The sequence below is a fragment of the Zingiber officinale genome, chromosome 7B (genome assembly GCF_018446385.1).
Source record: "Zingiber officinale cultivar Zhangliang chromosome 7B, Zo_v1.1, whole genome shotgun sequence".
Classification (NCBI taxonomy): domain Eukaryota; kingdom Viridiplantae; phylum Streptophyta; class Magnoliopsida; order Zingiberales; family Zingiberaceae; genus Zingiber; species Zingiber officinale.
In genome coordinates this window covers 92,308,999-92,381,087 of record NC_055999.1, presented here as the reverse complement: position 1 = coordinate 92,381,087, position 72,089 = coordinate 92,308,999, and the positions used below count along the sequence as shown (strand labels likewise).

Genomic DNA, 72,089 nt, shown 5'->3' with positions numbered 1-72,089 from the left:
TATATGACGAAGGAAATACCGAGCGGCGACTCTCAGAGTTGGATTTTATCAGTGAAATTCGCTAATGGGCAGCCGGCCGATTAACGACATATCGACAAAAGATGTGTCAGAATTATGATAGAAGGGTGATTCTCCGGTTCTTCAGAGAAGGGGACTTAGTGTGGAAGAGGATAAAGCTCGTAGGGAAGGTAACCAAATTGACACCTCAGTGGGATGGTCCATATAAAGTTGTTAAAAGGTTAGCGTTTGGTGTCTACTATCTATAAGACGCTCAAGGTAAGAAGCTAGACCATCCCTAGAGTGCTAACTACCTCCAATCCTATCGTACTTAAGTACTCTGTAAGACTTGAGATCGGGAACATCTGACCGGTCGGGCATGAAATGTCAGGTCAGGATACCTTGGTTTAGAACACTCACAAATCTTTTTTAAGACCCGATCAAACCCCCACACTCGGGTTAAACAACTCAGACCCCACTAAGTTAAGACTAAGGAGAAAGTATAAAATCTAAAAAGAAAGTAGTCGCAATAATAAGTAAAATAGAGTACAATATAATGTTCATACACAAGTTATTTGAATCCTACGAATGCATCGTCAAGCATCTCTCTGAGGATGCGACGATGATCTAGAAAAGCTTCAGGAGGGATAGAGGGTAGATACCCTTTCTCCTCAAGTTGTTGAAGTGCCCCCACCGCACCATAGGCCACGGACATGATTAAACGATTCCTCACCTGTGAGCCGAACTATGGAGAGTGTAAATATTCTTCTCGGCTCGCTTGCAGGCGGTCACTCTCCCCAACCTTATAGGTCTCCAAGGCAATAATGGAGCTCGATAAGGCAGATTGAGCCTGAGATAGCTCTGCCAGCAAAGAACCCAGCTCTGTTACTTGAGACTTCAAATCTCATCTCTAGTCCATAATAAGCAGGTCCCGGGAATTCAGCTCCTGGGTCATATGATCCATCTCTTGCTTATGCATAAGCTTGAAGTCCTCTAGAGCTATAGATCGCTGAGTTAGCTCTGATTGAGTCTCTTGACACTTAGCCTTAGATGTCTACAAGAGAACTTCAAGCCTACTCTTGTCATCTCGGAGATGGTTGATCTCCGACTAGGCATCTTCCAAGGTCTATTCCTAGAAGGTGTTCGCTTTCTTCAAGGTCGCTACCTCCGCCTTAAGTCCGGGCACGACTGCAGCAGGGTTGGAGATTTGAGACTCCAGGTCTGTAACTTAGTCCTTTAAGATCTTATTAAACCAATGTATGTGCAGGAATGTTTAATTTAAGCGGAGCGGCTGGGCAAACATCTATTCATAATCGCGGAGGAGTGAGAACAGAAAGACAGAGTAGGAGGAGCATAGCTGCAAGAGAGAGCGGAAGCTTACCATAGTAGTTGTTTCATAGGTCAGGTCCACCAGGCCAAGCAAGGCGCAGGTGTCCATCGCCTGCATGATGTGCTCCCATTGAGATGCTAATCGACCCCGTAATAGGATATTGCGAGCAGGAGAGACGAGAGAGCGACACAATCCCCACTGTGTGGGTAGAGTGGCACGGAAGTAGAAATATCGAGTTCGGGAAGAGTCTGGAGCAGTCTCGCTCAGGCCAGGCTGGGTGGAAGCAAATTCTGGTTGAGTAGATAAAATAGGAGGGGTAAAACAAATCCTGGTTGAGTAGATGGACCAGGCGGGGTAGAAGCAGATCCTGGTTGAGCAGAAGGGCCAGACGAAGAAGGGGTAGACCCAGGATGAGCGGAAGGGCTAGGTTGAGAGGAAGCGGTCGATCGAGGAGAAGGTATGACCGGGGCGCTGGATCTATGTTGCCACATCGGCTCAATTTCTTCTTAAATCATCAGGGTCTTCCCTCGCTCAGCTCCAGCTCTGGTTCAAGGCGGCCTGACAGGATCACTGGGGGCTGTGGATTTGGAATGGAAGCGGAGGCTGGTCGTGATGATGGAACGACAGCCGAGGCCTCAAACGCCAGGTCGAGTCCTATAGGTCGGTGTCTGGCCCGACGCAGAAGAGGCTGCTCATCTGAGTCTGACCCTTCTGATGGAGTTTGATGCTTACGAACAGGAGGCACGGGAGGAGCATGCCTTGAAGGCTCAAGAGTGAAGCGAACATGCGGAGTTGCTCGAGCGGCCGACCGAGGAGCAAATGAAACAATCGCCCCTATGGGAAGGGGAGCAAGATGCGAGAGGCCCCTCCTATCTAGTATTATGCGTCCCCGGCGATTTATTTCGAAATCGCTCAGGGGAAGAGGCCTAATCGAGGACGCTCGAGCCAGAGTGTTGGCTGCAAGAAGAGCATCAAAATTAGAGTAGGGGAACGAAGGCCAGTCAGGGTAGGGTAGGCCTTACCTAAGGAATGTGGTAGTTCCGAAGAGATGCGGCTCAAGCTGAAAAGAAACAGTACGTCCTCTGTCAGCAGCCTAAGCAGGTCCAAGCGCCAACATCCTAGTTGTGCAGAGGCCTCTGTAAAGTCAGGGTCTGTCTGAAAATCCCCTAGAGGTGGTGTCGGAGGTAGAGCTGAGCGTCACTGGGTAGGTCATTCTATGGCTAAGGGAAAGCTCAGGAAGAAATATTTTTCTTTCCACCCCGAGTCTAAGGAAGGGAGAGGAACAAAAAAGAGACTTCGAGTATGGGCCTGGAGATGGAAAAGACTCTCACTGTGACAGCGAGGGGGTAAAGAAGTAATGGAATAAGTGGGGGAGTCCAGGATATGTCGCACACTTCATAGAGGAGAACAAAGCTGGGCAAAATCCTCATGGAATTAGGGGTAAGTTGACAAAGGGAGATGCAAAAATAACGACTCACTTGAGCCGACAACAAACTATTTTTTGAAGAATGTCACGTACTCTGTTGGAGGGGAAGAGACCCTGTGGACCTCGGAAAGTATGATGATGTGCATGACCATAGGGATTTCATGCGAGAAGCGAAAATCATCCAGATCCACGCTAGTGAAAGTTGAAACTCTGGGAGCGTAGGTAGGCATAAGGGAATCCATGAGATGGTGTAAACGTGAAGCACAAGGGGTAGAGCACAGCCGGTGCCAGAAAAAATAAGAAGGGAGATGAAAAGTTCAGTAAAGCGGAAGGGGAACGATATTTATAGTCGCCAAGGAGGGCACAGAGGGTCTTGTCATCAACGCTCATCAAGCGATTTGATTTAAAGTAGCCGGCGTCATCCATAAACTTAAAAGCAATGATAGTCGTAGGATCATTCTAGAAAATCATGCCAAGGAGGCATGTCGGAAAAAGCGAAGGTAAGAGAATGATGAAGGTAAAGGTTTGTCGTGGCTTCGAGAATAGGCGATGTTATAGTAGCTCCCTCTCGAAACTCTGGAGTATCGGGGCTCGTGACTAGGCGTGTAGCTAGATCACGTGAAACTTGATCGAGAGTCTTGGAGTAGACTGGTCAGACAAAGCAACTGACCTGGTCGCCCAATCATCAAACCTGGTCGGGACATTAAATGGACTAGTCGGGATAGATGCCTGGGCGGGTAAAAAGAAAAAACAAAAAACCCTGGCCAGTCTCATGCCTTGACGCTTACATGGAGGCTAAGTTAGCAAAACCTCTATAGGAGGGATAAATACTTAACAAATTGCTTAAACGTAGCAAGTGAGAAGTAGCGTGGGATATATGTGAACGTACTAAGTGAACAATACATGGCACTAGGTTCATCCACCCAGACATGTGCCTTCAATAATTTTTAAAATCCAACTGTACATTTATGGAAGAGAAGAGTACAAGATAAGGCACAGGTTAATCATCAAAAGAAGGAAAAGGGTCGTCGGGAAGCTCTCGGAGAAGGCAACCCCTGTCCAAGAAATCATTAGGAGGGGTTGATCGGAGGTAGCCTTTCTCACAAAGCTGCAGCAGGCCCCTACACCACCGTACAAGACCATCCGATCAATGAGACTGTCTATCTTCGCTCCAAATTCTTTGGAGGCAAGGTAGGTGGCCTTGTGAGCTTCTAGACGGGCAACCTCACCAGCCTGATAATCCTTTAGCTCATCCTTGGCCTTATCTGCATCAGCTCGGACCAGGGCCAATTCCTGATGTGTGGTGGCAGCTTCGTCCTTAGCTTTGGAGAGGTCTGGTTGGAAGGACTTCAGGGTAACCGTGCCTACCTCCCACTGCTTTTGAAGGGCAACTTCCCGATCGGCACTGGCAGCCAGATCTGGCTTCTTGGTTACCAAATCCTTCTCAAGAGCAGTGTGGGCCTCTTGCAACTCCCGCATCCATAGAGAGACGGTAGTCAGCTCAGCTTCCTTCTCCTCCAGATCAGCCAAAATTTGGGTGCACCTTAGCCCTTCAGACTTAAGTTTGGACTCGCTCGTCTTCAGGGTTATCTGAAAGGTCTGCGCCCTCTCTGATTCCGCCTGAGCATGCCCTTGGCAACTTGAGTTTGCTCCTCCGTAGTTAAAGATAAGACTGCACTGGGTTGTCTAGGGCAGTTAAATCAAAAATGTGGCTGGTGGTCGTGGGAGATTCCAGCTCCCGAAGGCGAGCCCTCAGAGACTCATTCTCTCGTTGCATACTAGCCACGTATTGTGATATGCTAAGTCCCAAGGCGCAGGTCTGTCAAAAGCAGGGGAGAATTAGCATTAGCCTTATCCCAAAGTTATAAAAAAGAAAGAAGAAACTCACCGATACTAGCCGATTAGAGAACAGTTCCGCTAACTCTAGTGGTAGGCCTTCCAAAATCTGGTCAGCGACAGTTTTCCAGGACTCAGCCAAGGTCCTATGAAATTTCATCTAACCACAGAAGGAAGAGGCGTTGGCAGAAGGAATGGGGCCTAACATTTACAGAGATGGCAGTTTAAAGGAGGAGGTGAAGGCATGCTTTCTCTTGAGGCACTCCTTGGGGCGGGAGGAAGAAGCAGGTGTCGTAGTTGGAGCAGAAGGCGAAAGAGAGGGGGTCGAGGAGTCCCAGGGCTGGTCTCCTGCTTGGGGGCTGGTCTGCTCCAGGACATAGACGGGAACAAGAGAAGAGGTCGCAACCTCTATTGCCGGAGAAGGGGCCACTTGGGAGGAGGTTTTGGCCTTAGAGGAAGCCTGTGAGAGGGGAGGCCTCAACGGAAAAGCTTGGACTGATGGAGTAACTCGCTTCCTCTTGCGTTGGAGGCGCAAGCGCTTTTCGAGGGCTGGAGAGGGAGCCCTCTCGCCGGTGACCACCTCAATGGGGAGGGATTCAGTTTCCTAAGCCTCATGATCCCCAGACTGTTGCGACGAAGCTTCTGCTGGAGCATTGGCCTGAGGGGCCTGCGGAACCTCCTGCCCCGCCAATATCTCTTGGCCCAGCTTCTTCAGAACATCGCTGGGCAATTTAGAGGAGTCGAGGGTGTAAGCATGAAATATGGCAGTTTCTTGAAAACAAAAAGAAGATACTTCAGTTAGCGAAGATCGGGAAGTGGGGACATTGGATCTTACCAAAAGGAGCGCCCAATGACGTTCGGATAGGGCTGAGCCCAAAAGTGTGCAACAAACTCTCTCGCAGAGTAAGGAGAGCCGATGTTGCATGCCCTCCAACTTTACGGAAGTCGTGTGGCAGTGTAGTTGATGTTGGTGGTCGTGTAGCTCAAAGGGAGCTGGAAGAGTATAGCACCACTCAACTAGCCAGGATGCTGACTCGGGCAATTAGACATAAAAGAATCTAGAACTTCCAACCCTTGTTGGAAGAAGGCATCCCTTCAAAAAAACTTGTACCCGACCCTGGATTGCACCATGAAAACACCCAGCTCCGAGTGTTTGAGGGTGTAAAAATGATGGAAAAGTTACGAGGTCAAGGGAATTTGATATAGGCGACAAAGAATCATCATTCCGCACATCGCGTGGAAGGCGTTGGGGGCGAATTGGGACAACGAAACATCGAACTACCTGCTCAAAGAGGAAAAGAACTGATGGATAGGAAAGCGAAGACCGTCAAGGAGCTGATCCTTGAAAAAGGTCACAAAACCAACAAGAGGGGAGGAAGGATGGTCATCAAGCCCTGGAGGACGGAGCTTGTAGGCTTCAGAAAGTTGCAAACTCGACTGAATCGCCCTAAGGTCACTCCTATCTAAGTCAGAGCGGAAGTACACATACCAGGGCACTTCCATCTCGCCGGCCATTATGGGATCGAAAGAAGGAGTGGAAGATGGAGAAGGAAGAGTACTTATAGAAGGCAAAGGCAAGGCACGAAGAAGAAGATGAGAAAGCAAAAGAAAGAAGGAAAAGAAAAGGTCGAAGAAAGTCGATGCGATAGGGAACAACGACGGACAACCTTTAGGGTTTTTAAATCAAAACCCTTAGAAGCATCGGGAAGCGAGTCGGACAACTAAAATGGCATAGCACATGTCAGCCGTCAGATCGAGAAGCGGAAGCGATTTGGGGTCGCGTGCAAAAAGCGTGTGTCATACATTATGACGAGTTAAGTTCGTGAGGCACTGTCATCTCCCTATGAAAGGACATTTATGATGGAAGTGATAGGAAAATTATGGAGGGGGATATGCGAATAGGAACGCCCTACCTTATGAAGACCATGCCTCAAGGACTGAAAATTCCATGCGACGGCCTTGGGAAACGAAGAGGAAGATGGTGGGAATTGTCACTCCAAATTCAGTGCCTTTACTCCTCCTCGAAATCAAAATAAGGTTTAAATTTTACTAAAACTTTATGTATTGCAATTTGTGGTCGCAGGAGCATTAAGCTAAGTCCCCGAGCACAATCCCGTCAAGCCACAAATGTTGCTCATCCGAGCTAATTTCTAGGTAGACCTTCATATGAAGTCTTAGTCAGGTCTCTCGATCGCTTCTTGGTCAGACCTCCAAATCAAGTCCTGGTCAGACCTCTAAATCCATTCCTAGTCAGGTCTTCATATCAAGTCCTGGTCAGACCTCCAGATTGCTTCTTGGTCAGGTCTCTAGATCACTTCTCGGTTGGGATTCCAGACTCTCACCCCAGTGCGAGTTATAAGTGAGCTTGCTCTCACGACCAACGACCTCTCGGTCGGGATTCCAGACTCCCGCCCTAGTGTGAGTTATAAGTGAGATTGCTCTCATGACCAACGACCTCTCGGTCAGGATTCCATATTCCTGCCCCAATGTGAGTTATAAGTGAGCTTGCTCTCACGACCAACTACCTCTCGGTCGGGATTCCAGACTCACGCTTCGATACGAGTTATAAGTGAGCATGCTCTCATGACCAACGATCTCTCGATCGGGATTCCAGACTCTCGCCCAGCGCGACTTATAAGTGAGCATACTCTCACGCCTCCAGACTCTCGCCCCAGGCGGGATTTCAGACTCTCGCCCTCGCGTCTTAGCACTAGCTATAAACAAGCACACTCCTGCACTTAGTAACTCATGGGTCAGCTTTCTACACTTACCCCTGGGCAAGTTATCAGCACACGAAGCCTTCACTAACCTCCCTTGGGATCTGCATAAAGTAAAGAAGTGCCAGGGAAGAAAGGAAAAAAGAAATAAAAACTGAAGTCCAACCAAATTTATATTTATTTAATAAAATATAGGGAACACCCCTCGAAAATCTCACTTCCACATTAAGAACATCTCAGTAATCAGAGTTCCTTGCCAATATCGACAATCGATCGACACCTTGAGCAAAGATGTTCTGCTTGACCTGCCTGCTCCAAGTAAGATCGTGCTCGGGTCAGCTCCGCCTTGGTGCACTGAATAATTCGACGTTGCTGAGCAATGGTATCGTCTTTAAGCCGATTGTCTTCTTGAAGAAGGGCTACGGAAGCGGCGTGTTTGTCTTTCAAATAGATCAGGAATTGGATCTGGCTCTCCAGATCTAAATAAGCCTTCTATTTTAATGCTACTTCAGCCCACACCCGAGATTTGGCGGCTAACCAAAGTTCTTCAATTTCTCGACGAAGGGAAGACTGAAGATCCCTATCTTGCATCATCTCGACTAAAGCAGTATTCTTCTTGGCAAGTAACTGAGTCAGATGGGTTAGTTACTGGCGTAGAGATGACACCTCATCATACTCAGAGATAGATTCCATGGTCAGGATAAGTCAGCAAGAAAAGCACAATGGTGTAAGGGGAGTCAGCCCCTTTTAAAGAGGAGGATGTGAAGAATCGGCTTCGAAGTGTTTGTAAGGCCCTTTCCTCGAGGATGATTGAGTAATTAAATAGGTTTTACATCCGAGGACATGGGAAAATGAGTAGCATTTAAGGACATCATGATGGAATAAGCAGACTAGAGCTTGAGTCTAGTTAGTCGGACCTGAGCCTCCTTCGACTAGACTTGGGGGAGGCTTGTGATACGGTACATAACGGTGAGGTCCGATAAAGTCGTGACAGTCATAGGTCAAGGGGGGGTGGCAGTCAGAAGTCAAGGAGACATGACAGTCAGAAGTCAAGGGGAAGTGGCGGTGAGCAGAAAGGAAGTAGGATCGTGTGATAACTTCAGCAACATGGTTCCCGGTCGGGTTCTCACAAACCAGGATCCCAGATCTGAGACACCTGGGTCTAAGACATGGGAGACAATCGGGGTGGTAATGTCTGACCCGGATCTAATAGGTCGGGTTCTCACAGATCGATTATGTCCAGGCTTGGTTCTCTCAGCAAGTTAACTCCCGATCAGCCAACTCCCGATCGTCTCTTGGATCATCTCACCAAAGCTCCCGACCCCTTAAGGTGAAGGTCAGGTATTATACCCGACAGATCATCCTGAGCTGCCCTATTCATACCCGATCGGGACAGAAGGTCGGGACAAAAGGTGTTACACGACAACAAGTTTAGGGAATCGCAACCGTCTGTCAGAGAATAACTGCTAAGTGTTAGGGAATATTCCAATGGTCTGCGGTCATCTGCTAATGGAACCTTCCTTCAGTCCACAGGAGGATATCACGTGCCCTCTATCACCCGACAAGTCCTGACACCTGATATTCTCTAACATAGGTCAGCCTCCAGAGGTACGCACTGTCATATAAAAAGGGATGTCCTCTCCCTTACGCAGGTACGCTCTCTCGCACATTCACACTTGTCTTCTACTTTTCTTTCTCCTTCGTATACTGTTCTTCTGGGGAAAAAGTACCTGACTTGAGCATCAGAGGGCCTGCTCCGGGGACTTTTTCCCTAGTTTTTGGCCTCTAACATCCTGTGTGTTTGTCTGAGTGTGTGCAGAGTTCAAGTACCACCGATGCAGTTATCGTTGTCCGTTAGCACCACGTGGGGGTCCATTCTTGTAGGCGCATACGAGAACGGTGTCCCAGTCATCCCTCCATCAACGCCATCAATAGCTCATCCAACCTTCGTCTAACTCAAATTCCGGACAGGATCCAATATTAATTTTTAATTCAAATAATACTTAATTGGAACCATCCTAAAAATTCATTAACTATTATTAATGAATTTGACTGTGCTAAATTTTATTAGTATTTTGAAAAAATATTATTAATTTTACTAGCCATGCCCACGCATTGAAAATAAAAATAAAAATGTTAATCCAAAAATAAAAATAGAAATTAGATTATTAATCATATTTTAAAATAGATCTACTATATTAATAGTCTTCCTAATGTTAGCCCCACATATATAGAGTGAAATAAATACATATACACAAGCGTTAAGTACATGATAGGATAAACCCCAGATCGTTCCTAAAAATTGATCCTTGGTTATTACATCAGAGATGTCATATATCCATCGTCTGCGCTACGCCCTGGGGCATTATACCTCAAGTTATATAGTGAGCATGTCTTATATATCACCTGAAGAACTGATAAGATAATTGATGAGATATAGAAATTGATAGATGTGACTGTAATTTTTTTTAAGAGTCGATGAGATATAGATGAATTGATGCAGCTGTATTAATATGTAGAAGAACCAAAATAGATGGATTGATGCATTGTGATATAAAAAGGATATGAAGGAGAAACGTGTAATAAAATTTAGAAATAGAGAGAATGATAAAGAATTAATGAGAATTGAGACGGTGAAAAGAAGCCATGAGATAGTAAAAATTTAGGTTATGCGTCATTAAATTATTAAGATAAAATCCGAAACAACATTTACACTGGTGGAGAATCGAAGTACGCCTCTTTGGTGGAAGCTCTGACAAATCGGGTTAAATCAAGACTTGTTTAGTCGGTGGAGTAAGCTTTAACCAACCGAGCTAATAGACTGGTATACTATCCTGATGTCCCGACCAATTCGTCACAGGACCAACATGAAGGAGATAAATCAAGGGTGTTACTAGCCTTTGGAATAGTGACTAGTACATGAGGGAGACATTTACCTAGATTCGAATCTCAGACCTTATGATGACAGCACATTATGCGCTAGTCACTAGACCGTCCCGAGGGAATGCTATAGTGCATATTTTTAATTTATAAAGATGTTTCTTGTGACTATTGATATTAAATTGAGTAACAGTTTTATTGACACATGCTAACTTTGGAAAAATAATCTATATATGTCAACAGAATATTGTATTTGTCTAATCGACCTAATAGATTTTGATAATTTTTTGGACAATATATTTAATGGAGACGGGTGAAGATTGATCTAGTTAAGTGGATGATTAGTAAAAGAAAAATTGAAATAGTTCACGGATGACAGGAGGCTTGTCAAGAGAAACATCACGAGGGAGTGAACTTTAGGTAGTGAAAAGTCTCAGAAGAGTAAATTCCAAAAAAGAAAAAAAATCCTAAAAACAATCATGAGAAGTCTTGTAGGAGTGAACTCCAAGTAAGAAAACAACTCATCTCTAGGTAGTGAAAAGTGCTAAGGAGTGAACTTCCATCACGAAAACAATCCTAAGAGAGTGAATTTTAGATATTAAGAAGTCTTGGATAAGTGAACTTCAAATAAAGGGAAAATCCTAGGGGAGTGAACTATAAGAAAGTGCGAAGTCTTGGAGGAGTGAACTCTAAGAAAGTGTGACCGAAACAAGGTTTCCGATCAACCGCGCACGGTCGACTAGACCAACATATTTTGAATGTCGCTAACACTAGTTTACTTTACTATGTTATATTTATTGTGATAATTCAGTGTTCCAAGAAAGTTTTAGTGAATCAGGTCGATCGAACACTAAGATAAAGAAGTCCAAACAGATCAATTAGAGCGGAGGTTTGGAGAGTAAATAAGGTAAGAATATAGAGAAGAGAAGTCCTTTTGAAAAGGTGTGAGAACGTCTTCTCATTTTGAGAACAACCTTAAGCATTGATCCGACTGAAAAAATCAGCGGAAGTTTCTGAGTCAAGATCAAACAATCTTAATTGTTAAATTAATGCATACATACTTATATGTTTCTAACTCTGTTTTGCAGGATTACTATTATATTTAGAATATTTATTGTGTTAACTCTATTTTATAGATAAACAAATACTTTAGTCGACCAAAGGGTTCAATCCAAGTAGATAGGCACATATTATATCTGAATCCTATAAAAAAAAAGGAAATAAAGATCCAGTCGACTAATCATGAGGATCAACCGACTAAACAAAATTAGTAATCGGAGATCGGATACGATCGGATCAGTTAACAAAGGAAACTCAAAAGTTCAGTCGATTGAATATTGATTCGGTCGGCCAACTACATATGGTAATCACTAATCGGATAAGATCGGATCTAGCAAGAAAGAAAATTCTAATGTTTAGTCGACTGATCAAGAGGGTCAGTCGATTAATCAGGAGGGTCAGTCAACTAAGATATATTCATAAAAAATATGATTTGGGAAGATCGTGAACTTGGACACGAACTCAAGTAGTTTTTGGAGATCGGTCAATCAAAAAGTGATTTAATCGATCCAATGAAAAGTTTATAAAAGAAGTTACGAGGTTGAGACTGAGTAGTTAATTTTCTCTAATCCATTTATGCTGGTCTGTTCGTACAAAGTGCTAATTTGCCAAAGCTCCAATGACGAACGTCATAATTCTACCTCTCAATGTTGTCAGTATCTTTACTTTATTATACTTCATTTAATAGAGGTTTAGTAAATTTGTCACTATCCTCACATCATTGTATGAGCTTTTCTCATTGTCCGAAAATTTTTGAAAAAGAGAAATTATAGTGGATTGTCCATCCAAAAATAGGATAAAAAATCATAAATGATATTATCTTTCATTTTAATTTCTGTTGCATATCTATATCTCTATTTAGTTTTATAATGATTTTTTTTTCACAAGAGTCTATCCCTCTATCATACTTTTCAATCCTTAATTGTATTATAGTCTCCTATTACTAGTTATTTATTTATTTATTTATATCAGTTCTACTGTACAAACTATCTCGTACAGTTACATTTCACTGAAGATTTTTTTCTCTTTTTTAACAAGGCTGTATTAGCATTGGTTTTTTGACTGTTAAAATTAAGTATTTCGTCTGGATTTATTTTTCTATATTCATCTTCTTTCAATAAATATTATCAATTTTATTTGTTATCTATCTAATTTTTTAACACTCCTAAATTAAATAACATAAATACAAATTATATAATCATTAACTATCAAAAAATTTAATTTCCCTGTATAATTAAATTTTAATGGGCAATAAAATATATATCAATATTATTTTATTATAGTATTTATTTTAACACTATGATCTTATAAAACCTATTATTCAAAACAACGATAAAGTATATAAATATAATAATTAAATAATATATGTGTAGTAATGTAGCAGCTTCTAAATATTTGTTAATGAATTTACTAAGTATTTAAATATTATTTATAAATTAATTTTAAAATAAAAATTTATTCAATGAAACCCCAAATGTTCTTCATCGTCTACCTCACAATAAGATGAAAGATAAATTATGTACTCAGCAGCTTGGTAGATGAGAGGGTATTTAATCCTTAGAAAAATGAACAGTAGAAATCGATCCTTGATAAAATAATTTTACTCAGATACCAAAACTGTAATTTATATTTTATATAAATTTCTTTTAAAATAAAATTTTAAAATGAACTTGTTCAAATAGTTATTTGCTTTTGGAGTTAACAAGTTAATACATAAAGTGTTTTTTTTTAGTTAAAAGGTGTAGTCGTCATCGTAACATTTACTATAAGATGACTTCATATATTCGGGAAGGGGTTAAATTATAAATGACATTTGTCCTAGCACAGTAATCCTTTACATTTTTTACCCACTAGGAATTGATATTTATTGTAATAAACATCGTACCAACTATCTGACAATATTCAATGGTTTTCCACTGCATATATACGATTATTTTCCTTGTTAGTATCAGCTTTTCTACCGGTGAAAGGCTAAAGGATCATTTTGGTATGAACCCTATGTTTCAAGTTTGAACTCTTAGAGGTGACTTAGTCTCGAGAACAAGCTAAGAGCAAGATTTCCTGGCACATTCTACTTCAGCGTTCTTGATAATGGGGTGGTTTCTGAGGAATATTGGTTATCTGTAGACGTCTGTGAGGATCTCAGTCGAGGTCTCGTTTCATTACAACAGGGGAGCTTGGGCAGTAAATGAGTTGGGGTCTGTTTCATTACAGAAGGGCAGCTCAGGCCAGGAAATGCAGCATCCTGAAATGGGAGCTGCGCACCATCGATACCTGTTCTTGCACAAACCCTCCGCTGAAGAAGGATCAAAGATGCACGTCTGAGCAGATTGAAGAAGCGATCATGTAGACATATCTGGAAGATTCAGATTTAACTTCCGGTCGGATAGTGGTTATAGAGAACGCACCAGGGGCTTAATATTCTGCTGCATAGGAAAGCAAATGATCAAGAAAAAAAATTGAACTCTTGATTTTTAAATCTTCAACGGCTGCAACTCACTTTGTATTTTATCAAGCATCATCAAAAACCCAAGAACTAGATCATCAGACAATATGATTAGCGTAATAATTTTAGGAGAGAAGGCTTATTCATTTCTTGCAAATCTATGAACTTTTTTGAAAAAAAGTACTGAGAAATAATAATAATTTCCAAAAAAATTAATTTACATAGAAAATTCATAGGCCTCTCTGATGAGAATCATCATCGCAAGAAAAACACTCTCACTGTTCCTTTAGCTGGTGATTTTGCTTAGCATCCCGTATATGAAACATTAGCTGCATTTTCAGTCAAGTTAGAAAGGTTAGTGATGTCCAATAGAATGAAAACATTTACGAAATGGTTACGCAACCTTGGTTCCCACATAAAATGTTGTGAATGTACCGGCCAAGAGTGGTAAGCCTGAAATGCATGGCACAATGTAATAATAACCATTCAACCTAAGTGATCATGGAGGAAGAAAGAAATAGGGATCCTAGAGTACCGTCGCTATGAAGCAACCGAGAAACCAACCAACTAATCCCAGATGGTCCTATAACAAAACCAGCAAGATTTGCCACCTGCACAAGTCAAAGAAACAATACCCAGCACTTACATTATGGAGCAAGGTTCATAATGATAAAATGGAATAAATGCACACCAAACAATGAGGAATTCTGAGAGCAACATAATCAGAAGATAAGGTAACACCATAAATAAAAAGAAGTTTAAAAAGCGTCAGTTTTAGAAAAAGAAAGGCACAAACAAGGAATCTATTATCGAGATGTATCTCAGTTCTCAGGTGACCCTGCCAACTTCACAAATTTAACTTACATACAGTCGCATATAAGGGGCATTTTAAGTGATTCACTTAGAAAAGTGTGAAAAAACATCATGAAAATTGAATAGTTGTGATACTGTAAAAGCTTCACTTAGATTGCCGACCACAATAGGAACAAAGGGTATATTGCAACTTCACTAGATACCGAGCGTGTTAAAAGAACTAATAAAACTAAGCAACTATCAAATAACCACATATCAAACTCAAAAATCACAAGATTTAACTGGTTTCCCTTAAAATGAGTTATGTGTTGCAAGTATAGCATCAAAAGAGAAATTGTGCTATGAAACCTTCTGATGTTGAGCTAGAGTTTCAAGCTTCACCTGAATGGAAAGCATAATAAAGTTAGTTATCTAAGAAAAAGGATAAAATATACCATTAGGCATGAAATTGTGACCGCTCCTCCAATAGCCTTTAATTCTCGTTTAATACACACCCCAAGAACACTTTGTACCTGAATAGTGTGATGATAAGTATTTCAAAAATGTGTTAATCAATTCCAACTTGGGGGCGAGCTACTACAAGCACGCACATCTTGGGACCAACAGTTATTACAATCATATAAGTTGTTACTACTAATTGGTGATATTATGCCTGAGCATATGTATGGCATAGTATTTCATAGTGCTAGTCCAAATAGCTTCTAAGCATGACAGTTTGACTTTTCAAAAGAAACCAAGATGAGGCAGCAATTTTTACATGGACACTGGAGATGTAAGATTTGATCACTATTTCAGGAACGAAAAATACACAAGTCAACCATGCCCACGAAAGAAGCTTCCTATCAGAGACAACAAGAACATTAGGCTTTGTCTAAAGTAAAAGCTCACAAAATCAATTGAATGGATTTCTAAATTTAGATATAAGAGAACATTACCATTCTAGATCATGCCATAATGCTACAAATGTGAAAATAACCCACACATTGAGTAGCTTCCGATGAGAACCACCCAGAGGAATATACATGTATCTGCCAACCATGTTTACATAGTTGCATGATATGTTTTTCCCAATTATCTGAAAAAAAAAAATTTGAAAATGAGAAAATGTATGCAAACCTGACGATCCATTTGTTGTAAGACGAGTGCCAGCTTTTCCAAAAGGTTTCCAAGTCGTAACAATTGTTGAGACACCTAGGCATATTCTCAGGAGTCTCAATGCCTGCCATCTATAAATGAGAATTTATGTTGGAACTTTAGGAAGAATGCAATCTCAAATTCCCAAGTCCAACAACTAGAATAAAGAAACAGTGATATAACAATAGGAACATTACATTACCAGAAGAATTATCTACAGCTACAGAATAGTGTGTTGGTGCAGTTAGCACTAATGGTCAAATTTAGATTTTGATGAATAACAAATGAATTAAATTTAGATGTTGTGTTATCTAACTTTATTACCAAGTGTACAGGACTTGACAGCTCTGGAAGACCATATACGGGGCTGAAATCCAACTAGGTATGTTGGATCTGATAGCTGGTGGGAAGTCTATATAGGTCAAGGAGTGACCCGAAATATGGCAGGAAATCACATACCTGACAGCTGGCCGAAGTCCAATTGGATCTGCAGACCTGACAACAAACAGGAAGACCTGATGGATTAAAGGAGAGTCTAAGCGATTCTGCATGGTAAGTGAGGTAAGTCAAGGGAGGAGAGTGATCCAGTGAGGGTGAGTTCCAGTTAGGGACTTTAGGTGCTAGTCCGGCTTAGATCCATTTTGAAAGTTTAAGTTGAGACATCCTGGTCTAGAGGACAAGATCTAATTAATAATTGTATTAAATTGTGCTAACTCTGTTTTGCAGATTAAATACCTTTCTGTTAGACTAATGGGTTTTTGCAGGAGCAAAAACAAAGTAAAGCTTCGAATGAATAATGTCCAAGGTGCCTCGGAGGGTTGAGGAGGCGTCTCGAAGCTACACGAAGGCGCATTGGATCTAGAGGAGGCGCCCTCGCGCAGATGAACTTTGAGGATAAAGTTCTCACGACGGGGAGGCACCCTGGAGTGCTGGAGGTGCGTCAGAGCTACGCAAAGGCCCCTCGGAGCGCCTGGAAGGCGCCCTCGCACGAATAGGAACCACAGTATGCAAAGCTTATCGAGTCCGAAGACAAGGGGATCACATTTGCAATTGAGGGCACCTCGGATGAGGTTGGAGGCACCCTCAACACTGCTTAAAAGGACTGTTCGACCAGCAGAAAGTACACAACTTGAATACGAGCTACAACAACTCTTCTGCTGTTACAACTACCCTCTACTACTGCGCTACTGCTCCGAGACATCCGACTGCTGTCAGTAGACCAACACCAACACACGAGCATCTCACATCGACATACTTTATGATTGGTAACAATTTACTTAGAGCTATTTAATTTATTGCTAAGGACTGTCCTTGTTTTGTGTTCCTATACTCGATTCACTCTTCCGACGGCTCCGAAAGAGGTCTTTAGTGGATTGCCTAACGATACAATCCAGAAGGTCATGGTCTTGGAGTAGGAGTCATCGAAGGCTCCGAACCAAGTAATCAACCTTGTCTTTGTGTGTTTTCATTTTTTATCTTTCCGTTGCATACTTTGCACTCATACTTAGTCTTAAAAAATGAAAAAGAACAAAGTTCTTAAACACACGTAATTCACCCCCACCCCTCCCATGTACACCGATCCTACATAGTGTGTTTATATATCAAAGAGAAGTATTTTGATGTTTCAATGTTACTTTCAGCCAATTATTTAGCACTAGCAGAGTCAGGTAAAAAGAAGGGTCCCCCGTAAGCTTTTAGATGGCAGAACTCTATATTGTTTCAAAAAAAATAAAGAATGGATGGATGGATGAAATTTCACTTGAGACAATTCTTGATTGCCTAAAATAATGTTTATATGATACACTTAAGATATTTACATGGGTATCCAATTACTGAAGCTGAATCAGTGGGATATCTGAAGTTTATAGAATAAACATGAAATATTCACTTAGTAAGAATTCTAGAATCTATTGAAGACAATCAGTTGATGGATGAAACATACCTATGCACCATTCATTATAGTTTGCAGTAATATTCTAAATTGTGATAATCTAACATATTTACTTGGGTCTTCAATTATTAACCTTAATGATTGGAGTCTTGACTAGCACAACGTTTGAAGCCATCTCGTAAGTTATTGTTAACAGTGATATTAGTATACAGAGAAGAAAATACATTAGGAAAATATCTCTTCAATTCAGAAGAATACCAGTGACCAAAACCTAAAATAACGCCAAATCAGAAAGAATTTCAGCCACATAAAGTTTACAACCTGTCGACAAAAAAGAAGATAACCACAAATAGTCAGCATATGGATAACAAAACTAAAAACAAAGCAGATCGAAGTGGACAAATGAGAGACCTGATATAATGCAAGGATTTATGAGATGAATTTGCATAAATTGGTAGATTTAAGAGTACCAGAAACAATAAACTGAATGGCATAATGTTTTATTACCATAGAAAATCCAATTCTTTGCACAAGACATGATATTTAGAAAATGAAACAACAAACCAAGACTGCAGCTTAATGAATAAAAAACATAAAATTGTCTTATTTGAGCAACTATTTGCATATCTTATTGGTAAATGAGAACGCTTGATTTAAGCACCTTAAATCATATAAAAACCTAATATCAACTCTTTAGCTTTCATAATGCAAGACACTTGTGTACCAAAAGTGATATCTTGAGAGTGTTAGATGACAATGTAGTTCAAAGATTCAAGAGATAATTGAAGAAATCAAATCCAATGTAAAATAGGATCTCTAGCCAAAATTATTTTTCCTTCCATTAAATGGAAGTTAACACAGTATTCGACAAGCGTTTTTTGAGAAATGATATCATTGCAATGGTTGTGCTTCAAGTCTTTTCTCTATATACTATGAGTTCACAGATGCAATTAGTTATTTACTGATGCAAGAGAATCCATTATTATTATTATTATTATCAATTTTCGCTTTTTTGGTATTTAAGATATTTTTGATAATTTCTATCTTTTGTATTTTTTTAGATTTGAGTCCGTTTAGAAATTTTAGGATTGTGAGTCTATTAATAATTTTTTACTTTCTTTTAGAATTTCTTTACTTTTTTACCCGATAGAAATTGTAGTCTATATATAAGGATGTCTTTCCTTTATTTGGATTTAGGTCTAAAATCCATATAAACATCCATATAGCTATTTGAGTATTAATCCTCGAATATTAAATAAATAAAAAAATCAGAAAGATACAACAATGATCTCTTCTTGTCTTTTCCTCAAAACCCCATTCTCGTCAACCCATAGGATAATCACTATCCTGCCCGGCATCAACTGGTATCATAGTTGGCAAGTTCTGATAGAGAAAGCTGAGCATTAGATCCAATGGAAAGTCGTCATGGTCATAGTCGCGATTGCCACAATAGACAGGTTCCGATTGAGGAAACCGAGCACCATGAAAGACAATTGAGGAGTGAGGATTTACAAAGGCAAGTCGCATATTTAACCTAGCATGTAGCGGCACAACGATTAAGAGGATCGACATGGAGACCTCAAATTTCAAGTTGATCTACCCGAATTTCTGGTACATCACAAACAAACAAAGAATTTTGTTGATTGGATCAATAAAATGGAGCGATTCTTCGACTACAAGTTTCGGATCAGATGAAGGTGAAGTTGATTGCCATCAAACTCAAGGGTCGAGCATCGGCGTGATGCGAGCACTTACAAGACTCACAAGACAGACAGGGCAAAACGAAGATCAAGGATTGGGAGACGATGATGAAAAAGATAAAAGATCACTTTCTTCTTTTTGGTTACACTTCCTTTTCGTTATGGTGGTTTTGATAAGGGAGGGCCTACCTCCGGATAGAGATTTGGACCCGCCATCAAGAGCCGACAAGGTCGATAGTTGAGAAGTTGGAAGGAAGGTGTTTGTTCCTCAACAGGGTGGTGGTCGCCGAGAATCATATGGTTTTGGCGATGGAAATTCATCAATGGTCGACGCGGTGGATAATTGGGCTACCGTAAAGAAGTCTCTCCCTTCCAAATATTCAAGCTTTGGCTGTTGGATCCGCCCAAGAAGAGGGGTGCTGATGCACCACCACCACCAAGCGAACCCGAAAACTCACCCAAGCCCCTTTGGCGCTGCTCGTTCAAGAGAAGAGGTTTTGGCTAAAAAAAAGGAATAGATATGAGGAAAGTTGAGCTAGATTTGGAGCATAGTAAAGTTGAAAGGTACGAGACCAACAAAGAAAGGTTTCTAAAAGAAGAGAACAATATCTCAATCAATCAAGTTATGTCAGATCTAGAGAAGGGAAAGACTGCCACCATGTATGGCGACAGATCTCAGGATATCTTCTATATGGATATTCCAGCTAACCAATTTGCAACAGTTTACTGCAGCCTGAGTTCCAATATGAGGAAAATGAGGTAACTGAAGGAGCAGTTTTACAAGCAGAGGCAGGATAGGCTGCTGCAGCAGGAAGACTATCGCACATAGAGATTGCAAGAGCAGTCGAAGAGATGCTAATGAACCCATCCGGCTCCAAATCACAAATGTCAAAAAGCCATGGGAGTAGGAAGGACAGCTGAACTGGGCAGCATAAGCCAATTTAGGTCTTTAAATGAAGCAGGCCTACAAGAGCTTGTCACTGAATGGTCAACAAGAAATAACTATCCGGTATCCCAAGCTCTACAAAAAGCCCTTGTCACTGCCGTGGCTGTGAACCCTCAGCTGGACCTATATCACATCTTAGTTATGTTGCACTTGGATGGGAGCTTAGAGGAGAAGCTAACCTGATAGAGGTCAGAAACGAAATCGGCATCCACCAGACAACACTAAACAAGGTGCTGACATCACAAAGAGAGTTCAAAGAAACTGCAAAGGGGCTCATCAATGGTTTCAAGGAAGCGACCGCAAAGATGCTTGGTATTGCTGAGAGACAGGTTCCAAAAACCACTCCGACTCCGGTGACACAACAGATAATAAAACCACAGGCACCTATAACCAAGACTACTACCCCGGCGGTCAAGCCAACGGAGGCGAAACTGAAAGAAAAGATCAGAGACACATCACAACCTCGAGGAGTAAAGCTTCTCAACAGAACTGAAGACAACTTTGAAAGGTTTTTGCCAAACAGAGATGTGACTGAAACATTGACTGCATTCACGGCATCCCTACCAAGGTCTGCATGGGATGGAGACGTACCAAGGGTCAAAGACAAACTGATGAAGAAATTTGTAGAACACATCACAGAGATGGAAGAATATGCCTCTTTCTACAAAAACCTAACTAACAACTGGGAGGACCACCTCGCTGTAAAGCACTTCTCCGTCAAGGGACAGGAGTTCAAAGTGATCCTCTTCATGCCTAAGCACGCTCCGTTTGATCTCCTTGACATGAGGAAGAAGATGAACAACATCAACCCTCCTTTTCCGTCTGTGACCTGCCTGAGGACCTCTTTTTTGTGGTGATCTAGAGTTCTATGATGGCTCCTTTGATCGCATCAACTCCAAGCGCCTCGAACGGTTTTCGAGCTTTCTTCCCTTTCAGGATGCAATGGATTCTTCTCAACAGCAACAGCGGCATTACCAACAAGGATGGGTTGCGGCCGCTGCACCCAAGGCTGCCACCGTCTCCCATGGCTACCACCAGCCAACCACCCTCGAGGAGGTCCGCAGCCTGTGGATTGGCGACCTCCAGTACTGGGTTGACGAGAACTATCTCGACAGCTGCTTCTCCCACACCGGGGAGGTTGTGTCAGTAAAAAAATCATCTTCAACAAGATAACAGGGATGCCTGAAGAATAGATTTTTGAGCTGAACTGGGCCTCCTTTGGGTTTGGAGAAAGGCATCCCAAAACTGGGCCAAATCATTCCATTTTGGTTGGTGATTTAGCCCTAGATGTGATAGCAGAGTTTAAAATCTCATTCTGTGTCACCCGACACTGACGGATTTTACTGTTCCATGCGAAACCGACACCCGCACGCAATAATTTCGTGCGTCATCACGTGCCTCACGCGCGACAGACAAAATCGAACGCCTGTCGCGCGACAACATGCGCGAGAAGGAATCGAAAACGCGATAGACTAATTAAAAAATACTTATATAAAGTCGGGGAGGCAGCGGTGAGCAACGGCGAGACGATGGCGGGCAATGGCGAGGCGATGGCGACAGTGACGGTGACGGTTGGCAGGGGCGACACGACAGTGGGTAGCGGTGACTCGACGGCGGGCAACGGCGGGCAACGGCAAGGCAACGGCGTCGCCAACAGCAACACGAGTGGCGACCACTATCCAGGCAGGTATGATTTCTTCGCAAATGGCCAAAGGCGTCCCGGACACCTATGCTTCGACGAGGCTTCAACGCGTCATCCCAAACCGCATCGCAAGTGCCGTCAGAGGCGTCGCCGAAGCCATCCTGTGACACCTTCGCGCCATCGAACACCCCGAGATGCCCTAGTCCATAAATAAATTAAAATTTTTTATTTATTTAATTTAAACAATTCCCATATGATATTTCAAAGAGACTTTTATGAATTCTAATTAAATTACCCTACTAAAATATATTTAAAATTAAAAAAATAATTTTTTTATTAATTAATATTCTGAAATTTTGTTTTTTACTATTTTAAATTTTATTTAAAAACTCTAATTTTTTTTAATAAATCAGATTTATAATCTAATTTTATGTTAAAAAATTATAATAACCAGCTTTATATTCTGATAAATTTTTTTACTATTTTACCATTTAATTGATGTTCAAAATTTTTTTTACTATCTAAAAAATATATTATTTAAATTAATAATTAATTAAATAAAGAAATAGTTAATTTATATAATTAGTATCTTTGTGTTAATTTATATATTTATTATAGATAATATTTTTTATCTTAGAATTAATTTGAAATTTAGATCCATGAATATTAACATATTTAGGTTTTTCCACTTTTAGGATTCTTGTTTCCTAAACATATGAAACATATGTTTTTGTCTTAAAATGTCTATATTTGATCTGCCTAGATCAATTTTGTTTCATGAAAACTATATTTAATTGTTTTAAACCATATTAAATTTTAAAATAATTGAGAATTTATATAAAATCAATATATAATTTATTTTTAAATTATACACAACAAACATGTTTATCCAATAATTATTATATATAAATAAAAAAAATACTGAAACAATATCGGCACAGCGCGATATTGAAACCGTATTGTTCCGATTTAAGACCGAAACTCGGCATTGGTAGAGATTTTAAACCTTGTGTGATAGATTATTTATTACAAGAGACATTTTGAGCCAACTATCCATCAGCCATGATGTCAGTTCAATGATGTTGTGCTTGTGTTAAGAGATTTCAGTGATGTTGTGCTTGTGTCAAGAGATGTGTTCCATACACACAAGATACACTAATTATGATTGAAGATATGTATAAAGAAAAGCTTTGTATCATTGAAGTTTCTGGCGATCCTTTTAGCTTCTCTAGACAATTGGAAAGAGAGATTATTATATATGACACTTAAATAATAATTAAATAATAAGTGTTAATTAAGAAATTATCTTATAGAAATTTTTAAAAATTTTAGGAATTTTTTGAGATTTAAACCGAATTCATATGGCATGTTTAAGGGGATGAATCTATTAGAGTTAGAGAAAACCTGATTCGAATATAACTTAAGTGAGAGTTGATTGATTTAATCAACCTAAGAATTATAATTAATTAACCTAGATATATAAATATCAAAACCTAAGGGTGTGTTTAGTTTGTACATTTTCCATTTTTATTTTCTGGAAAACGCGCGTTTCTGAAAAATGATGTTTTGTTTGCGTTTTCCATGTCTGTTTTCTAAAAAATAAATAGCATTTTCTAGAAAAATAGAGAATGTCTAAAAGTCGTTTTCTATTTTCTAGAAAACGCAGGAAATGAAAATGAAAATGAAAAACACGCAAATCAAACGCACCCTAAGTTTTTCTCATCTCCTCACTATTTCGTCCCGACCCCTTCTCGATTTCTTCATCGCCGCCTCACCCTCCTCCTGTGCCCTAGCTTCCATCGCCACCACCCCCTCTCCTGATCCAATCGCCATCGCTTACGCCGTGTCAACTGCAATAAGCATGGCCCATTGTCGGCACCGAGAGTCCTCCCTACCACAGGTCAGGGTCGGGCACCGCCTTTTGCTCGCGAGCAACCGAAGCTGAATGCCACCCTCTTCCCCTCGCCATGGTCGTGACATCGCTTCCCTCTCCCTTTCCGACAGCCCCACATCAGCCCCCTCCCATGGCACCGCCTCCATGGAACAGCAGCAGCCGCAGGGCTAGCCCCGGCTCCGTTTTCGCCTCCTCAAATGCAATACCAAGCGGCGCCAGCTCCTCTACCGGCCCAGGCTTTGGCCCCACAATCGGCTTCGGCTGATGAGATACGCACGCTTGGGATCAGTGACTTGCAACACTGCATGGATGAGAGCTACATCTACGGTTGCCTTGTACAAACCGGAGAGGTAGTTTCTGTTAAATTAATCTGCAATAGACAAACTGGGAAGTCTGATGGTTTTTGCTTTATTAAGTTTGTAACTCATGTGGTTGCAGATCGAGTTCTTCAAGCATATAATGATCAAGGGATGCTAAACTCAGAACAAGTTTTCAGATTGAATGGGGCAACATGGGGAGCAGGTAAGAAACAAAATGATGGCATAGAATACACAATTTTGTTGGTGATTGGGCTGTAGATGTGGCTGATGAATTGTTACAATTAATATATGGATTGAAAGATTGATTAATGTAGAGTAAATAATATATATCAAGTGATGAGTGGATTAAGAAATTAGTAATTGGATTAAACTAATAGATGATTAATTAGGTTCATTACTTGGTAATCGGAGTTTGATACAGAGTTTGTCAAATTAGAATGAGATTAGTTGAGATTCATAGTTAATTAATATGAAACAATCAGAACTTATAGAGGGTTTAAAAGTGATTTAGGATTTGTTTTCGTTACCCGATCGAGGGCAGATCTAGATTTTGATTGTGCTATTTGTTGCAGGTTTCGAGACAGGAGCCCAGATTGGAGGGCATTCAATACAAGACACTGATAAAGGCAGTATTTTCATTCCTTAACTTCCTTAGTATATTGACCTTAGTGCATGAGTATGGTTAGATAGGCAATTTATTACCTCGACTCTATTCCTATATAGCTTGAGTTTGATACTCATGTGTTTGACCTTAGATCTACTTAATATCCATACAGTCTCATCTTTGGCTATCTATATTTCATAGATGTATACACGTGTATGGTGTGTACTATAAGTATTGTCTTTGGCTATTCATATTTCGTAGATGTACACACGTGTACGGTGTGTACAATAGGTATTTTATCTATCTATTCATATTCTATACTCGTACACACGTGTATGGTATGTACTATAGATGTTTTCTCTTTGACTATTCATGTTGTTTGGTAGACACATGCATTGTTTACAGTTTATACTTCCGAATATATTTGCGTCACTATTGCATGGAGATGACTAGTTATGATTAATTACATCTTACACCTCATTGCATTATATGCATGTTGTCAACAGTCTCCCTTTGTGGTTGAAAGAGTCGTCGGTCATATTATCTGCCCACTCGTCCACTCAAGGATAGTCGTAGCTAGAGCTGCGTGCAGCGTGTCATGTTGTACCCACTCAACCATTCAAGGTAGTGATAGTGGGCTTGCGCACCGACAGTGACCTCTTGATATGTAGCTAGATAGCTACGTTTGCATCCTATTAAACCGCTCACTCAGATGTGGTAACTGGAGATGGTACAGTTGTCATAGTCCTGCCCACTCGACCACATAGATGTCATGGTAGCTGGAATGGTGTGTAGGAGTGACTTTGCATATACATGATGTATGTTGCATATGCATGTGAGATATGTTGTATTTGCTATTATATTTATTGCATATGCTTATAATGTGTTGCATATGCTTGAAATACAGATTATTGCATATGCCTGACATTGACATGCATGTTATTAGTATGTATATGTTATACATGTTGATCTTTACTTATCATACGTAGTTACATAGCTACATCCTGTCTGCCCACGAGGTCATTCATGGTCGAGCATTCTCCCACAGACAAGGACCTAACATTTCGAATTGCCCACAAGGTCATCCATGGTAGAGCGTCCTCCCGCCTTCTATACCTTCTATAGCTAGACAGCTAGATGTCTTAGTCAATTTGTATTTCCTGTGATAGTGATTACTCTTATGTTTGTTTATATATTTCTATTATTTGCACTTCTACATACGTATGTTGTACGGTACTCATGTTGATCATTACTTATCATGGCTCATTGTATAATACACGGCTAAGCAGGTTGATATATGTAATAATTCATTCTTATGATTATTATCTATTGGTGAGTATTACTTTAGATATTGTATACCTTTGTGTCTCCTTACACTTGGCTCATACACTATCCATCTCTCTTGGCTCATACACTATCCATCTCTTATTACCCGATGAGTCATTTGGACTCGCTACCCCATGTATGTTTTCCTTACCCGATAGAGGACATATAGAGTCGCTTGGAGATCACATCTGCAAATCCCATGTCACGTCAAGAGTTTTCCACATTATTCGTTTTACATTTTGCTTGCACTTTGATTTTTCGGACACGTTCATCTAATAATTGTCTTGTGTGTGGATTTTGCTTATGTTGGGTACTTTATTCTAATTATGGTACTTGTTAGGTTTAAGCCGTGCCGGCATGCAATCTATTCAGTTGTGTTTGAGTGGTTTTCGTATATCTTTATAGTTATTAGTTGGATATTATTATCTTGCGTGGTTATGCTTATATAGTTGTGTGGACTAGTTAGCATGTTTATCTAGCATTGTCATAAGGGAGTCTATCCGTTTGGTTAGACAAGTATACCTCGGGGGCATGACAGATATCCTCTCATCTGATTTTTCAACATTCAAGGTTGCGAACCTAGGTGTAGTGTTTGATGATTTTGCCGATTTGATGGCAGAGGATCCATAGGTTTTTATTATTATTTTTTATAATTTTTACCTTTTTGGTATTTAAAGTATTTTTTGTATTTTAATATTTTTGATCATTTCTATCTTTTATATTTTTTTTTATTTGAGTCCATTTAGATATTTTAGGATTGTGAGTCTATTAATAATTTTTCTTTTCTTTTAGAATTCCTTTCGTTTCTTTACAAAATAGGAATTGTAGTCTATATATGAGGATTTCTTTCTTTTATTTGGGTTTAGAGTGTAGAGTTTATATAAACGTATGTTTAGCTGTTCGAGGATTAATCATCAAATATTAAATAAAATTTTCTAGTTTTCCGGAAAGATCTGGAGAACAGCATGTTATCTCTTCTTGTCTTCTCAAACCCCCTTCTCGTCATTCAGCAGGATAGTCTATCCTGCCCGGCGTCATTACTAATTAGTACAACATTCTTAAATCTGTTAATCTTAAATCCTTATAATTTCATGAATGATGGATGGTAAACTTTCAGAAGCTACAAGGCATGAAATCTTTTTCATTTCTCCAAAATATATGTTTTTCCAGTAGCCTTGCCACTCTGAACCATTTGGATCAACAGATTGGAACATCTTCCAATGTTTTCCTTTTTCAGGCTCAGCCTTTGTACTGCCTTTGTACAAATAATAGGAAGATAAACTTAATACTACCCCATAAAAGCACACAAGGAAACTTCATACTATATAAATATTATCTTAGGCACATAAACTTAATAATGAAAAAAAAACAAGTAATAGGAAGATATCCTACCCCATAACCTATGATAAGGATGTCCAATGGGGATAAATGCCTCCAAGATCCACTGAATAAAAAAGAAAGGGAAAATAAAAATAGTTAGAGGGAAATGTAAATAAAGAATCTAATTTCCATTTAAAGAGGGAAATGAAAACAAAACAATCCTATTTGCATTTAACAATTACTAACCTAACTGCAAAAGCATTGTAATATAGATGATGTGTCATTGCTTCCATAAGGAAAAGGGCAAGAATCCATTTTATGCCATACCAAGTTATTTGGCCAAGCGAGTAGTTCTTCTGTGGCATATCCATCTACAATGATAAATACCAAGAAAAATTAGATAAATGAAGATAATCGTGTATGCTTTTGTTGGAAAGCACATCAACAGTACAACTTTAGTTTTGAATCGAATATGCATACAATATAATAAAGCAATAAGGCAAGCCAAACCAGGCATAAGATAACACAAAATGAAACCAACACAATCTTGAGCATACTAAAAAAAACATTTTGACTTGTACAAAAGGCACATACGTCATAAACGATAGTCATGCAAAATCTGATGATCGATCAATAGATTATTTTATTATTTAAAAAGAGGCTCGGATAATAGTTAGTTGCACAGGGAGTGGAGTTGTAAAGGTTTCAAAACCAGATCAATTACCTCATAAGAGGTTGTGTCAGCCTCTACACAAGTTTAGTACCTCGACTTGTCAATAGTTAAAATGACATCAACCAAAAAAGAAACTAGTTTTGTGGCAATATTAGCTAAAACTTTCATAGATCGTGAACACTGAGATTGAATGTGGGGTTTATATACTTGATGTTTGAAGAAATAGAAAAGGATCTCAATGAAAACATAGAAATTTATTGAATTTTAAAAATAAAATACATAATAATAATAATCAGACAAACTAGATCGTTGAACATGAAGTGAGGGCATTAAATTAAAATCGGATTGGATTCGAACTAAATCCAATAGATAGGCGTGGCGGCAATAAGAGTTATGTTGGTTTAAACAGAGATTGATTTGGATTTGACTTGACCAAGTTATGACCGAACCAAATTTAATAACTTAAACCGGTTCAGTCGGTTTAAACAAATTAGGGTATTTTTTAGGAAACCTTATCTTTCCTCTTTTCTCTCCACTTTTTCTCTCCACATAAGCAGAAGCCATGCCTCACCGCCATACCGCCTCATCCCTTCTCTCTCTTTTTCCTCTTTTTCCCTATTTCTTCTTCTCTTTCCCTTCTCTAACGACAGCAAACCTGCAACAGCAACCATCTCCCCTTCTCAAGCATAGGAGCTCTCTTTTCTTCTCCTTTCTCTTCTCCAGCAAGAAACACAGCAGCAGCTGCTGTTCTCTCACAACGACAAGAGCAGCAGACCTCCTCACCCCTTCGTCCGTTGTTGTTCCAACCAACCACAGCCACCGTAGCCCCCGCTGGAGCTAGCCAAGGCCACCGGTGAAAGGCAAAAAGGTTCTCCTTCCTTTTCTTTCAACGTTTCAGCAGTTTCATCATTTTGTATGTCCTGTTCTTTCAGCCAACGGCAGTAAATCATCACTCCTTTCATCCTCTCTTAGGTTTCAAACAACAACAACTTCTTTTCCTCTTTCCAGCATAAGATTCAGCCAACAACAACTCCTTTTCTTGCTTCTTCCTATTTTTCAGCAATAGGCGTAGCTTCAAAAGAAGTTGCAAGATATTTTTATTGTTATCAATTTAGGAATGAGGAATATTACGAGGAAGCAAGATAAAAAATGACCCTTCAACTTCGAGTAGTAGATAATATTCAGATTTTATGTCATTATTCTTATTGGAAATGAGAGCATTAGAGAAAAAGTCGGAGTTGCATCTATTAAGGAAAAACTCCGAGAGACACGTTTAAGATGGTACGGGCATATACTTAGACGACCAATAAATGCTCCAGTTAGGCGATGTGAAACTATGACAAACACGCATATCAAACGAGGAAAAGGAAGACCAAAAAAGACTTGGTCAGCAAGGATAAATCAAGATAAACATTATTTAAATATAGATGATGATATAGTTGGAGATAGAGCTCAATGGCGTAAAAGAATTCATATAGTCAACCCCACCTAGTGGGATAAGGTTTGGTTGTTATTTGTTGTATGTCATTATTCTTATTGGATAGCATTTTGATTATTTGAGTTTTTTTTGTTTTATATTTGTAGATACGGGGTTGAGTGGAACACGTTGATCAGCCAACACTCGAAGCTTTTGCTTTATATAAAAATGGGAAAATTCTATCCTTTGACTTGTTATACATTTCCTTGTGCATGAATAATAGATAAATGAATTATATATATATATATGCTTGCACAACTGTTTTCAAAAAGGGATTAAAATGATATTTAAAATAGTAAAATGAGGGTTTAAAATAATTAAACTAGAGGGTAAATAATTAATATAGGAAAGGTTGTTTTGAAAATTAAAATAGATATTTTGAATTATTCTTTAATTGATACCTATCTTCAGATTTGCTTGACCTTTCATACTATTCATACTTCATACTGTTTTACTTGCGCGATGGTGTTTTTATTGTTGTAGTTTAACGACAAGGGCTTTTAGACGTATGACATTATTATACTATCAGCTCTATTTTATTTTTTTTAATCCAACTATTCAACTCTTCGAATCGACTAATATTGGAGGTGACCGTCCCAGCACTACGGCAGTTTCCCACCGGCCACCAAGTCCCATTGCCAGCATTCTTAGAGTTGTCATTCCACATCCCTGCTGTGCGCCACATCTGAAATTCAACCCTTAGATATCTGGTTAACTACTTGAAGGATCTAACCGCTACACCATTGCCCCAGGGGTAATATATATATATAAAGAGAGATGCTGATACTCATATAATTTGTGATATTTTTCGATATTAATAGTATACCATTGACAATCAATATATCTGTTGATTAAATAGTAAAAATTGAATAGTTATCTTAATTGATAACAACAAAGGAGGATAAAGTTGAGAGCCTAAATTTTAATATAAAACTGCTACACGACTATAAATATACATTGATGTATAAATGAAGAACTCTAAGAACTTAAAGTTGTAATAAGAAATTATAATATACTCTACTTCCTTGACTTCTTAAACAAAATTAAATTCATGCACATCTTTTCAGATTACTCACTTAGTCATTTGTGTTTCATGTCTGCTTTCCTTGGCCTCAGGCATTGGCACTCTTTTGATATTATATACAGTTGGTTTTAGCTTTACATAAAGTTGCTTAGAGATCTCGACCTCTGTTGATTCCTGGTTTGTTTGACTTTTGTTTTGTTGTATTTTTGTTTTACTTCATATGTTGTATTATCCGTCTAGTTTTGTTATCTACGAAGCAAATGCTATACATATAAATTTGATGAATTTCGTAATTCTCCTGTTATATGGTCCTTATGTTTCTTTTATTATATTGTCGCCGAGTGGCGTACCTCCCGGTGTGCGAGAATTACACCCTCGGGGCATGACAAAAATACTATCTGAAACCACATCTGTCAACGAGTTATATTATCAATTTGCTTCCATGAAAAGTGTAGGTAAAGTTCGCCAATAAAGCACTCGCAAATGTACCAAAAAGAGAATTACCGATATTGTTCAATTGGAAGTTGCATAGTTTCAAAAATAGCACTAACCTGCGCAGAGAAGGCATTGAAGCTTACAATTGGTCCAGCAATATATAGCGGTGTGTATATCAAATAGCATAAGTACATACTATATGAATACTTGTTTGACTGGATGCTTCTCTCCTGCCAAATGTAAAGATAGTGAGCTCAAACCACCACCAACCAAGAGACTAAGTGCATAAAGTTTCTACAGCAGCAGACTAAATCAAAACACTTGGCAAAGCATCCATATGCATCATCAAAACCAAAATCTACAAGGGTAATGAATCAGATCATCTTATTATAGAAACTATACTCCAAGAACAAGAACAACATATGATACATGAATGATGTAGAAAAAGAATTTCGAAAAGAATATAGAAAACATTAAGAAGCATCATGTACTGATTGAAAGAAGTTATTTTAAGGAATCATACTTGTTATATTTAATGAACCATTTAGGTTATATGAATCTACTAGCTCTGCTTTCTTGCCATGAGACATTTCCAAAATATAATTCAAAGAAATTATCCTGCTGTGTCAAAGACTTATAATCATAATTTATTTTGAATAGCATTTGTTATTATTGCATGGTAATATAATTACCTGCAAGGAAAAATAGCATGCCTGGCCAGTAGAGCATATATTGCAACGGCGACTATGTTTCTGTATCCAAGAGATACTGAAACTAATTAAGATCAGTTGATCAACAGTTAACAACGTAAGTATCATAACCAATTTTCTATAGAGGAAGAAAATCAAGTAGGAGAGGCAGCTTGGGAAAAGCATTATTTAGGTTAAGTATTTTTTCTGATAGTTTGAATAATGGACATTTTTGGTATGGAAAAGCAAGAGTTTTCTGGACAGTTTCTTGACTCAATTGAATAAATCAAACTAAAAATAAAGACAACACAATAATACATTTGCGATTGATCTATAGTGTTCCCATGTTGCCTTAAGACTTTAACAGATTGTTTGCTTACTGAATGAGTCATACCAAATCAAGCAAAATATGCAACTTGCAAGCAATCTTTAACATTCCCATGTAAATCATGAACTGATCAGTACAAGTCAGATACAATCATGAAAAGAATACTGATCCCAAAGCACAATTGAATGTCACAGATGGTACATAATAGTGTAACGTAAGAGACAAGGAGACGTGTCACACAATATCCATAGTTGACGAACAGACCCTATGATGTGTAACATACAATACACAAACTTTCTAAAAAAAATATTGTTGAAAAAACACCACAGTTCTGGTCGACTAAAATATACAGAACAGACCCTATGATGTGTAACATACAATACACAGACTTTCTAAAAAAAATATTGTTGAAAAAACACCACAGTTCTGGTCGACTAAAATATACAAAAGATTCTTGTTTATAAGGGGAGAAGTCGAAGCTCAGAAAAACAACATTTATATTCTTCCTTCAAGTAAAAAAACTTATTTATTGATATATTCGAATTTTCGGTTTCACTTTTTTTTCCCACATCCCTTGCAAAGACTGACAAAACATATATGATTAGCCAAATGAAAATGATGGGCTTTAACAACACATATAATTGTCATTCAAATCCAAGCTCAAAATTCAAATCTAAAAAAAATTTTCACTTTCACATCACCAACAGTTCGTTATTGTTTTAGCTAATAAGAAAGAAAAAGTGCATGACCTACAAGAAAACATATATGACTAACAAAGCACGGCCACAGATAAAGATACAAATAGACAATATTCTTAAAACAAGTAGTTTTATGGACACAAAAAATGACACAAGAAACAGAATTACATTGCATACAAGTAGCCACGTCATCATACTAACAGATTCTAAAAGTGAGTGGCTGACATTCTACCTCTTGATCAAATTGAGGATTCTTGTACGACCAATGATAGTCGCATCCATAGCTGATTATCCGTAGTATAACTGAGAAAAAATGCAAAATCAAAAAAACATTTACTTTGAAGCAAGCTTTTAGTTATTCAGCAAATTAAGAGAAGTAGCATTTATATCATGACCACATTTAAAATCTTAAAATAGTACACTTTTTTGTATTGACTGGTTGCTACTAGGTGCTGGGTGACACTAGATTACATAAAAAAATTGTACCTTGTCCCAAATGGTTAGCCATGAAAATGTATTTTCTATCTAGCTAATTACAAATTGAAAAAAGAAATTCAAAGAATAAATAGCATTAATTGCATTTCACACCAGAACTAGAAACAAAAATGTCATTCTTGCCAAATAATAAACGAAATCACTAACACATATTAGTAATACTATGGTTAACAGAATGTAAACTCCAGCTCACAAATGTTTTTTGAATTTACCTAGATTAAAGCAGATATGCCACCTAAATATACCTCTGTAGTTGTCCAAAAAGGCTAATTGTTGCCTGCGTACATCGACCAGGTACAAGATATTACAAGTAACATGACAAGGTAGAAAAAAAGGCTCTGTGTTTACATAAGGAACTGTTTTAAATTAATAAGTAAATCAACAACTTACCCAAACAATGAAAAGGAGTAGCCATCAAAGACACGATTTAGGATGAGAATGGACAAGTTTAGTAGCCAAAGGATTCCCAAGTAATACTTGGATTTAGCAAAAAACTACAAAATGAAAGGAAAAGTTCTGCATAGATTTCAGATGTCTCAAATAAAACTTGCAACATTGTCAAAGTCCTTATCCAATAATATAGTTGGTTAATATCAGCACTTCATCAATCGTTATCAAAAAAAGATGTATGGACTACAGAGATAGCAAGATAAAATATTATCATGTTCCATGAGTATGAATCCAACCCAAATTGTCAGAAACTCAATTTTGATTAAGATTTATAGACCTACACTTAAATTCTCAAAATAGAAAACTCAAGATCAAATCAAAACTCAAATTCTCAAAATTGAGATTCCAAACTTGAAACTCAAACCCTCAAAGGGAAGTCGATTTTAAGTTTTTAATTTTTTTCAAATGATTTAAATGAGACTTGTATTTTGATAATTCTATCTATAAACATGTTATTATAGAATTTAAGATACACATATTACGTTCGTAACAATTCCTGTTAGCAATGCCACGCATTAAGTTACGAATACAATGGTATAATATTAATAGAACACGAATGTAATATACAAATATCAATGCATGTAACAGAATTAGACAATATAAATTTTTGAAAGTAATAAGAAATAATAACTCAAGAGTTAAGACTGTAGAATAAGAAATATGGAAAAAAAAAAACTGCATTAAAAATGGCTAATAAAAATTTCAACAATTTATATATAATATATACATACACAAACCTTAAATAGTTAGGACAACCATAATTAATGATGAATAAAATGGGTTTCTTGGTTAAAAGAAAAAAAACAAAGTAGTAAATCCATTTCAAATATAGTTATGAGAAGAATATTTTAATACAAGATATTCTCAATGATAACACTAATAACCAAGCTTTTAGCCCACTACATGGAATCAACTATATGGATCCTCCTACACCACGCCATTGGATTCAAGCCTCTATTATATCATCATTATATTTAAAACTTTATCATCACATATAAGACATATTGTTTTATCGTTGCGAACCAAATCATTCTTTCTCTCTCTCTTCCTCTATTAATGTGTATTTTTGTCGTGTTCTCGCATCGTCTAATTGGACATTTATTGGACATCTAACTCACATGTCCATAACATCTTAAATGGGTCTTAGCTATGGTGCATTTGTAGAGATTTTTCCTCCAAATGAGGCCGCAACAATGAGATACTGGGCTTCTGAGCCATTCGCCACGAATGCTTTACGATTTACCTTGGCAGTCGGTGGAAAACTTCTATGGGGCCAGGTCGGTCGCTCCAAGTTGGTAGCCGGTGGAAAACTTCCATAGGGCCAGGTCGATCGCCCCAAGTTCGGTGTTACCTGGTTCATCATTTTTTTTAATGAGTCTCAGCATTTTTCCTCAATAGATGTGACCCCAGCATTCTCTTTAGCATTCTCATTTCTTATCTTATCCATCCTTATATGTCCACACATTCACCTTAACATCCTCATCTCTACAACTTTCATTTTTTACTAATGTGCTCGCTTCATATACCAACATTCAATTTCAAATAACATGACACGTCTAACTTGTAAAATTTCCTTTTTAAGCTTTAGGGGTACATTACTATAATATAAGAGCTACTCAACGATATAAAAAATTGATATTATATGTAATATAAATTTCATTTACCAAAAAAAAATGCAAAAACTAAAATAAATTCATCTTTACTAGTCAATTATATAATATGAATGGCATAACATTGTAGCTTGCAGTTAACGATATAACACAATCAATTGAGTATGTTTTTAATTTGTTTAACATTTGTAAAAAGTTAGTAGATACGACATTAAATATATTTAGAGGTATCCTAATTTTATCATTTTCTGACTTTATTTTAAAATTTATAATTTACAACTGTGTAATTGTCTTATTCAGATCCTACCAATCTGATTGATACTGGATTCAAGGAACAGGAGATTCTACAAGATCGAGCCTGCACCAAAAGATTCTGTATCAATTGTAATCCTGAAAACCATCAGGATATCAAAATCATTGTCCCTACAGTCAAGGTAGCATAGTTTAACCATCTACAATAGTTAACTATGCCACTGATAGTTATTTGTTTCATATAAGTAAATAAAATGATTATTTAGGCTGAAATCTCCTCACATAGGAATCAAGACCGTATCAAACAATCCAGCAACTAAATAAAATTATTGTCCTCTCAGCTTGTACAAGCCATTCACCAGAACTGTAAAAAGGTTGCAATCAACAGAAAATCATAAGCAAACCTAGGAAAATGAACAAACCACATTCATCAACCAATCAACATAATCCTCAGGAATCTAATCAGTAAACACCATCTCCAGGACAATAATAAGGAAAAATCCAAAAACAGAAAGTGATAAGCAAACCTAGGAAAATAAACAAACCTTCGCCAAGCAAAAGTTTAGGGAGGCAATTGAAAGAATATAAACAACACTGCAATAATACCAAAAACAATCAGTTACTATGCATAAATTTGAAACATTTAGAGACTCAAGTGTTAGAATTGTACCATGCTCCATGTAAATAAGCTAAATAACTCAATGATGTCAATATCCATACAAAAGACATTCCTCTCCCTTTTAGGTCTGCCCAATACCTTAAGATATTTGCTATGATTGTAAAAAATGCCAAAACAACAGAAAGAATAGGCAAATTTCTGCGGAAATTTCTCCATTGTGCATCAGATAAATCCTGAAGATGAAAGGGCATAATAAATATTCAAGATATTATTCCATCCATACAAGTTGTGGCACATGAAGAGCAACAACTGACAAAGTATAGATAAATAACTACAAACAAAGAGGAAAAAATGAAAGATGAATACATGAATATCCTTTTTCAAGAATTAGAGAAGCCAAAGCTCCCAGCATCGATGATATTTAAACTGCCGTTTAAATAGTAAAATATGCTTAGCCATTTTTAGTTATCCTAAACTCAAATTTGGTGTGGTTATGTGGCTCACATAGTTAGTTGTCACCTAAACATTAGATATCTTGAATACTAAGGCATACTTATCAAGTTAGATTAGTAAATTAAATAATCCTTATGAATGTCCGACATAAATCCAAATTAACTCAGCTACATGAACTGATGAACATTGTCCTACCTTCAAGCTGTATGTAAGGTCATAATAACAGTGATAGAATCAGATGAAATTATTACTATTCTGGAAGTCAAGGATAGTTTCTTTCATTGATGATTAGCAAGGGAGACTATACCACAACAGCTCACTTATTACAAAGAAGTGCTACAACAACACCACTAAAACATTAGTTTCATTGTTTCAGTTCACATGATTGACTTTGTTCAACTAAAAGATCTTTTTCCAAGATTATTTTGCATAAGAGAGATAGGAGGATCCTATACACTCTGTGTGCCCTTCGTTTTTGACATAAACCTATCTAAAAATTAGTAGATAAAGAAACCTTAAATCAAAGGCATGTAAGCCATTACAATGGTGATAAGAAACTTTTTGAACAGGATAAAAAAAATTAATAACTGTTATTGATCCTTAAGTGCCGCTGTACAACTAAATAATCAATGTCAATGTGTCACTCCCTCAGGAAATGACATGTAGAACAAATTGGACCACTTCAATCTTTAGGGAAATTAATGAAAGTAGAAGATAGAGATAGAAACTGCTACAGACATTTGTTGTCATTTAGTTTGGTGATCTAATTTTAAAATTAATAGGTGCTTATTAGAAGATACTAAAAAGGAATATAAGTACGCACATTCAGATGATCATGTATCCATCCATGGTAGAGACCTGAGAGTTCGCCACGGTAATCTATTAAAGAACTAAGTGATCAGGACAAAAAAAGTAATTTACAACTAAATGAAGTAAAATCAATACAAAAAATACAATGAGAAAAGAAATTACAATTGGAGAAATGGACCGATCGGTGAATCACAAATACATAAAAAGCTACAGCATAGATAAGAAGAAATGTGAGCTCCAACTGCCGATATGATCTCCAGATCATCTCTAAAGGAACAGAAATAAGTAAACGGGAGGTGTCTCGGCAATCCGCAATGGGTGCAACACTCTTGCCACGGTCAACTGAGAAAGGAAATGGTGGTAGACAAATAAGCCATCACCATAATTGTTAACCCAAATTATGGCTTCTTCTCAGTGTATAAGATTATTAAGAAAAAAAATCCTAGTAATACAATGCCGGAATTGGTCGAATATAATTATTGAAAAATATAAAAAAATGAAACAAGGCATTTCAATTTTTTCCCTCTTGTTTTGCCCATAGAACATTATGTCAATACCATAGGGATCTCATGATAATCGCTTCAGATGGATTATTTGTTGATTTAATTAATTTAAATAGTAAATTGAAGTTTTTGAAAATTAGAGTACTTTAGGGGAAATTAGTTAAATATATGAGAAATGAGATAAATTTTTTTCATTAATAAAGGAAGACCGGATTCAGACCGCTAATTTTTGCCCACAACGAGCTGCAAAAAACTCACATATCAATAAACCATTAACATGAAATAAAGAGAAGAAATCACTTCCCTTGAACTTAACAGGGGCAGAAATCAATCGGACTGCGATCGAGCGCAACTGTCGATCGAAAAAAGAGGCAATAACTATATTCAAAATGGATTCACTTGTCGGAGGTTTCTCAACTAATTGGGATGCCAATGTAGAATACACTAGTCAGCCTCAAGAATGAAAAACACAAGTGAAAGAGAGGGATCAGTACATATACTTCCGGATGGTGGACCCAACTGATACCTTCTCATCTCTGTCTATCTCTAATGATCCCCATTTCGATCGCACCTGATTACAATCGATCACGTAGTGGTTGCTTTGAAAAACAAAGACGTTCACTCCTCTTCCGACGTTGGTGGATCCCTCCAAAAGTATCTCTACTCATCCCTCACTGTTTCACTCGCATTCTGTCACTCTTGAAGCCGACACCATATCTTCGAACCAACGGACATGGTGCATTTCATGTTAGCATCCCAATTAGGTGAGAAACCTTAGGATCTCTCCTCTAGCTCTAGCAAGCAGATTTCATCACTTGCCTCCTTTTTCAGCCGACAACTCAACTCAGTGAATTTCAGATTTAATTTTTGCCCTTGTTAAGTTCGAGGGAAATGATTTCTTCTCTTTATTTCATGTTGATAATTTATATTGATATGAGAATTTTGTGCAGCTGGTTGTGAACAAAAATTAGCAATCTGAAATCTATCCTTCAACTTCAATTAATTCATTATTAATTAAGAAAAAAGTATATCTTTTCTCATGTATCTTACTAATTTCCCCCAAAGTACTCTAAAGCTAAGGTATAATGTTCAAATTAAAGTCTAATGTTCAAGCTATGGTCTAAAGTTTAAGATCTAAGGTCTAAAATTAACTATTCAGAACTAGAAGAAGACATAAATGAAAATTATTTGATATTATAAACTCAAACTCAGCTATTTGCAATTGCAACAAGGCAGAAGCTCTAGTTATTTGGCGCTGCAATTACCTCTTAATTGGAAAATTTTCAGATGAGCCTAGAACTCTATATTATGATGCTGTGAGCAATAGTAGTTCAATTCATAGTAGTTAGGATATCAGAATGACAATTTTATTAGTTGTAATCATGTTTGCTTCCATGCTTAGGGTATCAGAATGACAAAGAGTGTGTCCTTATACTCCATAGTTGTCATAAACGGACCATATCGGAATGTCAATGCTCCTTTTTGAGATTATCAGATGTCTCAAAAAGAATGACAAACAAGATTTAAAAAATAGAGATTCAACAAATTGGCTTGAAATGAGTTAGACAATAAAATGAATGAAATAAATTGAAAATTGATCAATCAAGAGTGTAAATAGATTGAATTGGCTAAAATTGTCCACAATTGGATTATTTTGGAAGCATTAGCAGATGTAGTCTACTTCTTGTCAATCCTTGCTTGAATCCTTGTGAATTTGCTTAGGAGGCAAAGACTGAGTCCCTGTTGCTCACTTGAATCCCATCTTAAATCTTTTAGCCTTGTCACTTTAGAGATTTACCACGAAAAGAATATCAGTCGTTCAATTTTGCTATAATTCATTAACTGTCAATTGTCACTCCCATCTATTGCTCATCGATCAAAACTAATTACGGTCAAGAGAGAACAATATAACCTCTCTAGATCCACAATGGCTTATCATGTTTCTTTGTTTCGAATAAAGTTTGATTCAGTTGTAATTCATAATTCAATTGAACCCTAGAACTGAATATTAATCAATTATTTGATTTTATTAAAAAAAATATACTACTATTACAATATTATTCAGTAAATGTATACTAATACAAATAACTAATTTATGATATTATTAAAATGTGTGCTCTTGATTTAATATTATCGATTCTATCATTTATTATTTATCTATTATTAATAATTTGGTTCTTGATGATACTTTATGCATCCTTCTTAAATTTTTGAATACTTTTGTAATCTCATATAAAATAAATTTCTCTCTACTTTATTCCCATTGATTTTCAGCCAATTCATCCCACCAATGTGTTTAACTTACTGTCAACCTCAATTTGTTCATGGAACACAGGATCAGTCGCAATCTGAAAAGTCACCTTTGTCATAATGAATATTTATTGGTTGATTACTAGTAATACCTGATCCATCTCATCTCATAAATTGTTTGTCATTGCCCTATAGATACCTATGTTTCTAATGAAGATGATGTTTTCCTTCAAATCTTTTAATAGATTACAAGGTTAGTAACATTGTTTTCTACTATATTTAAGCTTTGTATAACTTAACTTACTGCAAAAGCCATACTACCTGGTAGTAAGAAATGCCTTTAAAATCGTATCTCCTAATAAAAAAATTATGACTATGGTACTTGAGATATTTCAGTTCTATTGAGAACCGATCATGTTTGGACAATGCTGATAGGAAGTTGATGGTTTAAAATCGTATCTCCTAATAAAAAAATTATGACTATGGTTCTTGAGATACTTCAGTTCTATTGAGAACCAATCATGTTTGGACAGTGCTGATAGGAAGTTGATGGAGAACTAGAACTAAGCAAGCTTCTTCTCCACCACCTTAAATTGAGATAAAGAAATAGATGAGATCAATGGAAAGATTGTATTGGAATGCTTCCACCTCAAGGCAAATGTCTATTATAGACTCCAAGAGGTCTTTGTGGAGTTCCAAGACAGCAGTAAACCCTAATGAAGAAAGATAGAGTTACAATTTCTCTTTAGGGCTCTAATACCACATCAAATGAAAAGAGAATACTCTACCTATGAAAGTCTCCTATACTTATGTAATATATACCATCAAATTTAAAGCATCATGATCAAACGCTTGAATATTTTACATAACTAATCTTAGGTCCTTTGATCTTAAACAAGAAAAGCATGTTCTTGATTAGAACATCTAAAAATATTAAAGAATTTATTTTTTGAAAAACCTAGTCATAAAGAACAGCTAAGAGGCATTGTGATGACAAGTAAACAAATGTTGGTAGGACAAACGGTGGTTAGATAAATGAAAACGAAATAAGTATACCAAGTTTTTTTGGCACCTAATTTTGTTATAAAATTGTCAAAATTTTAAGAGAGTTATTCAAATTTAAAACATCATAATCAGACCCTTGAATATTTTACATAATTAATCTTAGGTTCTTTGATCTTAAACAAGAAAAGCATGTTCTTGATTAGAACATCTAAAAATATTAATGAATTTATTTTTTGGAAAACCTAGTCATAAAGAACGGCTAAGAGGCATTGTGATGACAAGAAAACAAATGTTGGTAGGAAAAAGGTGGTTAGATAAATGAAAAAGAAATAAGTATACCAATTTTTTTGACACCTAATTTTGTTATAAAATTGTCAAAATTATGTTGAATTAGTGTGAGAGATTAGAAAAAAATATGAGAAGTGATGCTTACTCTATATCCAAAAGTACACTTACTAATCCTAACGTACCACAACCACAACCAAAGATTGTTATTCTTGGTCAAAAGATTCCCCACCAATTTTTAGAAACATGACTTGATTAAAATGTCTAGTTGTGTTAATTTTTTTTTAAAAAAAATATCAAGACAAAAACAGTAGAGTAGATAAAGTAACAATTGAAAATGGGTTCAACACTTTCAATTAATTAACTGGACTAAGCATCATGGGAGAATGATAGATTAAAATGTGCATGGAAATTAAACATAATCTCTTAATCATTACTTGGAGACCACTTGTTTGAAGAGCAACCCATTCCATCACTGCCAAGCAGATTTATTGTTCACCTAACGACTCTAGATAAGAATGCCCAGTTTTTTTCAAGAGGACTAAGTCAATATCATCTGCTCCTAGGTTGACCCACCAACACTACCTTTTCTTAGATGCTATAACAATTTCAAATGAATGACTTTTTTTTTCTCTTGGTCTAATTTGTTACTGTTGTTATCTATTTTTATCATGTATCATGACTTCATATTTTTTTTTTTATTCTCTCTATAGGCAACTAATACAGAGAGATCAACATTTATTGCTTCTTTGGTGCCCGTTCTCTTAGAATATGATCTTCAACCTTCTGTGGTTGATGCTCAGTTGATCATTAATTAGTACACTTAAGGTTGGTATATTTGTATTCCAAATAATATGCCAGTGCTATTAATGATCTATCATTTGTACGTCTAAGTTTGTATATAACGTAAACTTACATTGTGCCTAGCTCATGTTCTTAATTGGACATCCTTTTCTAGTTTCTCTTCATTTTTTTCTGGAAATTAAATAGGATTGAGCATCATGGAAATTAAACATGATCCACTACACTTCATATTTTTGTATCCTCATTAAATTAACCTTTTTGTTGTCAAGCACTATTAACATAAATATGCCACTAAGTTTCAAGGAACATGCAAGTTTCAATTATAAAGAATATAATTAAAGTTGAATCATAGGTAACAATTTTTACAAAAATTCATAAAAATTTGTTACCGAAATGCCTTCTCGTAGACTTCTATTGGTTGTGGTCCTTTAGATTTATCTTGGAATTGATGATCCACAGACTCTTTAAGTAAATTCTAATAAGAAAATAAATTGTTAATAGAATAAAAATATATCTTTAAAAGTCAATTTAAAAAATGAAACATATTATTATTATCTCAACTCGTATTGTCTCATCGTCAATAAGGACACCTTCTTCCTTTCTAAAGAGCCTTGCTAGCATTAGCTAAAGTAACAATTTCAAAACACGCAATCGTAAATTTTCTGCTTTAAACATCATGCAAAAAAATTCACCTACTTGATGGAAATAAATGCACAAAAACACCACAAAAAATAAAGCTTACAAAAGCTTTTGATGACAAGGAGCTCAGCTTGATTTATCCTTTATCAAAATTTGTGGCATTTAAATAAAATTTAAGGAAATAGCACCTTACCATTGTCATTTTGGAGTTTGCTTTAGGTCCAAAAATTTAAGATAATGAGTTAATTAGCCATCTTGTGCAAGTGATCAATGACATGCCAGTGTAAATAAACCATTCAGTGAGAATGATCACCAAAATAATAAGGCATTAGTAAGATGCACCTCTATTTTGAATTATGCTATTCTACTGCTAAATGCACTGTCGAGGAGACAAACAAGAGGTAACAAGATACTTTAGCAGAATATAATAAAATGAAGTAAAAGAAGCATGCCGATTTAATCAACACTTCAAGAGATAAATCTTGTAGCATAATGATGTAGAAGAATGTTGGACATCACAGCGGCCTCTTCATTATTATCTCATTGTTGAACCTATGAATTTTAGAAATAGGACCAAGAAGAGGCTAGAAGTCAATGCTGTAATAAGGATCAAAAGAGAATGCATATTAAAAAGGCACTACTCAGAATCAAGGTAAATAAATCAAAAATCAAGTAAACCGCACATCTGAAAATGCAAGCGCTTTCAGCCGCAGCACAACCATGTGTTAGCACTCCACTCCATCATTGTCAGACCCCAAATCATGAAATTCTGAAAGGATGCAAAAAGTAAAATATGTAATAGCAGTGAGATTAGATATCACATCTCAGACAAGCCAGAAATTGCTATTAAATTTCAAACTAACCAATTTCTTATATCCATAAATCCCAATGGACACTCCATATCAGAATGATAATTATTACATGTCAATTGAAGCTTAGAAAATAAGTGTCATTTTCTTGCATGACAAAAGATTGAATTCTACTTGAGTTAAGCCGACATTACCTTAGATTCTAAGTTCTGAAACTGAAATATGGAAATCGGAATCCAGAAATCAATCTCAATTATGAAATTCTTGATTTGGATTTGAAGAAAGAAGGAAAAAATAGAAAATAGAAATAAAGAAATCTGGATGAAGAATTATGTTGAAATGGATTTTTATAGGTACAAGTTTGGGTTCCAAGTCATTGATCTCAATGATACACACAATATGAGTTTACTGATTTTTCTATAAACTCATTAGATCAAGTGGTTGTTGAAAAAAAAATAATAAAAGTCTGAAAAACTATAATTCATCATAAATGAATCTAATTTCTAAATTTAGGCTCTAAAGTTCTGAAGTTTGAAATGCAAAGAATGAACACCATTTTGAAGGCTACTTAGCTGATGTCGGTAATATTACTATAATTCTGAAATACAGAATCAGTGAACAAAATTTCTCAAGATGATATTGTTGGTTTTCTCAAGCACCCCAAAAAAATATCCCTAAAATTTCTCAAGATGACATTGCAGATTAAACAAGAGCCTTTACTTGCAAAGAGAGGTAAAAGGATCAAACCAAGGTGGATCTCTAAATCGAAAAATGATGGTGTATATTAAAATCCACAGATCGCTTCCCTGACTTCCTTAACCTCTTCTGTAGAAGACTCCCAAATTCAATAAGTAACCTAAACAAAAAAAAAAGTTGGAAAGGAGGGAGATGGGACGTACCTGGAAGGAGGCGGATGCAGGGCGGGGGTGGAGGATCGTCAGCGACGGGAAGGAGGTGGTGCGGAGGATGGCAGAGGATCGTCAGTGACGGGAAGGCGGTGGAGGCAGGGTGGGGGCGGAGGATGGCAGAGGATCGTCAATGGCGGGAAGGAGGTGGAGGCAGGGTGGGGGCGGAGGATCGTTAGCGACGAGAAGGAGGCGGAGGCTGCGTACTTGGAAGAAGGCAACACAAGACGTGCAAGGAAATGGGGCGTCGAGGAAATGGAGAGTAAGGAAATGGGGCAGGAAGTAAGGAAATGGGGCAGGAGTGGGATATGAAATTTTCAGCTGGGAGGGTGAGAGTGGGAAATAATAACATTATTATTATCATTTTTATTATATTATATTAGAGAAATGATATTCATCTAGAATTTTCATCTAGAAAAGTCATCTAGATAGACACATAAATGATGGGCCCACAAAAAGTGAAATGGTGGGTCCCATCTTTTATGTGTCTATCTAGATAAATTTTCTAGATGAAAATTCTAGATGAGTATCATAGCTCATTATATTAATATTAATGTTATTATTTAATCAATTTAAATTAAATAATAATAATAATAAACAAAAAATATAAATAATATATTTTTACCGAATTATATCTAAAATTTTTATTAGTTTCAAATAGATATATTTTTAATGAAATGATACTTAATTTTTATTTTTAAATGTCCTAACATTAGGAATAAATTGGAATAAAAATGAAATATATCATTGACTTAATGGACACCAAAAATGTAAGTATTAAAATACAATAAAAATATATTTGATTTAAGTTGTAAATATTAAAATTAATTAAGGATACTATTTTTTTTTCCTTTTTAAATAAAAAAGTAATAATAAAAATAATAATTTCTAATAACAAATAAATTGATAAAAAAAAAAAGAATTATCATGAAAAATAAAAAATAAAAAATATTATTTTTAATAAAATTAAAGAACAATAATAATCACAATAACAATTGCAATAAAAAATGAAGATAGGGATAACATTTAAACTGAAAATAAGGGAATTCTAGTTTAAGTGTGATAAATGATTTAGCTTAGAAAAATATATCATTTAACACTAAAATGAAGGGGGATTGAATTCAGAATGTTACTATTTAGAATCAACATAGATTTGACACAATTTTTTCTTTTATTTTTTCCTTCTGTTATGTTTTTGTATCGTAGGCCTGCATTTGCACTTCCAACATCATATAGTACCAGTGATTATCAAGTAAACCCTTAATTGGATAATCTCATAATCTAATTTAATCTAATTTGATTTCTTCTGCTTTAAATGTTTCGTACTTCTTGATAGCAAAGGAATTCCAGAGTTTATCATTTTATTTCTTGTCAGCTGATGCCCTAGATTTCTAGATTCAGGAATTCCAGTTTAGAAATAAAAAAGGTCAAGAAATCAGAGCTAGGATTTTATTACGAACATGGTGCAAGGATAGTCCCCTGGACATTCAAATAGGTAAAAGGCTCACCAAGAACCTCCTAAATCACAAAGGTAGACAAGATCAACAAATTTGGCACACTGACCTTTAGTTTCAGAAATAGGTATTGATCCTGTCTGAAAGTCGAGTCGACGGATGTTGGGGATGTAATGCTCCTGATGACAATACAAAGACTCCGAGCGAAGCGGACCTACAATCACAACCACGTCAGTACCGAGCCAGGAAAGGATTCCCGGCGTTGGCCCTCCGACGCTCAAGTCAATCATCGACGATGTGGAAGCAGTAGAGCGAAGAAGTAGAAGAACAGTAGCAACAGTAATATGTGTGTACCTCCGTCGAAGTTTGGACCTCTTTATATAGGGCTCCCACAGCGCGTGTTAGATTGTGAAAGTCGATAGAGGAGGGGGGTGAATATCGATCGAAAAAAGTTACGTAGAGTAAGCAGCGGAAAAGAAGAATCACAATGCTAACAAGAACTGTTTTACTTGGTTCGGAGTCTTTGTCAACTCCTACTCCAAGGCACGCACTCGTCGAGTGCTTTCGTTCGGCAATCCACTAGCAGTTTGAAAAGATGATTACAAAATTTGAAGTACAGAAATGCTAAAATAAATGGAATACCGACAACAAGTAAGGAAAAAAGAAATCAGCGCATTGTCGGAGAAGCTTCGTCGCAGGAGCATAGCGCAGGATCGTAAGGTCAGAAGACATAGTCATGAGATGCCCTTTGCTCCAGGGCGCATCCTCCTTATATAGGAGGCTCCGAGCGCCCGGATCCCTTCCAGGGGCCTGGAGTGTGACGTAGCCCAGCCAACCATAGAGCTCCACGTGGCGACACGCGATGAGGATAGAATTTGCATTTCGAGAGCCCGGATCCCTTCCGGGCGCTCGGACCCCATTTTCCAGCAGCTTCAACTCCCTGCAAGAAAATGTTAGTTCGAAGCACAAATGCAAATTATACATCCTGCAAAATAAAGTGTTAGCACAGTTTATAATCAAAAGGAGTATTAATTAGATTCCATCTTACTGAGATCGGAATCTAGTCAGGATCTTAACTTCGAGTTCCGAAATGGTTCTAAGTTGGATCGACGCTTAAGTTCCCTTTCCGGGAACGCCTCCTCACAGTCACTCCCCTCAAGTGACTTACTTTAACTTACCTGCCAGACGTCCGGTCAACCCGTCGACTCATCTGGACTTCGTGCCAACTATCAGGTCAGCCCGTCGATCTAGCTGAACTTCATGCCAGACATCCGATCAGCCCGTCGACCAGTCTGGGCTTCTCTTGCAACACTGAGTTAGCACAATGAAACAGTACAATTTAAACTTAGGATTACCTCTCTAGGGTTACTGAACTTCACTCACTAGGACTTCCATTGCCTGACTTCACTCACCAGGACTTCCTCCACCTAGCTTCACTCACTATGGCCTGACTTCACTCACCAGGACTTCCTCCACCTAACTTCACTCACTAGGGTCCGGCTTCACTCACCAAGACTTACACCACCTAGCTTCACTCGCTAGGGCCCGGCTTCACTCACCGGGACTTCCACCACCTACCCTTTGGTTAGAACTTACCTTTGCTAGTCATCTAGCCCTGACTAGACTTCTCTCTCCCAAACATCAAGTCTTGTTTGGGTCAACCCTTAGTCATATTGTCAAACATCGAAACCCTAGAAGTCTATTGCACCAACAGTGCACACACACACTTCCCAAGGCGTACACGCTTCTCACGGCTTTCCATGAAAGGACCTATCAATAAAGTGTTTCTGACACAATACCTTAACGAGTTGAGCACATCTCTGATGTGACAATGGAAGCTTCCATCGTACAATCCTCTGCCTGATCATGCTGCTAACCATGTCGTTTGTTGGTGGCTCTGGTTCTCAAAAGGATATCACTGGATCCTCCTTTTATCTGTTACTGGGCCGAGCGGGAGAGTCGCTCGGTCAACCTTCCACTGTCCGCGCTGCCATGATGAGCAGGAAGTCTGGTTACTTAGTTCGGAGCCTGTGTCGACTCCTACTCCAAAGCCCGTACTCGTTGAGTACTTTCGTTGGGCAATCCACTAGCAATTCGAATATAGATTACAAATTCAGTACAAGATTTCTAATAAAGAAAATTATCGATAATAAAAAGAATTAGAACAGAAAAGGAAAGCTTGTCGGAGATCACAGCGTCGCAAAAGCACGAGGAAGCAGATTGTCAATTCTGAGTTGTTTTTAAGAGCTCCGCCTTTGACCCTCCTTATATAGGAGGCTCGGGGCGCCCCGGATCCCTTCCGAGCATCCTGGTGTGACGTAGCAGGCCCAACCTGCGAGCTCCGCGTGTCGACGCAGCAATCAGGATAAAATTTGCCTTCGGGCGCCCGGACCACCATTCTCCAGAAACTCCTCCTGCAAGACAAGGTTAGTCCGAGGCAAATATATAATGTATATCCTGCAAAACAAAGTATTAGCACAGTTTATAATTTTAACATAAAGACTATGAATTAGATTCTGTCTCTCCGAGACCAGAATCTAGTCAAGATCTCGACTTAGAGTTCCGAAATAGTTCTAAGTCGGATCGGCGCCTAAGTTCCCTTCCCGGGAATGCGTCCTCACAATCACTCCCCTCAAGTGACTTACCTGCCAGACATCCGGTCAGCCTTTCGACCCGTCTGGACTTCATGCCAGCTATCCGGTCATCCGGTCAGCCCGTCAACCTAGCTGGACTTCGTGCCAAGCGTCCGGTCAGCCCGTCGACCCGCTTGAACTTCGTGCCAGCTATCTGGTCGGCCTGTCGACCTAGCTGGGCTTCGTGCTAGACATCCGGTCAGCCCATCGACCTGCCTGGACTTCGCCTGCACACTCGGTCAGAGTGTTAGATCAACAACAAAACTAACTTAACTTAATTTATCATTCATCAAAACCTGAGTTAGACCGTTAGTGCTAACCGCACCGTTGTGCTCACTCTTTTCGAAAGATTTCGATATTCACCCCCCTCTATCGATTCCTCACGATCCAACAGGTCTGAGTATAATCTGCTCGGTCGTGACTTTGCTTCGCTGGTTCCGAGTCTGATGTAAGTCCTAGCGGGCTGGCCGTTCGGCGTGTGCCTCACCGATACTTGGCTCTTATGAGCGTCAGAAGCTCGGCGCATGACTGAGCTGTGATGATATCGGACCGGACATTCTTTATCCCGGTCAAGCAAGGGGGTTGCCCGACCGACCGGTGATATAGGGGAGTGGACCTTAACTTTGACCCCCGCCATGGCGCTAACCGTCCGCGAAGTGGGCCCTTCCTTATCATCGCATCATATGCCTCTCCCTCAAGTCTAGTTAGAGTTGTAAACAAGCCGAGCCGAGCCGAGCTTTGGGGTGTTCAAGATTGTTTGATAAGGTAACCAAGCCAAGCTTAAAATGAACCAAGCTTTTGAAATGAGTGTTCAAGCTTGACTCTTGGTTTATTTTTTATGAGTTTGAGCTTGGTTCGTTTAGATGTTATCAAGCTCTCAATTCAACCTTGTTTGATTGTTTGAAACTTTTAGTTGTTTGATTGATTATTGAGTTTGATAATTTAAATTTATTTATTTATTTTATTTTTATTTTATTGTTTATTTAGCATATTGAAAAAAAGTTTTATTAATAAATATGGTTCATGAACATTGTTCATGAATATTGTTCACGAACATTGTTCACGAACGTTAACGAGCTGAACACATATGTGTTCAAGCTTGTTTGTTTAGCTTAACGAGCTGTTCAAGCTTGTTTGTTTAATTAACCTTATGTATATTGAACTCATAACCTTTGTTCAAGCTTGAACCCATTTCCTGGCCTTATCGAACAGTCTTCCGCTTTGATTTCTTGTTACTCAGAAACACTGTGTGCCTCCTTCTCATCCGCAGTGTACTCTTTCGCAGTGCCTCGCCCCTCGGACGCACCGAGCCCGTCAACTCTCTCCCATGTCGTCCTTCTCGCTAGCTAGAGCTGTAAACAAGCCGAGCCGAGCCGAGCTTTGGGGTGTTCAAGCTTGTTTGATAAGGTAACCAAGCCGAGCCGAGCCGAGCTTAAAATGAATCAAGCTTTTGAAATGAGTGTTCAAGCTTGGCTTGGTTTATTTTTTATGAGCTTGAGCTTGGTTCGTTTAAATGTTATCAAGCTCTCAATTCAAGCTTGGCTTGAGCTTTGTTCGAGCTTGGTTCGTTTAGATGTTATCAAGCTCTCAATTCAAGCTTGTTTGATTGTTTGAAACTTTTAGTTGTTTGATTGATTGTTGATTTTGATAATTTAAATTTATTTATTTATTTTATTGTTTATTTAGCATATTGAAAAAAAAATTATTAATAAATATGGTTCGTGAACATTGTTCATGAATATTATTCAAGAACATTGTTCACGAACGTTAACGAGCTGAACACATATGTGTTCAAGCTTGTTTATTTAGCTTAACGAGTTATTCAAGCTTGTTTGTTTAATTAACCTTATGTATATTGAATGAACATAAAAAAGCTCTTACCAAGCCGAATATCAAACTTGTTCACGAACGTTTGGTTCATTTACATCCCTATCGCTAGCTGCGTCTTTCGCTGGACATCTTTGCTCCTAAGCTCTTGCACACTTAGACAAAAGGCATCAGACAACAATAGTACCTAACTTGATTTGGTTGATCACATCAAAATCATCACTGGGTACTTGCAATAACTTTTGACTCGGGACTCAGAATTAGGCTCTGTTTGTCGTTATGCGTGCATAATTTGAAAACCTACATTTGTTACTGGTAAAACCGTAACCGTCAATTTTCAACCTCAAATTCCAACATTTAAATCCTTTTAAGGATATGTTTGCTATTTTTGGTAATTTTTATTTTTTTTAGTATTTATGGCAATTTCCATATTTCTGGTATTTTTTAGAGAGGATTTGTCTTTATCCACGTCTTGATTTGAGTTAAGATCGTTAAGTTAATTACTTTTCTTTTCCGGTAAAAATCTATTTCTTTTCTTTACAAGATTGGAATTAAGATCTGTTAATTGTAATTATTGTAATTTTTTTCCTTATTTGAGTCTTAGGTTGTGGTGTATATTAGTCATGTTTAGATGTTGAGGAATTAACACCTCAAGTTTTAATAAAAAGTTTTCTTCTTGGAGGTTCCTCTTCTTGTCTTTTCCTCAGTTTTCCTTTTCGCGTCAGCCCGTAGGATAATCGCTATCTTGCCCAGCGTCAGAATCTTGCTTGTCAATTTATGCATGCTTATACTGAACACTATTGGGAAGATATTTAGAGAATTCTTTGATATCTCAAAGATATTATTCTATATGATTTTTTTTATATCATCAGTCCTCACGAGAGTTGATTGCCTACAGAGATGCAGATTGGGTTGGATCTCCCGAAGATAGACGCCCTATTAGTGGATATGTCATATTTCTTGGGCGAAATCTTATTTCTGGGCTTTTAAAGAAGCAACCTACAATCTCTCGCTTAAATACTGAAGCTGAATATAAAGCTATAGTTAACGCAACGTCAGAAATTATTTGGCTATAATATCTTTTTTCAGAATTACACTTTTCCCCAACTACTACGCCTAAAATCTAGTGTGATAATATTGGAGCAACTTATTTTGTGGCAAATCCTATTTTTCATGCTCGTACCAAGCATGTAGAGATTGATTTTCATTTTGTTCGTGAGCATGTGGCGACTCGACAACTTTTTGTTTTTTACATTTTTATTGAAGATCAAATTGCTGATATATTTACCAAGCTATTATCCAGACAACATTTCACCAAGTTAGCACTCAAACTCAACGTTCAGGTACTCCCGTTGAGTTTGTCGGGGGTAATGACGATAATAAAAAATAATCTTAAATTGATTTCAATCAATTGAGATTTATTATATTTGGTATTACAATCAAAATCAACATCACAATCAAGATCGACATGAATCAATAAATAAAAATAATACTTCCAAATCTATTATATTTATTGCTATGCTTATAAATTGTATGTCATATTTAATCTTTTCATTATTATTTGGACAACTTGTATAAATAAATCTATTGACTTTAGTGAATATTAATCAAAAAATTATTCTTTATTCTATTTCTTTTCTTCCTCTATTAGTTTCAACCCTCTTAATCCACCAATTTAATGGTTTTTATATAACCAATACATTAGTATGTAAAACTTTATTTTGAAGATGCCTACATAGTATTTTCATATCAAATTATCATAACTGAACAAAAAAAAATTGACCTTTCAAATTATGCTCTGTTGTTGAACTGATGCATATATATTTCACAACCAATATTACTAGATGAAACAAACTTATCAAGATGGACAATATGTTGTTTAACACTCCACTCCACACTGCTTCAGCACTGGCCCTTTCTGCTTGGGCAGGAAAGGGTCAATCCTCACCCAAATCAGTGAGAAGATGGAAGCAAGTAGAATGGACCACAACACCACAATGGTTGGAGTCCTATTCTGCCTCCCCATCAACCCCTTTAAGAAGGGATAAAGATGGACAATAACCCAGAAGGAAAAGAAGAGCTTCCCAAACAAAGGCCCCCATGAACCGTAGCCATTGTTGATAGCATCAGACACCCCGGCAACAACTCCAACCATGTTCAGAATGATCAATGTGGTCGGGGGAATGAGAAGGGTGGTCCACTTGAAGAGGTAGAGCTCCCCAAATTCAGCGTCGTCGGCAGCCTTGGAAGTGACAGTGAAGTTGGTGTCCACCCCACCGAGCACCTTGAGGAGGCCTTGGAAGACGGCGAAGAGGTGGGCAGAGACGCCGCCGATGACCCAAAATTGCTCGTTGCGCCACCAGTCTTGGATGCTGACTCCACTCCATCGGAGTTCCAGGATTCCGGTGGCAATGATGGATAAGAAAAGGGCCAGAAACCATACACTGGCTATGTTATCAATCTGCTCTTGATCAACAACACGCAATTAATTAAATACTTAAAGACGAGATCAGGAGGTTAATTGAATCTTTTACTCTCTGCATGTCAAGTCAGGAACTTACAGTTGGGATGATGAACTTCCCGGTGAGTAGGCAGATGGCCGGAATTATGCAATAAGCTACGAGGGGGATCGATGTGAAGGGGTAGACGATGGTGTTGGTGTAGGCAAATCTTTCTAACCATTTCAAATTGCCACCATAACCGTACCATAGCGGACAGTGTCGGCTCAAGAAGATCTCCACCGAGCCCAATGCCCAACGTAGCACCTGATGCAACCTATCAGAGAGATTTATAGGAGCGGAGCCTTTGAATGCTGCTCTACTGGGAGTGCAATATACTGATTTCCAACCTCTGCAATGCATCTTGAAGCCGGTCAAGATGTCTTCTGTCACTGAACCATATATCCATCCAATCTGCATCAACGAAATTAACCATGATTAGTTTTATTATTATTATTATTATTATTTTGATCATTAGCAATTTAACATAATATATCCATTTTACCTCTTTCCCCCACTCGGTTTTTTCTTCATAGCCACAGCTGATAACATGGATGGCCTCCTTTATGAGGCCAACAGAGTTGGTTCCGACCGGCAAGCCACCTTCCTCCATGAGGGTTGATGCAATGAACACCGGAGACTGTCCAAATCGTTTCTCGAAGTTCTTCTGCGACATGAGTGACGACTTCTCCAACTCGTCGTATCCTTCCAAACCTTCCTCAATGTCCTCTAGCTCAAATCCCCGCTTACCGTAACTCTTCTTGTTCACTACCACCTTGTTGTTCTTGCCTTTCTTTCTGTAAAGCCCTAAGAATCCCCCCTTCTCTCCTCCTTTCTTAGCTTTGGATTTTCTCGAACCGCAGCAGCAGCAGCAGGAACACCATGAAGGCCAGCAGTCGCACGTCATCTTTGGCCGCTTCTCTGACTTGGGGGGATCATAACCGTACAAAGCTGGCCGGTTAAAGACGCAACCGGTTCCGACGTACACCGGCCCTTGGATGCCATCTAACCCTTTCATGTTGATCTACAACAGAGATACCATTTTGTTTTTCACTTAAATATAGCTTTTGTTCAATATGTCAATCTAGTTGTAGATGTAAAATTACAGTCTCTTACATCGAAAAAAACCACGTTCCGATTCGCATACCGATCGTGACGATCGATACCATCGAATCTTTGAGGAAACTGGACATAGCAGAGCTTCTTCCCCAGTTGAGGATCCATGAGGAAGCACATGGCCTCCCTCACAGCCTTGCTATTGTTGAGGTAGTGATCACAATCTAGATTCAAAATGAATGGTGCATTCGTAAGCACTGCCGACACCCGAACCTATAACCATGCACAAATCATACAACAGATTATATTAAGCATGATGATGATAAACCGAGTTAGTCATACTGAATTAGTTTTGTCAAACAATAGATTTTTGTTTAATTTCACACCAGTGCGTTCATGGCTCCAGCTTTTTTATGGTGTTGGTAGCCCGGTCGCTTCTCTCGTGAGACATACACGAGACGAGGTAGCTCCTTGCCCTCTACGTCAAGCGCGCCTGCACTCCCCAAGTATACCTGCTCCAATTATATATATATATCATCAAACTAGAGATGGTTAATTAGCATAGAATACGAAAGTTTAGGAACATGTACATCATATTTTCGTTCGGTTCATCTTGCATTTGCATAAATAATTATATAATTAAACAAAACCTGGATCATGCCGGGATGGTCTCTGGTATTGTTGCCAGGCCAAGGTGTGCCGTCCTGCATCACCCATCCTTCCTCTGGTTTCTTTTGTGCTTTGGCAACCATCGCATTGATCCTTACCTTGAACTCTTCGTACTCTCTCTGGTACGGTCGATTTCGAGTCAACATGTAATTTAATGAAGCAAGTTAAGGAACACTGCCTTACGTACGTACCTTCATTGCCCTTCTCTCCTTAACAAAGCTGGGCTGCACTTTGTCTTTCAAGTAATCAATCTTCTGTGAAAAATAGAACTCAGGGGCCCGGGGCTCAATGCTGTACTTCTTGCAAAAGGGCGCCCACCTCCTGGCGAACTCCGCCGTCTCCGACATGGCGTCAAAGGTCAGCATGGCGGCACCATCGTCGGACACGTAGCAGCTGACCTTATCCACCGGGTAGTCGACGGCGAGAATGGAGAGGACGGTGTTGGCAGTGATTATCGGAGGCTCTTTCAGCGGATCCACTGTGCTCACGAAGAAGTCGACCGAGGCGAGCCGGTTTGGCTCCCCCTCGCGCTCAAAGCGCAGGGAAAGCCGGTCGAGGTAGGTCTCACGGGTGATGGGAAACCACTTGGGGAACTGGTCGAGGATCCAAGAGAGAGCAAACCAAATCTCGCAGATCACCGATGTCAGCCACAAGGCGTATGCGTCGTTCGCAGGCGTCATGATACGAAACCGAAAGAAGAAGACTAGGATGAGGAGGCGGAGGAGGATCACGATGCGATAGGGGTTAATCTTGCTCGATGGGATTGGCACTTTCCTCCACAGTGGCTGTCGAGCTTCCGCCATGCTGTCGTCACGCCAATGATTAATTAATCGTTACATTATAGCTAGTAAAAACAATTCATGTACGCCACTCGACGACATACAGCATCTCATCTTCATAGTTGTTGTTGTCCTGATCATCCCGGCCGAGGTCTTCATCTTTGTTGGTCAGCCCTTTCTTATCTTGCCTTTCCCTCCATTTCTCCACCCTATCCTTCCAATCCAGGTTGCTCTCCACGTCCAAATCCTTTCCGGCAACTGAGAATATCATGCAGACGAGCGAGCTTATTAGAAAAATAATCCAAATGCTGAGGTATATATTATATATACCTCGCTCGAGCTAGCCTCTGTGGCTGTTCTACTCACCACTGCCTGCAAAGGACGACAAGTTCCGTTCATTGGGTCTCCATGCTTGTGCACGTTCTTCTCCATTCTCCTAGTCACAGCCGATCGAATTTTTGCTTTAGAGACGTACGTGAAGATCGACTCATATACAGCTAATTGCGTTATATTATAATCTTACCGAGTTAACATCAAAGCGAAATTGGTTGTGATCGGGGGACTTGTTAGGAGGACTCTTGACTTGGAACTCCTCATCGAAATCATCCATATTTACGCCTTCGTCGTCTTCATCTCCTTCGACCCTCGCACAACCTGCTTCTATTCCTTCGTTAATTAATTCGCTCAACGTAACAAATTAACTTTAGGTGTCAATTGAAACAATCCAATGTGCATGTATATAACACGTGCCTCTGTGGCGTTTGTAACGGGTGTTGCATTGTGGGCAGGTCTGGTTTCCCTCTCGTCGCTCATAGTCGTAACAAGGCTGGCAAACCGGGAATCCGCAGTGGTGGCAGGCGACAAACACTTGGCCGTTGTCTCTCGGTGCGATCTCGTCACCGCAAATACGGCAAACTTTTGCGTTGCCGTCGTTCCTCTGTGCCTTGCTCTGCTCAAGATAGTTATTTGAAAGGACAAACGCACATTAATTGAGCTATTATTGTGTATATATTATGTCTAGATGAAAGAAACAAACCTCTTCATGGCTGTGCATGGCGAGTCCAGTGCCAGACTCGAAGTCCATATGGGAAGTAGTATTTGATCGGAGAGGATGTATAGGTGGTCGGGATGGGTGAGGAGCTAGAGAGATATTTATATGGTGACCTGATCATTTTGTCAAGCCACCAACTGGGAGGTGGAGGGTCGATCGACGTTTTGATTAGAAGAGAAGTAAGCGTTGGTGGAAGGTGTGGTAGCTGCAGGCTCGCTTACAACACAAGCTAGCTGCTGCGTCCTTTGTGCTGATACCGATATCTGCAGTGATTTTGAAGGCAATGATCTACCAAATTCAGACAGAATGTCAAGTTTGTGACGTTGATAAATTAAATTTTCGGGAGAGAAATATGTAAATGATAATGATGAGAATAATCGAAAAATTTAAGATTTGAATCACAGCTTTTTCTCTAATGAAAAGTAGCCGAAGAATGCTGATTATCAGTGTTTTCCTATTTATTTTGATAGTCAATAAAATTTTTTTATAGGATCAGATTGATTACCTTCAAAATTAATCAACTCCAAGAGCTGGATATATAGAATTAAAAAAAAAAATTTAAGATGCCAATCAGCGCGCTTGGGATCATGCTGCACTGCAGAATTTGGGCGTGTTGCAAGTTTCTGGGCCGATTCACTCTCAAACGAAACAGCATATGAAATAATTGCACGATGATGGTGGTTCAAGTCTTTCAGTTAATCTCCCAAGAGGTACTGTTTTTAGGTCTATAGCACTTCTGTTTTTTCGCCCTTGCAGATCCCTACATATTTGTTTACTCTAATAGATATTGGAATCATTTTTTAACTGATATAAAATGTCTTGTTGAATATCTAACTTATCCCATGATTATACTAGTGTAAAATATTTTCCGTTGATATGATGTATAAAAGTGGAGCTCAATAAGATCAGATAGTCAAAAGTCAAGGCCATGTGACAGCCAACAGTCAAAAGAAATAGGGAGTTGGATCGCCTCATGCCATAGTTGCATATTTCTTGGGTGGTCACAGCCAGGGCAGGTCTCCCATATCTGAGACATAAGATGAAGTTCGTACAAGTTCCTGACCTGTCTCGACTGATCGGACTTCTTGATCAGCTCGGGTCATGTAAACAGACCTGGTACTTTCACTAAAACAACTCCCAGTTGGCTCCTCTGCGATCAAGACGTGAAAGATGGATCTCGTGCCACAGTCTCAGATAAAGCCTGAGCTGTCTGTAACTAAACCCGGGTGGGACAGAAAGCGGTAAGTGACAACAGTGTCAGAAAATCATAACCTCCTATTAGAGAATAACTACCATACATCAAGGAATATTCTCATGGTCTGTTATCACCTACGAATGGAACATTCCTTCTACCAATAGGAGGTCACCGTACATCCTCTCTTACTCGACAGACCCTGACACCCGACATTCTCTGACAATAGACAAACTCTGAAGATATGCAGCATATAAAAAGAGAGGCCCTCTTCCTTAGCCAGGTACACACACATACACACTCGTCTTTAATAGTTCTTTTTCCATCGTATACTGTTCTTCTAGAGAAAAAGGACCTGACTTGAGCATCGGAGGACTTGTGCCGAAGACTTTTTCTCCGATTTCTGGTCTCCAATACTCCAGGTACTTGTCTGAGTGTATGCAGAGTTCAGGTACTACCAGTCCTTATACTATAGATTAGAGAGTTACACGTGGGGACTTGCTTTTCAGATGTGCATACACCAGGTGCGTCAAAGTCACATCTCCGTCAACACCAATGCTATCTCCGTCGATTTTCGTCTGACTCAGATTTCAAAGAGAATCATTTGTGATTTATCCATTAATATGAGACCGATAATACTAGATCACTTATGATGATGGAAATTATCCTTTATTCCAATAATATTTTTTTCTTTGTTGTTTTCCTTCTTTACTATTGCCTCGTCTTCCACTTAGATTCTTTTGTATTTTACTTGATTTAACAGCTAAATATAAATGGATGAAAATTAAAATAATTTAACAGCTAAATATAAATTGATGAAAATTAAAATGGGTGATAAATCGTCATATGAGCATTTTTTTTCCTATTAAAGTAAAATGAGTATCCCATTAAAAGTAAATTATTCAAAATACCTTTGCACCATATTTTAAAATTTAAGTTGTAGCATGTATCTATTATAACGTGTTACAGCTAGTTGTGTCCCCTCGGATGGATATAATGATTAGCGCATGAGGTATTGTCATAATAAGGTATCGGATTCGAATCTCAGCAAAGTCGAGATAAATACCTTCCTTATGTGCTAGTCATTATTCCAAAGGCTAGTAGCCGCCCGTGATTTACCTCCTCCGTGTTGGCCTTGGGACGGATTGGCGGGGATACTGGGGACGAACGTATTCACCTTTTACCACAGTGTTACAACTAGTTGCTAATTGCTATAATATGTAATAACATATTACCATGTGTTACAACAATATCATTATTTTATATTGATTTTACTTAATTGAATGCCACAACTTGGTTAAAATAATATTTTTAATTACAAAACAAACAAAGGGAACTCCATAACACCCACTATAGGTAAAATGAATATTATTTGAATATGATCCACTATATAGAAGCTAGTAGGTAGCTGCTATAATATTTAGTAGTTGGTTGTTAGCTTTTATAATAGTGTCATTATCTTATGTTGATTTTGCTTATTGGAGAGTGATAACCTGGCTAAAATAACATTTCAATGTGCATAACAAACTAAGTAGACTTCATGACCCCCACTACATTTCAAATTAATATTATTTGATCACGATTATAAAAGTTAATAGGTAGCTACTACAACATGTAGTAGCTAGTTGCTAACTTCTAGTGTTATTATCTTATGTTGATTTTTCTTATTAAAGAATAATAATCTGATTAAAATAATATTTCAATAAGTAAAACAAATTAAGGGAACTTCATTACACACATGGTACATTTCAAATAAATATTATATGATATGATCGATCGTATAAAAATTAACAGGCAACTGCTATAATCTAAGGGGGCGTTTGGTTTAGAGGAATAAGAGTAGGGAATGAGAATGAAAATCATTGATTGTCATTGTTAATGTTTGAATTATAGGAATAGGAATACAAATAAGGGAATGAATCCTTGAAATTGGGTAATAACTCATTCCCATGTACCTCCCCTTCAATGAGTCATTATCCTATTTTCATCAATCAAAATATTCTCTTATTCCAAAAATACCCTTGACCTAAAACTTAAATTTTCTCCCTTAATATCAAATATCAAAATATATTTATTTATTTTTTTTCTTTCATATCACTTCTCTCTCCTTGTTCTCTCTCATCATATTTTCTCTCTCATCATTTTATCACACACTTTCTCTCTCCTTAATCTCTCCTATCATACTCTCTTTCCTCTTTTTTTCTCATTACATTTTCTCTCTCATCATACTTTCTCTCTCCTCAATCTCTTCCATCGCACTCTCTTCCTTTTTTTCTCATCATACTTTCTCTCTCCTCAATCTCTTCCATCGCACTCTCTTCCTTTTTTTCTCATCATAATTTCTCTCTCATCATAATTTCTCTCTCCTCAATCTCTACCATCACACTCTCTTTTCTTTTTTTTTTCTCATCACACTTTCGCTCTCATCACACTTTCTCTCTCCTCAATCTTTCTTGTCACACTCCCTCTTTTTTTTCCTCAACACACTTTCTCTCTTATCATACTTAGAGCTGTCAGACGGGCCAACCCGTGGCGGGGCGGGTCGGCCCGTGGCGGGCTAACCATTTGGCGGGGCGGGGCGGGCCAACCCGCCAACTTGGCGGGTTGGGAAATTTCCAACCCAACCCATTCTAAGGCGGGTTGCGGGTTTGGCGGGCCAACCCGCGGGCCCATAAAAAATTTTTAAAAAAATTAAAAAATATTTCATATCTTCGACATTTTACTTTGAAAAAGTTTTCTACAATTAAATGTATACATAAACATGTATTTTAAATATAAATGAACACAAACGAGTACTTATGTTGGATGAAAAGTACTATTTTTATTTCAAAATTATAACAAAGAAAGATAATAAATTGGCCTAAAACTTAACTTACATATGTTTTTCAACCCGCGGGCCAACCCAAGCCCGAGCGGGCCGACCCGCGCGGGTTGATAAAATTCCAACCCAACCCGCTTAAATTGTTTGGCGGGGCGGGCCAACCCGACGGGCCCAACCCAAATTGACGGCTCTAATCATACTTTCTCTCTCCTCAATTTCTCCCATCACTTTTTTTCTCATCATACTTTCTCTCTCATTATACTTTCTCTCTCCTCAATCTCTCTCATCACGCTCTCTCTCATCATTTTTTTCTCATTACATTTTCTCTCTCTTCATCCTCTCCCATCATACTTTCTCTCACATTATATTTTTTCTCTAATCTTCTCTCATCATGCTCTCTTCTATCACACTCTCTTTTATCATTCTTTCTCATCACACTTTCTCTCTCTGTATTCTTTCTCATCAAATTTTCTCTCTCATCATTCTCTTTCATCGTATTTCTCTCTCTCATTCATCTTTCTCTCTCATCTAATTTTTTCTCTTATTTTCCTTTAAGGGTAAAAAAGGAAATTTTGATTTATTCCGATAGAAAATATGCAACTAACCAAACATTACTTTTAAGAGTGATATCCATGCTCATACCCATTCTCATTCCACACTACAATGATTCTCATTCTGATTTCTATTCCTAGGAAAGAACCAAACACCCTTTAAATCTTAAAAATCAAGTTCAACAACATTTCAGGTACTTTAAATGGAACGTCCATTTGACGTTAATTGGAAAAGGAATATCCATCTGCTAAATTTTCAATGATGGGCGATCTTTTAATTTTTACCCAATATAAATTCATCTAGATTATATTTCAATTTTTATTAATATTATTAATGCTTTTTTACATGTCATCAGCTTATTAAGATTATTAAGGTGTTTTACACTAGTCTAGGAGCCTATAGATGACCTTAGTTTTAATTATTTTCTTCCCTACGTAGACCATCAAACACTTGGTGATTAAGTTTTTGATGGATTTAAATTGTTTCACCATGTATAGTCTCATCGTACGGTCTCTCATGAATAATTTTTTTATCTGATATAGTGCGATGCTAAAAAATAAAATGAGCTCCTATATAATAAGGATTTGAATTTCTCACAAGATATTTTATACGTCCGTGGTAATTGAACATTGGTGATACTGAGCTATTTGTCAAAATTCATCTGTGCTTTTTAAATTTAGATGTAAAACGTCTATGGACCAAACAGGTCATTTCAAAATTAGTTAGTTTGAAAGAATTGGATCCTTAATTTTTTTTTTTTTACAAAAGTACGATCTCTCATGAGGTTACTAGGAGTTTTTGAATGGATGCCAAACTATAAATCAATCTATTGTGTTACAATAATTTCCCAACTATATATTATGCATTGCTCGTCATGAATTACAAAATGTTCAAGGTGGGCAAAAACTAGAGTCGCTATAATGCTATGGGAGGCATAAGATATTGGTGCAATATTCTGCAGGTCAAGGTTGATCGTGTTAACTGAGCTTAAATTGAGTCAAGCTCGAGTCTTGATGTTGTGGTTTCGATGTTTGACAATACATGTAGTCAATACATGAAGATTGCAGGTGCAATTGTTCATGTGTGAAGAAGAAGAGTCAGGTAGGTCAAGATTGACTGGATACTTGACTGGAAAGACCTAGTGAGTGAAGCTAGGCAGAAGGAAATCCTGGCAAGTGAAGTCAGGTGAAAGTCCTGGTGAGTGAAGCCAGACAGATGGAAAGACCTAGTGAGTGAAATTAGGCAGAAGGAAATCCTGGTGAGTAAAGCCAGGTGAAAGTCCTGGTGAGTGAAGCCAGGCAGATGGAAAGACCTAGTGAGTGAAGCTAGGCAGAAGGAAATCCTGGTGAGTGAAGCCAGGTGAAAGTCCTAGTGAGTGAAGCTAGGCAGAAGAAAGACCTGGTGAGTGAAGCCAGACAATTGGGAAAGTCCTGGTGAGTGAAGCCAAACACGAGGAAATCCAGATGGATCAAGGCTGATCGGACATCTGGTGTTGGAAAGATCAAGTAGGTTAAAGGGATTGGCCGGATACTTGGCACAAGGAGGAAAGTCCAAGTAGGTCAAAGGGATTGACTGGATATTTGGCACGAGGAGAAAAGTCCAAGTGGGTCAAAGGGATTGACCGGACACTTGGTGAGGGTGTCCTAGCAGGTCAAGGGTGACCGGATGCTAGGCACGATGAACCAACAGGTCATGGTTGACCAGATGTTGGTTTAGGAGGCTTTAGACTTGATTTTAGGGAGAAATCATGAGCTGGATCGATCAGCCGATCGATTGGCTCATGCCCAATCGATCGACTGATCGATTGGGCAAGTCTTCGCGACAAGCCTCCTCCCAATTGATCAGTGGATCGATTGGGACGAGTGTGCGATCGCACAAAACAGTGCTGGATCGATTGATCGATCGATCCAGAGTCCCCAATCGATCAGTGGATCGATTGGGAGCTACGATTTTGCACGATAAACCCTGGATCGATCAGCCGATCGATCCGGGCAATTCCTGAGAGCACAGAGGCGCTCTGGATCGATCAGCCGATCGATCCAAAGCCTCCCCGATCGATTGGGAGCAATCCAATCGATTGAGATCTGACCATTGGCATCATATTTAGCTGTAGGTGTTCGATTCCTTCGGTAGAACTTGCACTGTTCACTCCCGATCTTCACAGCAACTCCACAGCTTCTCCACAAAGTTCAGATCGCCAGTTCTTGAAGGTTCTTGGGGGTTTTTTCAAGTCAAGAGGCGGATCTACAGCTAAGGAAGAAAGCTAGGTGATCCTGTCCGAACCAGGAGTCAACGGACACTGGGCACGTGGCGCTCCCTGCTGGATCCTCGAGTGCTCCGGCGAACCTGCAGCAAAACCGAGCCGGGAGGGGTGTCCCGGCGACGGCCCTCCGAAGCTCAAGTCAGGCGAGGAATAACAAAAAGGTGGCCTCAAGATGAAGACTTGCATACCTCCGGTGAAGAAATGGAGACCTTATATAGACCTCTCGAAGAAGCTTGGGCGCGCCAATCAAAGCAACCACCTGCTTTTGACCATGCCCAGGTATGGGTCTGTCAGAAGGACCATGCCCAGATATGGGTCTGTCAGAAAGACGTCCATGAGGCCATACTGCTACTGTATCAATCTTTCCATGATGAGACGGCAAGATCCTCCATCGTGCACTCTTGTGTACGGCGTAATCATCAGACATGCCGTTATTGACATCCCATATCCTGAGCCAAACGAATAGGCCGCTCGGCTAACCTTCGTACCCTCGCCCTTATCCTGGCCGAACGGACCACCCGCTCGGCCCTTCGGTCCCAGCCGGGCCATTCCTCCTGCCTTGGCGTGGAAACCCGGCCCATGGATGGGTTATCTTTGGTTCCGCTCGGACCTACTCAGCTGCTCGGCGCGGCCATTAACCGCTTAGTCAGCCCTCCATCTGTCCTCAAGCTGAGACCCTTCAGGAAGTGGATCCCCCATTCTTACCGCCGGATCACTTGCCTTCCCTCCAAGTCTAGTCGAAGGAGGCAGTGAGTTCGACTGACTGGACTATGTGTCTGAGCGGGCGGTCGCCGCCTTTCCGTAGCTTATAATATCCCTGGGGCCGTTCGGCCCTTCTGCCAAATTCAGCCGCTCGGCTCTTCGTTTTGGTTGTCTTGTCGCTCAACGTGGATGTTTGCTTGTCTAAATCTTCTCGAAAATCACGCAAATCCTCTTCATTAAGCCGAAGCATGCGCGGTATGGGCGCCTTAATTGCACATGGTGACAGAGCGCCACGTGGCTCCTCTTGCGTGACGGTGATGATCCGTACGATGGGACGTCGATTGCTTTGAAATGGACGGTTAGATGATGACCTTGTCTCCCTTGACCTGCATCCGACGGCGGAGGCCGACCGACCTCAGCCATATAAAGCCTCCGTCTCCTTCCTTCGCCGCATATTCGCTTGCGCGTTGTCCTTCTGCCTCTTCCTCTGCCGTGACCTCCGACGATCTAGTTCCTGTTTTTCGGCGGCTACCATCTCACCGGTGATCCTTTCCGTCCGTTTCCTTCTCAGTGAGTCTTCTCCCTCCGTTTACAAGGTCTTCCCAACTTGTTTTGCCTCTTTTGTTCCCATTCCTTCGATTTCTTGCTATCTTTTTGCTTCTTCGAGATGGCAAGCTCCTCCGAACCCGCTGTTGGTGTTCATGGCCCTTGGTACCTGACCATGGAGAGTCGATTTGATGAGGAGGTTGCTCGGCGCCTTGTTCGGACGTACGGGATTCCTGATAACCATGAAATAGTTATAGCCGACCCGACTGACCGGCCCCATGACCTCCCGATCGGCACCATTTGTTTTTTTCTAGACCAATTCCAGGGCGGCCTTAGATTTCCTACCCATCCCTTTATTTTAGAGGTTTGTAATTATTTTCGCATCCCGCTCGGCCAACTTGTGCCGAATTCCTTTAGGTTGCTGAGCGGGGTGGTCGTCCTCTTTAAGCTGCACAGCATCCCACTCGACCCCAAGATATTCCACTATTTCTTCTATCCCAAACAATCCGAGTTGGACACTTTTATTTTCCAAAGTAGAATAGGCTTCAAATTTTTTGATAATATGCCGACCTCCAACAAACACTGGAAGGAGTTCTTCTTCTACATACGACTTCCCGAGCGGCCAGCGTTTAGAACCAAATGGCAGACCACTCCAACCTACCTTCATACGGCAAACTGGTTGTCCGGTCAACGGTACAAAATCGACCAGCTGCTTCTCAAGGGAGTGTTGTATATTTTTGGATTATCTCCCGTTCGGGCCAACCTCCCCTACCGCATGGGTAAGGACTCTTTACTTCTTTCACCTTTTTTGTCTAACTGATTTTAATTTCTTCTGCTGCAGCTGAAGTCATGTGGTGCTCCAAGGCTACCGACCATATGAAATTGAAGGTCGTGGAAATTGAGGCGGCCCCGACAGATGCACGAGAGGGGGGGGCGCAGTCGCCCCTGAAACAGAAGTTACCCCATCCGCTTCAACGGAGGTTGAGGCGGATCCTGCTTCCTCGGCCCCCGCCGAGCTGGGCGTCCTGGAAGTTCGGCGAAAACGTCGAAGAGACTCCAGCCTTCCGCCGACCCAGGAGGGCGAGCCACAGGCACCGATCGGGGTCGTTTCGCCAGATCACACGCCGTCGCGGATCGGGACCCCAGTGACCTCACCTACCGCACAACCCTCTGGCTGTCCTCCACGGACTCGTTGTCGCTTACGACGGTTGGGCGAAACTTCCACCATAGGGGAGTCCTCGTGTCAGGCGACCGCGGCTGAAGAAGCGCCGGCCGGCCACCCGACCATCAAGACCACCCTCCGATTCCCATCGGAGGAATATCTATTGTCCGCCGATCGGCCATCGAGCCCCGTTCACGAAGTAACCCTGACGGGTCCGCTTGCCAAGCTCTTCGAGGACGCCCAGATTCAGGTGGCCCTCATGACGCCCAAGCAGCTGGGCGATAACAACATGCAGCAGGCCACTCAGGTACGCTCATTTTTCTCCCCATGCCATGTTACCGTTTGGCTCCTGATTTTATTATTTCCCTTATAGCGTTGGGCTGAGCAAATCGCCACTAGCCATCGGCTAGCCGAGTTGGAGGATCTCCTGAAAAAACTTCAAGTGTCGGGAGGTCCCACGACCGAGCGGGAGAAACAAGCCCTCGAGGCCGAACAGAAGAAGGCCGCCGATCTGGCTGCAGAGGTAGCCCGACTCGAAGACTTGGTGAAGAAGCGTGACGGGGACGTGAAGCGCGCCAGTGGCCGGAAGAGGCGAGCGATTGCTGATCTGGATAAGATGAAAGTTGAAGTCCGGGGCTCTAGATCAGCAATCTAAAAAGCTGGAGTCTCAACTGGCTGCCGAACGGGATGGGCGCTCTGCTGAACGCACCAAAGCGGAGGTGGACCAGAAAGTTCTTCAAGATTCACTGATTGCTTCCCGAGCGGCGTTCAGACAATATAAGGAGGGAGAGTCGAGTCGCCTAGCAGCAGCGCGCCAAGAATACCTCCGCTCGGAACGGTTCGGCGCAAAGTTCGGCGGCAACGTTTCCTCAACTTTCGCCGAGGCGGTCAAGGTCACCATGGCGTACTTGAAGAAGGGTGGCCACCTTCCCGCGGGGATGCACATTCCCGCTTCCGACCTGGCGGCCATGATAGATGATATCCCGGACGCCTTTTTTAATTTTGAGGACCCGGAGTGAGGGGAGCTCTTCTAAGTACTTTCTGTATTTCATCCGCTTTTCGAATGTAAAACTTTTGTACATGCCGTTCGGCATAATTGCGTTCCTTTACTTGTATTTTTGGTTTGCCCTTCATTGCCCCTTTTTATTCTGTTTGATGCTCATTCGTAGAATCAATTAGGCTCCACGTGTTTCTCACTAGACGACCGACCAGGTTAATCAATTGACTCGTTTTCCTCAAAATCGTTTAGCGATTGGCTGTACTGTTTGCATTCAGTGAATGCGAAGTATTGGCAAACCGATGGCCGATCGGACCTAATTAATTTAGTACTTGCGAACGCTCGTTATTTGGCGTCCTTAGTTCCGTCCAAGTTCACAGTCGCGAGTTCGGCACTCGATCTTTGACGGAGCTCGTCGGCCTTCCGCTCGGACGTTTATAGACGCCGGCTCGTCTCTCGATCTTTAACGTCGGAGCTCGACGGCGCGGATATTTATAGCCGATCGGCGCGGCTCTTGATTTTTAACGACGGGGCTCGTCGGCGCGGATGTTTATAGCCGATCGGCGCGGCTCTCGATCTTTAACGACGGGGCTCGTCGGCGCGGATGTTTATAGCCGATCGGCGCGGCTCTCGATCTTTAACGACGGTGCTCGTCGGCGCGGATGTTTATAGCCGGTCGGCGCGGCTCTCGATCTTTAACGACGGGGCTCGTCGACGCGGATGTTTATAGCCGATCGGCGCGGCTCTCGATCTTTAACGACGGGGCTCGTCGACCTTCCGCTCGGACATTTATAGACGCCGGCTCGTCTCTCGATCTTTAACGTCGGCGCTCGACGGCGCAGATATTTATAGCCGGTCGGCGCGGCTCTCGATCTTTAACGACGGGGCTCGTCGGCGCGGATGTTTATAGCCGGTCGGCGCGGCTCTCGATCTTTAACGACGGTGCTCGTCGGCGCGGCTCTCGATCTTTAACGACGGTGCTCGTCGGCGCGGATGTTTATAGCCGGTCGGCGCGGCTCTCGATCTTTAACGACGGGGCTTGTCGACGCGGATGTTTATAGCCGATCGGCGCGGCTCTCGATCTTTAACGACGGTGCTCGTCGGCGCGGATGTTTATAGCCGGTCGGCGCGTCTCTCGATCTTTAACGACGGGGCTCGTCGACGCGGATGTTTATAGCCGATCGGCGCGGCTCTCGATCTTTAACGTCGGCGCTCGACGGCGCAGATATTTATAGCCGATCGGCGCGGCTCTCGATCTTTAACGACGGGGCTCGTCGACCTTCCGCTCGGACATTTATAGACGCCGGCTCGTCTCTCAATCTTTAACGTCGGCGCTCGATGGCGCGGATATTTATAGCCGATCGGCGCGGCTCTCGATCTTTAACGACGGTGCTCGTCGGCCTTCCGCTCGGACATTTATAGACGCCGGCTCGTCTCTCGATCTTTAACGTCGGCGCTCGACGGCGCGGATATTTATAGCCGGTCGGCGCGGCTCTCGATCTTTAACGACGGTGCTCGTCGGCGCGGATGCTTATAGCCGATCGGCGCGGCTCTCGATCTTTAACGACGGTGCTCGTCGGCGCGGATGTTTATAGCCGATCGGCGCGGCTCTCGATCTTTAACGACGGTGCTCGTCGGCGCGTTTTATATCGGTTGGCGCTTAACGATCTTTTGCTCAGTGTACGCGGAGTATTAAGCCGTCGGCCGACGGCTTAATCGATCTGGTGCTTGTGGATGTTTATAGCCGGTCGGCGTGGCTCTCGATCTTTAACGACGGGGCTCGTCGACGCGGATGTTTATAGCCGATCGGCGCGGCTCTCGATCTTTAACGACGGTGCTCGTCGGCGCGGATGTTTATAACCGGTCGGCGCGGCTCTCAATCTTTAACGACGGGGCTCGTCGACGCGGATGTTTATATCCGATCGGTGCGGCTCTCGATCTTTAACGTCGGCGCTCGACGGCGCGGATATTTATAGCCGATCGGCGCGGCTCTCGATCTTTAACGACGGGGCTCGTCGACCTTCCGCTCAGACATTTATAGACGCCGGCTCGTCTCTCGATCTTTAACGTCGGCGCTCGACGGCGCGGATATTTATAGCCGATCGGCGCGGCTCTCGATTTTTAATGACGGTGCTCGTCGGCCTTCCGCTCGGACATTTATAGACGCCGGCTCGTCTCTCGATCTTTAACGTCGGCGCTTGACGGCGCGGATATTTATAGCCGGTCGGCGCGGCTCTCGATCTTTAACGACGGTGCTCGTCGGCGCGGATGCTTATAGCCGATCGGCGCGGCTCTCGATCTTTAACGACGGTGCTTGTCGGCGCGGATGTTTATAGCCGGTCGGCGCGGCTCTCGATCTTTAACGACGGGGCTCGTCGACGAGGATGTTTATAGCCGATCGGCGCGGCTCTCGATCTTTAACGTCGGCGCTCGACGACGCGGATATTTTTGACGCTTCCGTTCGGCGAAGCTTTTTGCCCTCCTTTTTATCACTTTTGGTTCCTTTCACCCAGCTTGGATAACGTACTCTTGGCCGAATGGCTCAGGGTCTGCTTCGTCGAGCATTTTGGCTAGGATAATATACCTCCGTCCGAATGGTACGGGGCCTTCAATTTTAGAGCGCTTGGCCCGACCCATTTACCTCCGGCCGAGCGGCTCGGGGCCTTCGTTCTTTTGTTGGCGATGCCTTATTTGTTCTCTTGATTTTTCGTTTCTGCATTTCAAGTATTCAGTCGAAAAAAGTACACAAAATGATTTACATAGGCACACCTTTCACCTTGCCTAAGGCTGGAGGTGGTTCGCTCCACGGCCTATCTAGCCGACCTTCCTCATCCTCCAAATAATACGCTCGAGCTGAGCTTCTCGATGATTTTAAAGGGACCCCACGGAGCTTCAAGCTTGCCGACTTGACCGGCTTGACTTTCTTCGAGACAAGATCGCCAACCTGGAATGACGGAATGACGCTTGATTGTAGTTTTGCTTCATCCGTGACGGTATGTCATCACCGAAGACGCCTTTGCCCTCTCTCTTCTACCAAATCCACTCCATGTTTCTCCGTTGCGTTGTCATCATCGTAGCTCTGGATCCAGGCGGACTCAACGCCGACTTCAATTGGAATGACGGCCTCGCCGCCATATACCAAATGGAACGGTGTGACTTCTGTCCCTTCTTTTGGCGTCGTTCGGATGGCCCACAAGGCGCTTGGCACTTCATCAGCCAACTTCCTCCCAAATGGTCGAGCCGAGCGCGAATCGAAGAATTTCTCGGTTGGCCACTTCAGCGTTGCTCGAGGATAGGCCACGGACGTGAAATGTTGCTCAATGCCGTAGCTTTTGCACCAATCCTCTAACATCTTCCCTGTGAATTGCTGTCGGACACTAGTCGGCGAGGATGCCGAACCGACAAATGATGTGTTGCGGTGAATTTTTAACCATTTGTTGATGATCTTTGCTAGCGGCTCGGCCTCCACCCACTTGGAGAAATAGTCTACCGCCACTAGTAAAATTTCCTCTGCCCGGCCGCCGGAAATGACCAACAATATCCATTCCCCATTGGTCGGAGATGATTGACGCCTTCATTTCTTCTGCCGGTCCGTGGGAGAAGTTGTGATACTTTTGGCATGAAAGGCGGTAGATACTTGTCCGAGCAGCATCTGTTTGTAAAGTTGGCCAAAAGTATCTCGCCAGCGATCTTCCGCCCGGATGACCACCGCATGATCCTTGATGTACTTCACGGAGGATGTAATGAGTCCTCGAGCTTACACATTTCAGAAAGCTTTCTTGAAGCGATCTCGATGAGTGTAAACCGGGCTCTTCTTACGAGGAGGCGCATATTCATCGGAGGTGTGGTGCCGACGGAGAAATTCTATAATAGGTGTCCTCCGCTTGGAAGCGTGAGGCCTTGCATCCGATCGGCGTGCGCCACTAGCGTACTTTTTCAATTGGTTCTTGAATGGCAATGGCGTTATTGAACTTCGCGAGTTTGGCTAACTTCGTCTGCACGGTTCTCCGTTCGGGGAATCTTCTGAATAAGAACCTCTCGGAAAGTAGCTTTGAGTTTTTCAAAGGCCTCAGCGTAGAGTTTAAGCCGAATGCTGTTGATTTCAAAGGTGCCAGAAAGTTGCTGAGCGGCCAACTGTGAATCCGAATAGAGAGTCACCCGACCGGCTCCCACATGCCGGGCTGCCTGCAATCCGGCTATGAGGGCCTCATACTCTGCTTCGTTGTTGGTAGCTTTGTAATCCAGCCGGACGGATAGGTGCATCTTCTCTTCTTGAGGTGAGAGCAGCAATATTCCAATCCCACTTCCGAGCCGAGTGGAGGACCCATCCACATATATTCTCCTCATAGCTTCCGGCTCTGGCCTTTGCACTTCGGTCACAAAATCAGCCAAGGATTGCGCTTTAATCGCCGAGCGGGGCTGGTATTGGATGTCAAATTCACTTAGTTCTGTCGTCCACTTGATGAGCCGTCCGGATGCTTCTGGATTCAACAGTACTCTTCCTAGTGGACTGTTCGTCCAGACAATGATGGTGTGAGCCAAGAAATATGGTCGAAGGCGCCGAGCGGCTAGAACCAAAGCAAAGGCCAACTTCTCGAGCCCGGTGTAACGAGATTCAGCATCTTTTAAAATGTGGCTTAGAAAATACACCGGCTGCTCTTCGCCGCTTGCCCTCACAAGTGCTGAGCCTACAGCATGCTCAGTTAACGACAAATAAATATAGAGTGACTCACCCCCGATCGGCTTGGCTAGCACTGACAGAGAATTAAGATATGTCTTCAATTCTCCGAACGCTCGGTCACATTCTTCATCCCACTGGAACTTAGTAGCCTTGCGCAGGATCTTGAAGAATGGAAGGCTCCGGTCGACGGTTTTGGAGATGAATCTGGACAAAGCAGTTATCCGACCGGTCAACCTCTGCACTTCTCTTGTATTTCTTGGGGGCGGCATGTCTTGCAGAGCTTTCACCTTGCTGGGATTTGCTTCGATTCCCCGCTCGGTCACTATGTACCCCAAGAAACGCCCTCCTTTTGCTCCGAACAGGCACTTCTGGGGATTTAGCTTAACTCCATATTTGCGCAGCGTTCGGAAGGTTTCTTCCATGTCCTTGAAAAGATCGGCCGCTCGGACGGATTTGATAAGAATGTCGTCCACATAGACTTCCAGATTACGCCCGATCTGCTCCTTGAACACTTTGTTCATCAAGCGTTGATAGGTGGGACCGGCATTCTTCAATCCGAACGGCATCACATTATAGCAATATGTGCCGTCGGCCGTTACGAAGCTTACTTTTTCTTGATCTTCCCTGGCGAGCGGCACTTGATGATATCCTTGATAGGCGTCAAGCATGCAAATTAATTCGCAGCCGGCCGTAGAGTCCACCAGCTGATCTA

At 40.2% G+C, this 72,089-nt stretch overlaps 2 protein-coding genes across 8 annotated transcripts; both read right to left on the bottom strand.

Moving 5' to 3' along the window:
* Positions 1 to 13,782: 13,782 nt before the first annotated feature.
* Positions 13,783 to 44,807, bottom strand: LOC122006264 (membrane-bound O-acyltransferase gup1-like). 7 transcript variants are annotated; one of them, XM_042561699.1, is made up of 23 exons: positions 44,489 to 44,806; positions 43,464 to 43,549; positions 42,703 to 42,765; positions 42,531 to 42,616; positions 37,457 to 37,636; positions 37,308 to 37,363; positions 36,083 to 36,264; positions 35,958 to 36,006; positions 33,491 to 33,594; positions 33,313 to 33,377; positions 32,838 to 32,908; positions 31,583 to 31,642; positions 31,007 to 31,120; positions 27,528 to 27,652; positions 27,354 to 27,405; positions 17,788 to 17,850; positions 15,621 to 15,730; positions 15,440 to 15,532; positions 15,262 to 15,343; positions 14,939 to 15,016; positions 14,227 to 14,302; positions 14,095 to 14,144; positions 13,783 to 14,020 (listed from the first exon to the last, which is right to left on the bottom strand). In XM_042561699.1, the coding sequence occupies exons 5-23, from the start codon at positions 37,557 to 37,559 to the stop codon at positions 13,967 to 13,969; spliced, it is 1,587 nt and encodes a 528-aa protein (XP_042417633.1). In that variant the 5' UTR covers positions 37,560 to 37,636; positions 42,531 to 42,616; positions 42,703 to 42,765; positions 43,464 to 43,549; positions 44,489 to 44,806; the 3' UTR covers positions 13,783 to 13,966. The 7 variants fall into 7 exon arrangements, 6 of the variants coding, with proteins under 6 accessions (XP_042417633.1, XP_042417636.1, XP_042417632.1 ...); XM_042561702.1 differs by lacking the exon at positions 42,703 to 42,765 and having other exon boundaries at positions 27,609 to 27,652; positions 44,489 to 44,807; XM_042561698.1 differs by lacking the exon at positions 42,703 to 42,765.
* Positions 44,808 to 52,186: 7,379 nt separating this feature from the next.
* On the bottom strand, positions 52,187 to 56,585 carry LOC122006263 (cellulose synthase A catalytic subunit 7 [UDP-forming]-like). Its single transcript, XM_042561697.1, has 12 exons — positions 56,447 to 56,585; positions 56,161 to 56,359; positions 55,934 to 56,064; positions 55,777 to 55,846; positions 55,515 to 55,668; positions 54,823 to 55,435; positions 54,613 to 54,750; positions 54,349 to 54,474; positions 54,023 to 54,235; positions 53,412 to 53,930; positions 52,970 to 53,320; positions 52,187 to 52,869 (listed from the first exon to the last, which is right to left on the bottom strand). Exons 1-12 carry the CDS (start codon positions 56,492 to 56,494, stop codon positions 52,288 to 52,290), a joined length of 3,144 nt encoding a protein of 1,047 aa, XP_042417631.1. The 5' UTR covers positions 56,495 to 56,585; the 3' UTR covers positions 52,187 to 52,287.
* Between the last annotated feature and the right edge of the window lie 15,504 nt (positions 56,586 to 72,089).

What these genes read in the sequence shown, in the direction of transcription:
- LOC122006263 (XM_042561697.1), bottom strand. Translation starts at nt 56,494, where the DNA reads ATGGACTTCGAGTCTGGCACTGGACTCGCCATGCACAGCCATGAAGAG. An exon ending in GGAACGTGGTTTTTTTCGAT is followed by an intron (nt 53,931 to 54,022) that starts GTAAGAGACTGT and finishes TCTCTGTTGTAG; the next exon opens with ATCAACATGAAAGGGTTAGA. An exon ending in GGAAGTTCATCATCCCAACT is followed by an intron (nt 52,870 to 52,969) that starts GTAAGTTCCTGA and finishes GATCAAGAGCAG; the next exon opens with ATTGATAACATAGCCAGTGT.
- LOC122006264 (XM_042561699.1), bottom strand. Translation starts at nt 37,559, where the DNA reads ATGATCTGGAGATCATATCGGCAGTTGGAGCTCACATTTCTTCTTATC. An exon ending in GGATACATGATCATCTGAAT is followed by an intron (nt 36,265 to 37,307) that starts GTGCGTACTTAT and finishes TTTCATCTTCAG; the next exon opens with GATTTATCTGATGCACAATG. An exon ending in CTTACATCTCCAGTGTCCAT is followed by an intron (nt 15,017 to 15,261) that starts GTAAAAATTGCT and finishes CACACTATTCAG; the next exon opens with GTACAAAGTGTTCTTGGGGT.